General features: G+C 38.6%; 2 protein-coding genes across 6 annotated transcripts; one reads left to right on the plus strand and one right to left on the minus strand.

Annotated features, from left to right (window-relative positions):
- The first annotated feature begins 360 nt into the window (after positions 1–360).
- LOC117408312 (RELT-like protein 1) lies at positions 361–34,876 on the plus strand. Of its 4 annotated transcripts, none has more exons than XM_034911242.2 (8): positions 361–519; positions 12,548–12,748; positions 18,624–18,698; positions 20,276–20,330; positions 25,216–25,461; positions 30,249–30,399; positions 31,996–32,033; positions 33,173–34,876. In XM_034911242.2, the coding sequence occupies exons 1-7, from the start codon at positions 444–446 to the stop codon at positions 32,017–32,019; spliced, it is 828 nt and encodes a 275-aa protein (XP_034767133.1). In that variant the 5' UTR covers positions 361–443; the 3' UTR covers positions 32,020–32,033; positions 33,173–34,876. The 4 variants fall into 4 exon arrangements, with proteins under 4 accessions (XP_034767133.1, XP_033869094.1, XP_033869096.1 ...); XM_034013203.3 differs by having other exon boundaries at positions 31,996–32,032; positions 32,224–34,876; XM_034013205.3 differs by having other exon boundaries at positions 31,996–32,032; positions 34,601–34,876.
- A 4,672-nt stretch (positions 34,877–39,548) lies between these two features.
- LOC117409023 (uncharacterized) lies at positions 39,549–56,253 on the minus strand. Of its 2 annotated transcripts, none has more exons than XM_059006482.1 (3): positions 56,013–56,253; positions 44,151–44,205; positions 39,549–42,624 (listed from the first exon to the last, which is right to left on the minus strand). In XM_059006482.1, exons 2-3 carry the CDS (start codon positions 44,180–44,182, stop codon positions 41,739–41,741), a joined length of 918 nt encoding a protein of 305 aa, XP_058862465.1. In that variant the 5' UTR covers positions 44,183–44,205; positions 56,013–56,253; the 3' UTR covers positions 39,549–41,738. The 2 variants fall into 2 exon arrangements, with proteins under 2 accessions (XP_058862465.1, XP_033870429.3); XM_034014538.3 differs by lacking the exon at positions 56,013–56,253 and adding an exon at positions 55,930–55,981.
- Positions 56,254–72,089: the final 15,836 nt, after the last annotated feature.

Consider the following 72,089-nt stretch of genomic DNA (forward strand, 5'->3'; position numbering starts at 1 on the left):
CCAGCAGTATGGGTTCATGTGAAATGTTTATTTTGACATTTTCAAATATTTTTAAATAACTCACCAATAAAGGTTTCTGTAACATTTTCCATTCGCTTACCTGAGTTACTGCTGCGGTACAGTTCACAATAAAATAATCTCCTGTGGACTATACTGTGAACAGTTTTATCAAAACCAGAAACGGTATTTGTATTATTTGCTATAAATAAAGATATTCGGCGTCACCATCTTGTTTAGTTGCTGTATTATAGTAAAACAAATCAAAGGTGAGAAATTATTGTTGCAATAGGCGTGCTATAGCTTTAAAAGGGGTGTTTCAGTCATTCGGAGCACAATGGGGAAGTGCTGCTAAACGCCATCAAGAAATACATAAAGCGGGGCGTCTCCATATATATTGAGAGGAGGAAACGTAGCGGACTTTACAACAGTCCTGAGAGTTTTACATGATCCAGACACGACAACAACCTTTTGCTGTTTATTTCATGATTCAAACAACAACATCGCAGGTCGTTCATCATGGTAAGTCAGCATAAATAATAAAAAAAGAAGAAGAAAAAAATAGATTAAAAGACGAAACAGTTTAAACAGATTTGCTAAACTGTGCAAGTATAAGACTAGGGTTTTAGTTCTGAATTCCTTATTGTGATGTAAAACAAAGAAAGTTTTGGCGAATTTATTAACTAGTATAATAATGTGCACAAACCACAACTTTATATATATATATATATATATATATATATATATATATATATATATATATATATATATATATAGATTTTGGGGGGCAATTTGAATATTGAACACAACAAATAGGGTTACAATGCAGTGGCGGCTGGTGGCCAACATTCTTGGGTGTTCACACCTCAGGTGTAGATGAGCGTGAGGGGTCCGGGGTGGTCCAGTGGGGTCCGGGGGGGTCCGGAGGGGTCCGGAGGGGGGGCGTCCAGGGGGCCAACCTCAGAGGTAGAAGCACTGTCCAGTGGATCTGCTTCTTGTTTGAAGCGATGCAAAAAGTTTGCTCTGCGATGTCTTATGGTGGCACATTTTTTGATTACTTTATTAATTAAATTTAAGTTGTCCATGAATCTAAATCAATCACATGTTCAAAGACTAAGAATAGGAAAAAAAATAAGACCCTAAACAGAAGTCACAATTAAGGCCAAAGGAAAAAAACAAAATACAAAAAAAAAACCTAATTAACAATGAGGTATGTATGTATGTATAGACTGTGTGTGTGTGTGTGTGTGTGTGTGTGTGTGTGTGTGTGTGTGTGTGTGTGTGTGTGTGTGTGTGTGTGTGTGTGTGTGTGTGTGTGTGTGTGTGTGTGTGTGTGTGTGTGTGTGTGTGTGTGTGTGTGTGTGTGTGTGTGTGTGTGTGTGTGTGTGTATGTATGTGTATATAATGGGCAGCAGTGTGGAGTAGTAGTTAGGGCTCTGGGCTCTTAACCTGAGGGTTATGGGTTCAATCCCACTGACACAGGACACTGCTGCTGTACCCTTGAGCAAGGTACTTTACCTAGATTGCTCCAGTAAAAACCCAACTGTATAAATGGGTAACTGTATGTAAAAATAATGTGATATCTTGTAACAATTGTAAGTCGCCCTGGATAAGGGCGTCTGCTAATAAATAAATAATAATAATAATAATAATTTCAGGAACCAGCAGATAATTTTATATAGACATAATTAAAGACTGATCAGCTACAAACAAACAGTAAAAGAAAAATTGTGCACCCGCCAAATCTGGCAACACTGTTTACAGCCTTTGTTGTGTTTGCACACGCGCGCTGAGCGCCTGATCACCGTGTCTCTAACCGGCCGCGCTCCATCCAGACATTTTTAAGCCAATCAATAGGCCTCTTCCCATCCAACTTTTAAGCTCGGTAAAAATTATGCGAATAAGAAAATATATGCAACAGACGCTATGGAAAACGGTTTAAGTCGCCACAAACGATCGCTCGCTAGAGGTGGTTTTACTTTTTACTCGCAGCGCCATTTTATTCGACACTTGCATGGAAACCGTAACGAGTGTATTTCTGGTCCTAGCGCCCTTTCTCGGCATTCCAGTGACGTCACATTGTTTAATGCGCATGCTGTGATGATAGAAACAAGCTGGCAGACGTGGAGCAAATAAGAAACACAGTTATTTTTACAATTACTGAATGAATATGATGATGTCTCTGCATTTGATTTGGGTATATTTTAAGTTCAAAGTTTCTAAGAACATAAGAGCAAGAAACGTTTAGCACACACATATACAGTAGTTTGCAGAAGTATTCACCCCCTACCAATAGTGTCACATTTTGTTGAATTACAAATAATGTATGCATAGTTTTTCAAAATAACTTTTTTATTCAAAGCTGTAGTGTTTAAACTGAACACTGTTATATGAGGAGGAGGTTAAATGTCAGCAAAACTTGCAAAGAAAATGTACAAAATGAAATTTACTGGTTGCATAAGTATTCAGCCCCTGAAGTCAGTACTTGGTAGAAGCACATTTTGCAGCAATTACTGCTATGAGTCTTTTTGGATAGGTCTGTACTAGCTTTGCACAGTAGGATGGTGACATTTTTGCCCATTCTTCACGGGAAAATTGCTCCAGTTCTGATAAGTTTGTTGGGGATCGTCGATGGACTGCAATCTTCAAGTCTCGCCATAAATTTGATTGGATTCATGTCAGGACTTTGACTGGACCACGCAAGAACATTAATTCTCTTCTTGTTCAACCACTCCAGTGTGGCTTTGGCTTTGTGCTTCGGGTCATTGTCCTGCTGAAATGTGAATTTCCTCCCCAGTTTCAGAGTCTTGGCTGACTCAGACAGTTTTTTTTCAAGGATTCGCCTGTACTTTACACCATCCATTCTCCCCTCTATGCTGACAAGCTTCTCAGTCCCTGCTGAAGAGAAGCATCCCCATAATATGATGGTGCCACCACCATGCTTGACAGTTGGGATGGTGTTGACTAAGGCCCTGTCCACACTACACAACCGTTCTCGAGAACCGTACTCGAAACCGCTCTAATTAATCCAGCTCAAAGCGTCCACACTGAAGTACCGTTTCATGTTTAGTCAGACTTAATGTGTCCACACACCATTAGAATAGTTCAGTTACAATTCCCAGCAGCGCAACGAACCGTGGAAATTAATATGACAGTATCCCACCATGCACTGTATTTTATTTTAAAATAATGTGTTATGCCCCATATTAAGAGGTCCATATTGCTAAAAATAAATATAACAAGTATTGTGGAAAAAGTAAATCCGAACACACACACACACACTCATGAGTAGGGCTTGAAGTTTTCAGATTTTATTTTTAATCAGGTGAAGTCCCTTTAAACAAATTGAGCTGATTCTGTTTTATAATTAAACTCAGAAAAAGCTGTTAATTACAAAACAATCTTTGTTTTTACCTTCATATCTTGCCTGAGCCTAATTCTGGTCATCTTCATTTTATTTCAAACAGAGCTGACAAATTATGTAATTTGTTCATCCCCAATCCTACTTTTAACTCGCATTTCATTTTTGCAATCGCCTAATTTAACATTGTGTTTTTGTTATTTTCCCCACTAGTTTAACAAAGATGTCCTGACAGATTTTTTGAAACATAAAAATGAATACCTAGTGCGGAGTCCTTCAGTGCCAAGTCCTTCAGGCGCCTGTTCTGAGTATTTCGCCAAACATACCACAAAGCATTTTGGGATATTGGAGGATACACAAAAAAATGTAGTTTGGTATTACAGCGTCCACACTTCTGATAAACCGCACTACCTGATGCGATCTAATTAGAACCGGACTCGAGACTACCTCCTGAGTACGGTATTAAATGCTGCGTAGTGTGGACGCAAACCGTATTTAGAACTTTTAAGCCGGCTTAAATGCAACTAATACAGTTTAAAGGCATAGTGTGGACAGGGCCTAAGTGATGTGCAGTGTTGGGCTTGTGCCAGATGTAACCCTTGGAATTTAGATCAAAAAGTTCAATTTTTGTCTCGTCTGACCACAAAACCTTTTTCCACATGTCTGCAGTATCATCTACATGCTTTTTCGCAAACTCCATACGTGCTTTAAGATGAGGCTTTTTGAGTAATGGCTTCGTTCTTGCCACCCGTCCATACAGGCCAACTTTGTGTAGGGACCGGCTTATTGTTGATGTGTGAACACTGATTCCCATCTCAGACACAGAACTTTGCAGATCTCTCAAGGTCATTGTTGGCTTCAGAGTGACATCCCGAACCAGTTTCCTGCTTGCCCAGCTGCTCAGTTTGGGAGGGTGACCTGATCTGGGTAGTGTCTGGGTGGTATGATGCATCTTCCACTTCTTAATGATGGACTTAACTGTGCTGAGAGGGATAATCAGCGCCTTTGAAATTTTCTTGTACCCTTCTCCTGCTCTGTGCCTCTGTACCACTTTATCCCTGACTTGTTTCGAAAGCTCCTTCGTCTTCATGGTTGCTTTGTTGGATCACTATGAGTTGCAGCCTGAAAGTCTTTACATACCTGAGGGAAATTGTCTACAAGTTAAACCACTTTGAGTACACACAGGCTGAAACCATTTCACTAATTTTGTCACCTTTCAAACAAATCATTTGCACCTGAGCTGATTTAGGGCCGCAGTAGCAAAGGGGTTGAATACTTATGCAACTGAGATGAATCTGTTTTTCCCTGTAAATCTTACTTATTGAAATTCTATATCCATTTTTTAACTTTATCAATGTGGAGTAGTTTGTGTAAATTCTACATGTAAAGTCTAGTTTGAAAGCGTCGTGGAGTACGCTGAGGTGCCAACAAAATGTGAAAACTTTGCAGGAGGGTGAATACTTCTGCAAACCACTGTGTGTGTGTGTGTCTATATATATATAATATAATGTGTAAAATAAATTGCCCTTTTATTATTTTAAGTTACACTATTGATAAAGTGGTAGAAACTTAATTTCCTAGTGTGTGAGTTGTTTGAATGTATATTATGTTATATATTATACATAGGGCTTCTGTTTTTTGGGTTTTATTAATTGTATTTTTTGGTGCTTATTTTTAACTATTATGCGTTTTATGCAAATCGTTTTTTTGGGGGGCTTTCGTTTTTGATATACTGTATGAAATTAGTGTTTTCGGTTAATTTCCAAAATGCTTGAGCGTTTTTTTTCTATCAAAATATGTATAGTAGTAACTCAACAGTACTTGCACACTTAAGTTGTCCCTTCTTTCCTTTGCTGTCTTCCACAACGAAATCCCCCTATGGTTACGGGCACATTCTTCTGGGGTTTTTGTGTGTAGGCATTTTTTTACATTTCGCCACAATTTTGTTTTAAATAAGGTCCGCACCATGTTAATTAGCCCGCCGGCGGGACGGAACTCAAACTAATTTTACTCAGGCACTGTAATAGACAGACGCAAGTGCCGGGCATTGACATAAAAGGTAGGCTTGTGTTTTTCAAACAAGCCCTCATTTGTGTATTTCCGGTAAGGCAGTCATTCGCTAGATCGTTGCTAAGGAGAAGTTGTCATAGCAAAGTGGAAGCACTGAAGGGAAGACGCTCAGTCATAGTTGAGAACTGCGAATTTCGAGAAGAATTAAAAATAAAACATAGAAAATGGCTTCATCTGAAGGACAGAAGAGGAGATATACTGCACAGGAAGCTTTTTATTTGATTGAAGAGCAGGGTGACAATTCTGGGACTGAAAAAGAGGGCTGTGATTCTGCTGAAGAATTGGATTTTGCAGGACTGGATCCACTGATAGACAAGTAAGTATAATATTTCATGCTGTAACCATATATTATTCTGAAACTGTAATTCCTAAATTTTATGTATTATATTTTGAGAGTTTTATCATAAATATGCTTCGTGATCACCCGGATTTATTGTCGTTAGAAGATTGTAATCTCGTTTTAAATCTCGCAAGCGGAGTCTCCAATAGAAATGTAGGAATGTGCTGTCAGTAGTTGGGGTGGGTTTAAAGTATTCAGAACGAATCAATGATAGATACAAGTCAGGAAGGCGGGACATTGCCCAGTAGCACTGGGAAATGTATTTATTATTTTTTTGTAGTAGGTTTTATTTTTTAATTGGAAAACGGTAAAGTCAACGTGAATTGATTAACCATTTCCGCAGTTTTTCTGGTGTTCATTGGCTATCCACCGATTTCATTTTTTTGTATTGGGGGGGGGATATCGGGTTTTATCGGTTAAAACTAAGAATCAGAAGCCCTAATTATACAATATATTTGTATATATTTTAAATGGCTTCATACTGATACAACTCTTTTTTTTCTTCTTTTTTTTCTGCTTATGCAATTTTGTAGTACGCATCCTAGTACACTGTGCTACACAAAATTGGAAGGCTCTGGGGAAGCTTGATGCTTTATACCATTCCACTTCAGATTTATAACTGCTGCTTCTTATCTTACTCAACTTTGTGGTTGAATGGCCTTCATTGCACACTAGGGATTGGATCATTGGCTTAGGTTAGTTTACAGAATCCTGATTGGGAAAACCGCACTATATCTGTGCAACCTATTACAGTTCTGTGCTTCAGTTAAGTAAAGTTACTTAATAGGGCGTAGGGCCATTATGGTATCCTGCTCTGTCGAGTTCTCAGTGGACTGATTTTGATGAAAGTGGCTGCTTGCGCCCCAGGTTGAAATTTGCAGTCAATTGATCTGCAGTTGCTCGCCTGTTTTGCCTTGCACTTCGAATTAATTCACGGATATCACAATCCTGGAGTATGCGCTTCCGCCCACTGTTGCCCTTTGCTGATGATGTCTTTCCCTCGGAGTTCCATGCCGACATCACCTTAGACACCGTTGCTCGTGAAACATCAGCAAGTTGAGCTGTCTTGGTCACTGAAGCTCCTGTCAAACACATCCCAACAATCACCCCTTTTTCAAAGTCACTGAGGTCTCCTCTTGCAGCCATGCTAGCCATAATTATAGGCAACCAGGCCTGTCCAGCATTTTTATACATGACCCTGAGCATGCTGGGATGTTATTTGCTTAATTAATGCATGAGCCACACCTGTGTGGAAGCCCTTGCTATATATACTTCAATATACTTGGTGTCCCTCATTTACCCAGGTGTTTCCATTTTTTTGTTCACTACCTGTATGTTGTATAGAGGAGGCTGTGTGGTCCAGTGGTTAAAGAAAAGGGCTTGTAACCAGGAAGTCCCCAGTTCAAATCCCACCTCAGCCACTGAGTCATTGTGTGACCCTGAGCAAGTCACTTAACCTCCTTGTGCTCCGTCTTTCGGGTGAGACGTAGTTGCAAGTGACTCTGCAGCAGATGCATAGTTCACACACCCTAGTCTCTGTAAGTCACCTTGGATAAAGGCGTTTGCTAAATAAACAAATAATATAATAATAATATTTGTTTGCTTTGTGCTGCTGTGATGTTTGCCTGCTGACCAGATCCATCCATTATCTGTAACCGCTTAATCCTATAGAGGGTCGCGGTGAGCCGGAGCCTAACCTGGCAGACACGGTGCAAGGCAGGACTACACCCTGGATGGGATGCCAGTCCATTGCAGGGCAACTAAGGGGCAATTTAAAGAGGCCAGTTCACCTAGCCAGCATGTCTTTGGACTATGGGAGGAAACCGGAGTACCCGAAGAAAACCCACGTGAACACGGGGAGAACATGCAAACTCCACACAGACAGACCCCTGAGGCTGGAATCGAACCCAGGACCCTGGAGCTGTGAGGCAGCAGCGCTAACCACCTCGCCACCGTGCCGCCCCTCTTGACCAGATCGTCGTTGTAAATGAGAATTTGTCCTCAATCTTCTTATCTGGTAAAATAAAGGTTAAATGAAAAAATGAAAAGTGTGAGTGTGTGGATTTAGAGAGTGGAGAATCGTGTGCTGTGAGCTGTGTTACTTGCTGTGAACCTGCTGCTGCAAATAAAGAGCCAGCCGGCTATTGAACCGTGCTCTGCTGTCAAGACTGCCTACTTTATCCGATTTCATCCAGTGCTACAATATCTATAGAAAAGCTGTATTCCAAGAAATAGAGAATAATGCATGGGGTAGTGTGTGATATGAGAATGTAATGCATTGGGTAATGTGTGATATATAGAGAATAATGCATGGGGTAGTGTGTGATATGAGAATGTAATGCATTGGGTAATGTGTGATATATAGAGAATAATGCATGGGGTAGTGTGTGATATGAGAATGTAATGCATTGGGTAATGTGTGATATATAGAGAATAATGCATGGGGTAGTGTGTGATATGAGAATGTAATGCATTGGGTAATGTGTGATATATAGAGAATAATGCATGGGGTAGTGTGTGATATGAGAATGTAATGCATTGGGTAATGTGTGATATATAGAGAATAATGCATGGGGTAGTGTGTGATATGAGAATGTAATGCATTGGGTAATGTGTGATATATAGAGAATAATGCATGGGGTAGTGTGTGATATGAGAATTTAATGCACACACGAGGGGTGTGATACTACATTAAATTCTCATTTATCAAGTGGATGAGCCCATTGAAAAAATTGCTCACCAGTTATTGTTTAAACCATCAAGAACACTGGGGTGTACTGTACATTACGTGCAATTTCAGGATTGTGGGATGAGGCGGCAGGTTTTTCCTCCATTGCGATTGGATTTGGGATTCACAATATTTACCACTACTTTTTTCAATGGAAGTAAATTGCATACAATCAGTAGAGATTAACAACCAGGGGTGGGCACCTTGGATGTAGTTGTGCAATTTGAAATGCCTGCCACTTTCAAAAACTGCCCCCTTGAAACAAAGTGCCCATGATCTGCCTGCAGTACTGTAGCTTCAATTTTGAAAGGTCTTGCCTGATTTAATAAGTTTCAGTAGCAAATGAAAGCACAGTGGGCGCGTTAAGTAAGTGAGCCGCTCAGAGTGAGAACGCTCAGAAAGCACACTGAGCAGATTTAAATGACTTAACGCTCTGCTCCACGAGAGCCCTGAGCGACTTTTAAAAATGGAGAATAATAATTATTTGCTTGTTTGTGTTTCTGAGGTGATGGTAGATAAAATGGCCCGTGTGAAGTTACTGTCCCCTGCTGTACCTCGCTAAGTTTGGACTGAACCTCATATCTGGCTGTGTTTAATACCGGCAATACTGACGTTAATAATGAAAATTATGAATAATATTAATACTACAAGCCTAATAATAATAATAATACATTAATAACTATAAAACAGCTCTACATTTAAAAAAATGAAATTACATGATACAAATTCGAAAACAACAATTTTTACCATCTTATTTAGCCAATTAATACATAACTTCATAAGTCGAAACCAGTTCATCGTTCTTGACAAACGTATTTGTCAATCCTGCCTGTCATCTCCACTTGTTTCCTGCAGGTGTCCATTCCGTCTGCTCACTCTGATCACTGATGAACAATGCTCAGGGATCGCCCAGGGAGCGGCTCTGAGCGTCTCAGTGGGAGCGGAACTGAGTGAGTCGTTAAGCTGATTCTTTTACTGAGCTGCTCACTTACTTAACGCACCCAGTGCTACAGTACAATGATTCAGAGTGTAGCGAAATAATAGGATATGTAAAAGAATAGGCTGTTCCTTCTGGTAGCAGTTCAAAGCCCCATTTCCTTAGCCAATTTTGGAAGAATGGCTCCTTTCCATTTGCTAACTACATCTGCATTGAAATAATTTATATGTCATAATGTTTGATATCACTGTAGGACTATGAAAATATGTAGTGTGAGGAATATTTAATTGCTTTACAGTTTTATAGGTAGGTAAAACCACTAAATTAACTACTTCATCTGCAATCTACTAGTCTGTCCAAATCTTAGAAGGGTTTTTCAGTATCTCTCAAAGGTACAGTATAAACCTTGAACTTACCACGTCCAGCATGGCAGTGATATTCCTGTCCTGCCTTAATGCTGCTACACACCAGATGTGATGTGGCAAGTGAAACTTGCACAGCTGTTCCGTGAGGTCTGTTTGGAGGCAGTATAGAACGCAGCCGATCATTATTACTGGTTTGCTGCCCACAGTAATTCAGCAACAGTATTAATCTTAGCAAGGTGTCGTTTTATTTGTACTAGATGGTTACAGTACTTTGTTTTCATGTTGTTTCTTACACACACACACCACTGACACACTGCTTTAAACGCCACTGCCGGCTATACAAAATGCTATAAAACAATGTTTATATATTTTATTATTAATCCGTGTAGACAATGTTAAGCTTGTTATGACTATTTTATAATTTTGTCAATAAAACTTAATTTTTCAACATGAAAACATTGTCTGTGCTGTTAATTATATATTTTGCCACGACTGTGTTATACATGTTAAAACATTGTACTTGTTTTTGTGAAAACATTGTACTTGTTTCCGATAGCGTTGCTTCTTTTACACATAAATAAAATCAGCCACTCTAGTGAATAAATGTAGCATGAGTACATTGCTAAACACTGTTTTGGCAATTCATTAACTTTCCCTGATGGAACCGGAAGTTGGGGTGGGAAAATTTGTACAGTGGGAACTACTGTATACGACACCAACAGAGAAGACATTCGTAATTACTACACCATGTTGACGAATATGTACCACTTTTCATCATAGTTTTGCCAATAGCAATTTATTTTTTTTATAGTTTTATTGATCTGGCATTTTTCCAATCTGTCGCATCACCTCTGTCTCTTCTGGTGTGTATACGGTCATCTCGCTGAGAAAGTATCTTGTCACCCAATGAAAAATCACATCGCATCTGGTGTGTGGCGGCCTTTAGGTGAAATTTGAGCATGTTTGAGTAAGATGAAAAAGTAGATCACCAGGGCCTCGTATGCACGTCACATTTTAAGACTGCCATACAGACAGATAGACTAATGACTTCATACAGCATACTGGTACTGTACCCCAGAACAGGTCTCATTACAATTCATTACATACAGACAGATAGACAGATGTCTTCGTACAGTATGCACGTACTGTACCCCAGAACAGTTCTCTATGGAATAAATTGCTGTACCACTAAAGTAACCAAACTCCATTTCTTTACACTTTTCTGTTTTACTGAAAACAATTTCCATGTACAGCATCAAATCCATATCCAATACAGCATGGCAACATATAAATCGGCATTTCAAAACTCCTATTCCAAAAATCTCAAATTCCTGAAATATTATTAATGGCAAACTATGGCTATCTATCTATCTATCTATCTATCTATCTATCTATCTATAGATATATAGATATATTTGCAAACAAACATTATATATAATATATATATATATATATATATATATATATATATATATATATATATATATATATATATATATATATATATATATATATATATATGATTTTAAGGTGACTGTTTACTTGATTCATGATTCTTCCATCTTTTCCCCTTCTTTGTTTGCAGCCTCTCAGGGTATTTATACCAGCTGACACAAGAAAAGAGCAAATCATACAAAACTTTCAGAAATAAAAGCACAATCTATATCTTTATGAACATATTTTAATCACAATATTACCCTCCACAGCAGGCAGTACCAGAGATTGCAGACCAGTGGTAATGTGCTGTTTTGGGTGTTGTGGCTTGAATAGCTGGAACAATGTCTATAGGAAGTAACCTAAGCAAGAGTACAGTTAGTATGGAGAGTGTTCTTGCAGTACACAGTTGTTGGTTTTTTTCTGTAAAGATTAAGTAGCTTTATATATTTTAGGTTTATTTTTTTTAAAAAAAGTGCATGCTCAATATAATCTGTGTGACAACAAATGTATTTTTCATTTCAATTTTCAAGTTCTCAAGTTGCTGTATGTGTATTACAGAGGATGGGAGTTCTCAAGTTGCTCTTTGTGTATTACAGTGGATGGGAGTTCTCAAGTTGCTCTTTGTGTATTACAGTGGATGGGAGTTCTCAAGTTGCTGTTTGTGTGTATTACAGTGGATGGGAGTTCTCAAGTTGCTGTTTGTGTGTATTACAGCGGATGGGAGTTCTCAAGTTGCTCTTTGTGTATTACAGTGGATGGGAGTTCTCAAGTTGCTGTTTGTGTGTATTACAGTGGATGGGAGTTCTCAAGTTACTGTTTGTGTGTATTACAGCGGATGGGAGTTCTCAAGTTGCTGTTTGTGTGTATTACAGCGGATGGGAGTTCTCAAGTTGCTGTTTGTGTGTATTACAGCGGATGGGAGTTCTCAAGTTGCTGTTTGTGTGTATTACAGCGGATGGGAGTTCTCAAGTTGCTGTTTGTGTGTATTACAGCGGATGGGAGTTATCAGGTTGCTGTTTGTGTGTATTACAGCGGATGGGAGTTATCAGGTTGCTGTTTGTGTGTATTACAGCAGATGGGAGTTATCAAGTTGCTGTTTGTGTGTATTGCAGCGGATGGGAGTTATCAAGTTGCTGTTTGTGTGTATTGCAGCGGATGGGAGTTCTCAAGTTGCTGTTTGTGTGTATTACAGCGGATGGGAGTTCTCAAGTTGCTGTTTGTGTGTATTACAGTGGATGGGAGTTATCAAGTTGCTGTTTGTGTGTATTACAGCGGATGGGAGTTCTCAAGTTGCTGTTTGTGTGTATTACAGTGGATGGGACGACAAATGTTCCAACGGATACATCGCATGATGGGAATTCGGGGTCACTTGCTTTTGTGCTGGTGCCAATCTTCTTTTTAATGGGCCTTCTGGGAGTCTTGATCTGTCACCTTCTGAAAAAGAAGGGATACCGCTGCACCACAGATACGGAGGCAGACATCAAAGAAGAAAAGAATGGAGAGGAAAAGACAGGTAGGAAGAGCTCATTTATAAGTACGACTGGTTATCTTTTGCTGGTCAAGGATTTCAGTAAAGGGCTTAATTATAATGCAATTGTATACAGAATGGGCTACTGTGCTGTCCCACAAATGTCTTTGATTTTAGCCATCAAGAAGCTTCAACATTTTCTGGTAATGTACTTTTGTGAGACTGATTGTTCTGTCAGCATTTCTGAGATGGGTTTTATCAATAGTGTATGTGGCAGGACATTAGGGGAGCGGAAACATTTTCATTAGTACTGGGAGGTAAAAGAACAATAGTTTTCGAATCTGTGTTTTCCTTACTGGCAGCATTCATTTTTAAGGAAATGTCTCCTTGACCATGGTGTATGGGTGGGGAAGGAAACTGTGTTGATGAAAAGAAATGACTCTTATTAGGCTTGGCATAATTAACATTTATCAGCATGTTCATGGTGGTTGTGCATGTTACGAACCATACATAGCTATTCAATTGTTTAGAAGGAAATACTTCTGAAAAATGAGTACAATGAAACTTTACATATTATTATTATTATTATTATTATTATTATTATTATTATTATTATTATTATTATTATAATTATTATAATTATTATTTATTTCTTAGCTAGCTTCTGTCAACAATACATGTAAGACTTTTTGATTTATGCATGCACAACTTGATATCTTCAGTCCTGACAAATTCTTGTCAGTATACCTGTAAAGGAAGCGTGCATGAGTTTGCAAATCCACCACCGTCCCAGCAGTGCGGCTGGAAACTTCAGTGTTATGGAAATACTGTGGGCAAAATGGAAGTCATGTGACATCCACATCCTGTTATTCCCAGGTCGGTCAAGTTCAATCATGGGTATCATACAAGAATAATGAACTCTTTTTTTATTTTTCTCCCAGCCACATTTGAGATCAGTGACTTCATATGTTCAGGGTTATGTAAACCCTGCATGCTTAATCCACTGCCATTGATACTGTTTCAGTCTTCAGAAGCAGTATGATATTACAAAGAAACTCTTTTTACACGTTATAGGGGCACTACAAGTTTGTTGGCATATTTTTGTTTTTAGCTGATCATCAAACTTCAAAGTTACTTTTTTTGATCTCACCTACTACAGTATGTTAATAAGTAACCAAATGACACTTACCCACATACCTTGACTTAGCCATTTATAAATTAACTGGGTTCAAATACATTTCATGACTATAGTAGTTCACCTTGTCCTCTCCACCTTAACTTGCTGCTAGGTGCTTAATAGAATTGTCCAAAGTCATTGATAAGCTGTGAATCTGCGGCTTTGGTGAGTCAGCCTAACAGTCATCCTAACCGATTAAAACCAGTATTTCTCATGTGGGTGGTGCTTTCTGTGGCGGGTACTGAGGACTCACATGATTGAATGAATGAAGCTTCCTTATTTTCTACATTAATCAGCATCCTGACTGCAGTGGTACACAGTCAGCCTTTATCATAGATACTGTTCTGCAGCACTTTATTGTAGCTCAACCAGAGAAATAATCTGTTAGACCAGAATGCAACCAATATCATAAATAGATTGGACCATGGAGGCCACATGTATAGAAGGAACCAGAAATTATTGAGAGAGAGAGAGAGAGATTTGTGGGTGGGTTGTTGAGTGAGTGTTTGTACTGTGATTTTTCTATTGTGTTGGAGAACTTGGTCAATGCTCAGCCTGACTGCTGAATTGCTTTGTTTAAGCTTTTAGTTTGGCCCTTGTGCCTGTTTATTTGTTCCTGTTTTTGTGTTTGTTTTGTTAATAAACATGTGCACCAGCATTTAAACTGCAGCTTCCTGTCTCTGGGTCTCTTTCCTGTCGGTAACAGCCTGGGCCGTGACGCTACCCTGTCACAGTCACACTTATATCTTTGTATATCTTGAGAATCACTTTTAAAATTGTTTACAAACACTGCTGATTTCTTAATTTATACTGTTCTGTACACACGGTTGATATATGTCACAGTTATCCTCTTTTAAATCTTACTGAGGGCTCTTGATTTTGAATTTACAGCGATGGTGTTTACCATAAATCAGACCAAATTAAATTTGTTTGGATGATTAAGTACAAGATAAACTTCAGAGTAACTTTAATATTCTATCAAACCTCAGGTCAGGTTATTTGGTACAAAACAAAAACTAGCCAACGGACAATCTATGCATCAGGATGGAAATAACTTACAAATATCTGGAGGTTTGACACTATAGCCCCCGTGTGCGTAAAAGACATAGCTAACTTAATGAGTTTTTACCTGGTAAAATAAAATAAATACGTAACTGGATTATCAGGTTTTGTACAATCCAAATACAGTTGTGTACTTTTCAAACCAAAAAGACAAAATGGCTAAAACCTAGTTTTTGATTTTAGTCCATTACTATTGAAATACTGTTGTGTGCAGGTTAGTTTGTCAATGTGAACAGCCTAAATGAAATGCAGAGGGTAAATACTGGTAAAGAGACCAATAGTATGCTTTCAGTCAACATCATTATCAAGACATGGTTTGCAATTTAAAGCTTTCATTACAATAAAAAGTTATCGCAAAATTGTTTCTTGCAATGAGATATGAAGCTTGTCTTATTCATAATGTTGTGTAATTAGGATACACATTTAACAAACCAAAAAGCACTACTAGAGGGAAGTGGGTTGGGGTAATGCAACACTTAACATGTAGTTTAGCTTTCAACTTGTATTACTTAGGTTCCTTAAGTGCCACAACCAGATAAATCTAAACTTCATCCTTGCATATGTCATGTCACTTCACTGTAGTTATCGCTATATTTTACTACATACATGAAGTAATCTGTTGAACAACTACAGATCCAGGAATACTTTGTAATGAAAAATATTCACGAGACAAACGCGGTACATCTCTCTAGAAAGCATTCTAAATCCAATGTACCTTGGTAGTATAAGGCATGAGGATGGTTGGCAGCAGTGTGGAATAGTGGTTAGGGCTCTGGATTCTTGACCGGAGGGTCGTGGGTTCAATCCCAGGTGGGGGACACTGCTGCTGTACCCTTGAGCAAGGTACTTTACCTAGATTGCTCCAGTTAAAACCAAACTGTATAAATGGGTAATTGTATGTAAAAAATAATTTGATATCTTGTAACAATTGTAAGTCGCCCTGGATAAGGGCGTCTGCTAAGAAATAAATAATAATAATAATAATAATAATAATAATTGTAAATATTGCCTTTGGGATGTTACATACAGGAGGACTGAAGTCATGCAAGGAAACAGGCATGTGTGCAACAGTGCATATAAAATGCTCAAACTGGTCTGACAGCAGTTACAGCAGTCAGGCTATAGTGCCGGGGAGGAAAGGCAAACCGCTCATCAGCAACAAGATTAATTCTCACACCGAGACCTGTGAATGTACAGGGCTTCCATTGACCCAAGGGATATGCACATAGAGAACGAGTTGATTGTGCCTTGTTAGTACTGTGCATTTAGATGCATTAATGTCTACAGGAATATCCAGGGAAGTATTGAATGTGTCCTTTGCAGAAGAAATGAAATATTATTCAGTCTCTCTATTTGAAATGTTCTTCTTGCTTCTCATTTAGGTACCCTGAAACTTTAATTTACTAATAAACGATGAGGTCAGGAATAAGAATATATATATATATATATATATATATATATATATATATATATATTAGGACTGTCAAGCGATTAAAAAAAAAAAAGTATCACGATTTAATCTTGACATTAAACATTTTATTCATAGTTAATCTTGGTTCTCGCATATTTAGTTGCTGCAATTACCACACCCATCTCATTTAAATTATTATTATTATTATTATTATTATTATTATTATTATTATTATTATAATCCAAAAAACAACCCAGCATAAGAACCCTGTTTTCCTATTTTTGGATCCTGTTTGTTGGTCCCGCTTTATAGTTTCATATTCATTTACAATCCAGCATTTGTTGTTAAATTGTTTGAACTATCTGCTAAATCATAATGGAGTCAGATTATTACTCACCTTTCTACAAACTAAATGATCAGTTTCCTTTACTCATAAACCGTTTAATGAAACACATCCGTTTATAAAACAAAACATTCACTGAGTAATGGTTATATCCTCCATAACTGTAAATCATATTGTTTAAAATAGATGTGGTTGTTGAAATAAAACAAAGCTACAATGTTAACGGGTCTGCAGTCGGTAGCTATCCACTTTGCATCAGCACTGGTTATAGTATCGTACTTAGCTTGATTCATGGGTTTGCAGCGATCCTGAATTTCTAAGAGAGTACTCTGTCGAAACTGATGGGTTTCATTTGTTGTTGTATTGTTGTTGTCTGTAGCAAAAGAACTACTAGAAAGTGTATTTTGAGAAGTGAAAGCATGTTTAGCAGCACGCAGGTGGTACAGTAGACTAGATGCACTTCTGTGATACTGGAACTCACTTTGGCGAGATACAAGTAACCCTCTTTCTAGCTAATGAATCAGAAAGTTTAAAAAAAAAAAAAAGAAAGTCCCATTCACAAGTCCTTCAGCTTGAGTGCGGTGCTACATAATGCGGTTTTATATTCAAACGATGTCTACACTCATTCAATCGTGGCATGCACTGGAGTGTATTAAAATGGTGCTGCAGGAAATTAAGTACGGTGTGCTAAGAGGGTCAAGACAGAGTGCAATTAATGTGCGTTTTAAAAAAAAATAAATTCCAAAAAAATTAACGGGTGTATATATATATATATATATAAAAATGTTCAAACAATTTAACATTTAGCTTTGAAAAGTTGTGAAAGTTTTTTTATACCAGAGACCTCAAATATGCTGGATTGTGATGACCAATTTTATACCGCTGGTAGAAACCCCACTACTGTACGTTTTTCTAGACCTAGTAGAGACTGTCACACATTCAATGTCACACTTCACATTTTTCTATACACTGTGTCTGTCTGTTCATCCTTCCATCTGTGTGTCACACTTATTTTCTATTTATATGTACATCTATCTTGAGGTCATTAATATACTGTATCATGATTCATGCTTACCTAATGACATCTACTGTAGGTCTTAAACAGATTTCACGAAATGATTCATTGCCTTTTCTTACGCTATACTTTTCTGTAAATACTGTTGATGTGTCTTTAACTTCATTGTAGTCTAATTGTGAATTTACATTTTATCTGTCTTACTCATTTTTTTTATATCTGTGTTTTATAGAAATGTTTTCATATATGTGAATAAGATGATAAATCTCCCTTTATTCTGATATGTATTTTCTTTTCACAAATTTATATATATATATATATATATATATATATATATATATATATATATATATATACAAAGTGTACATAACTAAGTTGCGTCTCATGGGAAAGTGATCAAAATACATCAGCAAGTGCCAGCAGTGCATGGGTAGTGTTTGTAAACTAAACTAGTAACAAGTAAGATATTGTATTCAGTAACTATAACACACTCCTGAGATTAAACTGGGTTTGTTTTGATTGTATGTCTGTTATATTGTACAGCACTTTTATTATCTAGCACAGTTCATTTAAAGAAAAGGCACTTTTCAATTATTAGCTGGTCTCTGTATTCATGTATTGCTTAATTAATTTCTAGACAAAAGGACTATACAACAATATATGTATATGTATATTCTGTATGGATGTGTGTTAATGTAGATACATACTATAAATTGACAATATTTTCCACAAATTATTACTTTTTAAAACCCCACCAAGTGTGACCTATTAGTTACAAATAAAAAAAGTTGTAAAGGGACCTGCTTCTTGTTAAAACGACCTGTTGATGGTTTTGATCTACAAAGGAAAAGATTCCAGGTTTGTGCTATTGTTTTAATGAATCTAAGTTTCTGATATTTCTTGTTTTTACAGAGATGAATGATACCTTTAGTGAGTGCAACGCTGATACGGTTGGCCAAATTGTGCATTACATCATGAAAAATGAAGGTAAGTTAAAGGGATTTTCAGAAGCCATTATGTGCTAGTAGATCATTTGGAAATTGGGGTTGTTATTTTCTTTTTTTTTAATTAATTGAAACTATAAAACTATTAAGCACCCCACGTAAGGGGAGTTGCCAACCCACGAAAACAGACACCGATGCACCAACTACTGGTGCTGTGCCATCTCATGTGGTGCTTAGGTGGTACAGCTTTCAATGCAATGCCCATCTTCATTGTCCTCATTGGTGGGGTTCAAATTAAATCGCAGGCATTGTCCATTGGCAGTAAATGGATAACATTTGGAACACCACAGCTGTTTATCAAAATATTTTAGGTATATCTAAGGGTACCTGCGATAGTAAGCAAGGGGCCTGAATGGGGTTGTTCGTCTTTGCTAAAAAAAAAACAACGCTAACATCTAGGGGTATCGCTGTGCTTTTTAGATGTCTTGCTCATTAAATAAATTTGCATATAGGTCTTGTTAGAAGGGACAATTCTCTCTTCAGAATTAACAAATATTCAATAAGGAAGCAGTCCAAGTGGGGTAAAACAGGGAAACAAATGTCTCAACCCCCAAGAAAAACAATCCAGCAGCGGCCATTGAAGGTTTGAGTCGCATTACAGATACGCATTGTGTTTGATGCCTTATTGTGAATATGTTAGAAGACTGTGCAAGCAGCAGTGATCAGCAGGCCTGTAGTTAAGGAGCCAGTGGCTTTCTATCAGGTCTAGCTGTCAATGTGGTTCTTAATGTCACAACTAGCAGCAACTGTAAACCAGTTTGAATGTTTCAGAGCAATTAGAAGCAGCATCAGCATCAGATCTGGATGTGTAATGCTGGCAGATTGAATAGCATATTCATGATAACTGAAACAGCCACAGCTGTATATTTATTAAATAATAAAACAAAAGATTTAAACAAAACACAAAGAAAAGGGCACTCTGGTCAAAGTAAAAAATAACACAAACAATTATAAATCTTATTCTAAAAAGGAGTACCTTGTTCGCTGGTTTGGTAGCATTCGCTCTTTACTATCCTTCTCCATACAACTCTCTGTACTCTCCCTCTGTCTGAGCCTGGAATGGGTCTTTTATACTGTGGCTGGAGCCTTAATTACCCATTAGACAATTACCTTATTAAGGCTCAAGCCACATTCCCACGAGCTTCACTGGGATGGGGATTGATTTAAGCTACACTTTACGAGACCTCAAACAATAAATAATAATAATACACAAATATTAATAACAGATGAATAATAAAAGTAGCAGGCACCTTGCAACAGATTGCATTAGTATGACGGTTAGCAGTTACTTAGAACACCGTGACCAATGTAATGGAAAGTTAATGGAACTTGGTACAGTATGAAAGCAATTGTATTTTATAGTATTCTCATGTATTGTGGAGTAATGTATGGCAAAGCAACGACAATTGGACACATTTGGTTTATGAAATGAACCAAAACAGAAACATAAATGGCCACACACAAGAAGAGCCACAGAGCACAGTATAAAAACATAAACTGTAGTTTACTCTGTTGGTTTCTTTCTGTCTGTAATGCATTTGTGTTTACTTCCCTTAACAGCGAATTCAGAAGCTTTAAAGGCCATGGTACAGGATAGCAGTATAGACCCTGACAGGTAAGTCATGGTACTCTGTATCTGGGGGGCAGTTAGTTTGCCTAAGTGATGTTTTTCATAAAATGTGAAGGTGAATTCTTTATCCTGTGTGAGAACTGGCCTGTAATGTTATGAAGTCTTATTTCCCCTTTAAGAAACCTTATTACTGGCTTAATGTAAGTCAGTAGCCTATGGATTGCAAAGCTCCCATCTTTTAAAGGACAGAGTGTACAAATACCTGTCCAGAAAATTTTATGAATCAGCATTTTAAATAATAATAATAATAATCCTTTATTTTTATATAGTGCCTTTCATAGTGGACCACAAAGCACTTTACAGAGGTTTAAATTGTTGAGAGTAAAACTTGTAGAATGCTAATAATATTATTATTATTATTATTATTATTATTATTATTAGCATTCTACAAGTTGTATTATTATTATTATTATTATTATTATTATTATTATTATTATTTAAGGTTGTGCTTGAGGAATCTAAAACATGGCATGCACGTTAGTTGTAGACCTAAAATACTAGAGCTTCTTTTCTCCTTACATTCCTATCCAAAGGCAGCAGAAAACAATAACTGTCATATCAAATATAATCGAGGAATCCTTACAGTATTTATAATTCTGTACCAGAAAAACAGGTTACATTGTTGCCTTTATTTAGGACGAATCCAAGCTTTCATATTGATGTTGAGGCTCTTTGTTGAAAAGAATATTAGGATTTATGTTTATTCCTAAAGATTCCACAAGGTGGCACTCTTTCCATTCTGTTATGAAAATAAGCTTGTATCTGTCTTTTCTGTTTAATTCCAAAAATGCTCACGCCTGACATACAGCAAATGTATTATTTTGTAATACAACTTTTCCTGTAATATTTAATAATGTATTTATTTTTGAGTAAAAGTAAACCATATTATTTAATGTGATAAATAAAGCTGCAATTGCCCTCTTGTATTGGCAATGATATAACTGATAACAGTAACTGCTATTTTTATTATGGCCACTCATAAGTGTCAGTGTCCATTATAGTCATCTATTAACATTGAAGATGATGCTGCAATAACATGTGTACATTTTGATAGAAATTCAGATACAACCAAGCAGTTGTCAAATCAAATTTACCATCGAAAACACAGTGATCATGTTAGTGGAAGTTGGTTCTAATTTAAAGAAGTGAAAAAAACATCAATTGAAAAAACACACATTGTTTCCTGCCAGCAACCCTACATAGAGCAGTTAAGCATCATATCACCGGAGAGATTGCAGCTCCATTCTGTGCGCTACATTAGCTAAGGCAGGATAAAGATTGGTATTAAAACTAAAATTTACGGTGCGGCCTAGTTGCTTGGTGTTCCAACAAAAATTGAAGGCGGGTAGAAACTGCATTAGGTAACGCAGGTCCTTTTTTTAAAGACAAGGTCAAAGTTGCTCTTGTACAGTGTGCTTGGAGATTCACATTTAAAAAACAATAACGCAACATATAAATCAAATATAAATGGGCATTATGTCATACCAAAGTACACCAAACACATAGAATTAAATACAGAGTAAAACACGTCTGATACTGCCCCTCTACATTAAATACAGAGTAAAACACTTCTGATACTGCCCCTCTACTTTAAATACAGAGTAAAACACGTCTGATACTGCCCCTCTACATTAAATACAGAGTAAAACACGTCTGATACTGCCCCTCTACTTTAAATACAGAGTAAAACACGTCTGATACTGCCCCTCTACATTAAATACAGAGTAAAACACGTCTGATACTGCCCCTCTACATTAAATACAGAGTAAAACACGTCTGATACTGCCCCTCTACATTAAATACAGAGTAAAACACGTCTGATACTGCCCCTCTACATTAAATACAGAGTAAAACACTTCTGATACTGCCCCTCTACTTTAAATACAGAGTAAAACACGTCTGATACTGCCCCTCTACATTAAATACAGAGTAAAACACGTCTGATACTGCCCCTCTACATTAAATACAGAGTAAAACACGTCTGATACTGCCCCTCTACATTAAATACAGAGTAAAACACGTCTGATACTGCCCCTCTACATTAAATACAGAGTAAAACACGTCTGATACTGCCCCTCTACTTTAAATACAGAGTAAAACACGTCTGATACTGCCCCTCTACATTAAATACAGAGTAAAACACGTCTGATACTGCCCCTCTACATTAAATACAGAGTAAAACACGTCTGATACTGCCCCTCTACATTAAATACAGAGTAAAACACGTCTGATACTGCCCCTCTACATTAAATACAGAGTAAAACACGTCTGATACTGCCCCTCTACATTAAATACAGAGTAAAACACGTCTGATACTGCCCCTCTACATTACGTCATTCTGTATCGCATCATTTCTGGGTCGTGACCAAATCCCTATTGAAAAGGTGTGTTATCCTCTACAATCTGAATATGGAATCTGGCATGTTCTGTCAGTCTTGTCTGTCTAAAACCAATGGAAACCTGACTGTGTAATCTGGCATCAAGTCCCACTTTATAATCAAGCACATTGTGAAATACGCACATGTCCTGTGGGTATGGTATATCTGCAGGAATATGCTTGTTTACCATATTGTTTACCAACATTAAAATTAATACAATTCTTGAATTACAGTATACCTGTACATTACGCCTGCTGTACATCTCTACTGTAATAGAGTATTCCAGAGTTTGTGGATACAGATTTGTTTTTCTGACATACTTTTCTGGTTAGACAGGTTTCACCGTACACTATTAGATGCTACACATTCTGTAATAAGTTTTACGAATGCTCTGTTGCTGAGTGACTGTGAGTAACATAATTTTCACTTTGTAGGCTTTAAAAATGTTTTTTTTTTTTTTTTAATATTAACATATTTAGCTGAGATAGTAATTGTTAATGGTTTAATTATTATTATTATTATTATTATTATTATTATTATTATTATTATCATTATTATTAATTGGTCGTTTAGCAGACGCTTTTTATCCAAAGCGACTTACAGAGACTAGGGGGTGAACTACGCATCACAACTGCTGCTGCAGAGTCACTTACAATAGGACCTCGTTTGTTTTACATCTCATCCGAAGGTCGGAGCACAAGGAGGTTAAGTGACTTGCTCAGGGTCAGGGTCACTCACAGTGAGTCAGTGGGATTGAACCTGGAACCTACAGGTATTAATTTAATAAGTATTGGAACATTCAACCTGTATACTTTCATCTTTAGCCACAACATAATATAGGAAGCAAATACTCAACACAAGCTGGTTTATTTAAAACTTTTTCTGCATAATGCATAACTAAATGCATTTAATATTGTCACGCATTCCAGAGTCAGCAACACACATGCAATGTATCCTGTCATGTAATAGGATACATTAAACCACCTGCAGGAGGCCTATGAGAGCATTCATGTTCTTAAAATTAAAATCACATCTTTTTGTCCCCTTTCCAATAAATAAGTAAATATATAAAAAAATCTACCGGCATATGTTTATCTTTTTTTTTTTTTTTAATGTTCTTGGGAGTAGCTATTATTATTTGAAAATTATTTTATTATTTATTTCTTAGCAGACGCCCTTATCCAGGGCGACTTACAGTTGTTACAAGATATCATATTATTTTTACATACAATTACCCATTTACTGGAGCAATCTAGGTAAAGTACCTTGCTCAAGGTTACAGCAGCAGTGTCCCCCATCTGGGATTGAACCCACGACCCTCCGGTCAAGAGTCCAGAGCCCTAACCACTACTCCAAATTGCTGTAAAAGCAATCTAGTCTGTACCCTACATGCAACAGTAGGTGCTTCTGTATACTTCTAAATACTTTACACACATATCTGGAGGTGATGCTTCACTTAATAAATTGGAAAAATACATGTTTTCTACCCTTCTGTTGTCTCTATGCTCCCAACTTCATTTCCCTCTGAAAAGGTCAAACATCCCTGCGTTGTATTGCTTTTCCTTTTTAGCGGCGCCTGAGGTTTCAGGAATTGTTTGATTTCATGCTGTGTAAGACAAACTGCAAACTGAACGATGTCTGCAGCTTCTCACAATGATCTGCCTTCACTTTAGATTGAATCTACCCCCTGGTGTGAGAAGCCTGTATTGTTCATAGACTGCTGTCAGCAGACACATTCATAGCTGGCAAGGCTTAACTGGTAGATTTTCAAGACCACAGCTTTAAAGTGCAGTTTTGAAAGAAGCACAAGTTACAGCAAACATGCATTTTCATTTTAAAACGTGACACTTGGTACGACACTTGGTAAGGACAGTTCTCAATGTGAACGGCTTCACTTCCTAGATTATTTAATCTCAGCCTTTGGACATAGCATCCTATTACATTTTGTGCAATTATTTTCTATATTTAACTACGTGGTAGTGTTAAAATACAAGGCTCTCGTGTAGTCAAGAGTTTGAGAATGGGTGGGGGGATCTGGGACTTCAAAGCAGCTAGTGTTTGTACTATGAGATTAGTCCAGGGTCAGACCCACTTCAACTCTCATATGTAGTTTGACAGTGTTTTTAAAGTTATCTGTTTCAAATTGACTTTACTAATCCTTGTACACTGTTTGTTAGGTTTGAGGAACTTGGCTAAGTTAACAGTTTCATTTATACTATTGGTTCACTCACCTATGGCTCTTCAGTCTGCTCTAAACTAGGACCTTGTTCCAGTTAGGTCCCTAATTCACAGTTTAGCTGAACCCAGGTGTTCAGTTAAGCAAAGAACTCGATTCTAAAAACCATCCCAATTTGGAACTCTTAAGATCTTGACCTGCCAGTATTTGCAGACCCGTTAAAATAGCAATATACAAAAAATATACAAATTCTTAAATAAAAAATCATGTTTTTGAAAATATGAAACTATGTTTCTGTCTTCTTCTTTTTCAACAGTCCTACAACTCCAAATAGTCCAATTATTCAAGTTACCCCAAGCACACCGTTGCCACTTAGACGAGGTTCCACACCTGTTAAGCATACCTGTCAAAGCAACCACCTGCACACAATCGGTGGGATGGCTGAGAGGAGCGTCTGCTCGCGCTGCAACCACAAGAAATGGCCTTTAATATGGCAGGGCAACAAGGCAAGAGACTTAAAGAGGATTCACCGTGGAGAGATCATTGTGCTCTCTGTGGGGAGGTAAGTTTCATTTTCACTTCCCTGAGTGCTTCAGTGGCTCAGCAGCAACCCTTTATCTGTTCATCCACAGAAAGGGCAGAAAGGAGGGAGCGAAGGAAAAGGGCAGAAATGGCAAGTTGCTTTGTCTATTGATCAACAAGGCTATAGCCATCTATGAAGTTAAAATCATATTAATAAGTATTATTTAGGCTCTCTTACATGTTGCTTTGTCAAAAAATCAAATGCATTTCATCCCTCGTTGTGTGCATCCCGCTGATAGCTAGAGCCTCTGTGCTCTTCAAAATCTTGTACTGTCATTGCAGATACCGCGACACCACATGGCTCAGTTCATACCAGCATAGCTGAGTTAGTTAAACGTGTTCAAATGGCTTCGAAACGACCAAGGCTTATTAGCTACTTTTTTACAAGGTGAGGCAAAGTAATAATGTTGATTAGAAAGAAGTACATACCAGCCTAATAACAAGGAATAATAGATTCTGTTGGTAGCCCGCAGTTTAGCGAACCCAGCTTATTAATATTCAAATCCTAAACCACTTAGTAGAAGCTGCTTGTAAACAGCAGTTTGTCGGATCCAGTTTTTAAATATTCTAACAGTAATTTAGAGGCCCCAGGTTGTGAATATTATGATGTCATTTTAGTAGGGGTTTGAGGGCTTGTCCCTGATAGCGATCATCACTGTGGTCATAGGAATGTATACAGTGATAGAAAAATATTTGAGCTTGTTTTGCTATTGTCATTTTTCCATGATTAAGAAACTGAGATGGTTTAATGACACGAATTACAACATTAAAAGCAGGCAGAGCACTCCGTAATAAAAGCCAAAAATCAGTTTTATGCAATTCACCAGCGTATGCAATTATCAGTAACATATACAGTGTAACACATGTAATTGTATACCTGATAATTGCATACAATTGTGAAGTACATTTCTTTTGAAATTGTATCTTCCTTATTCTGGTTAAACTGTTAGGCACATGGGATATGCAATTTACAGGAATCTACCGCATGTGCATTTTCATAAGAAATGTGCTTCAGTTTTTTTAAAAGTTATTTGGAATGCACTGTACTTGTATACATAAACCTCTAAAATTAACCTACTGTAATATTATATTGGCACACCACGGCTAAATTGTAAAATAAATAAATAAAAAAAACTCTAAATGAGGTCTGTTTTTTCACTGAATGGCACAACACTTCAACACTACTCTTAGAACTAAATTAATTTCCTCTGCAACAGGATCAGGCCCCCACCTACACCCCTCATTTAAATTCCAAATTCCGATCAGTCAAAGTAGATCTAAAGTCTGGAGAAATTCCATAGAAATCAGAGGTCGCAGCTGCCAACTGGCATGATGCCACTGCACATCCGCCATCTTAGTAAAGGAAGGACTTGCACGTTGTGAATAAATCTTAGGGAACAAAATGTTTTCAGACAGAAAAATCCTCTAAAATTAAAAATGTACCTTTTAAAAAAACCTCTTCCCATTTCTTCCCTCCAGACTGCAGGAACGTGAAACCTCTGATCTGGCATCACTGTAAGAGAGATACTTGAAGGTTTATTTCAGACAGTGTGTGATGACACTGGTAGTTGAGATGAGGGTTGTGTCGAGTTCATTGGGCTGTGGTTTGCAAGGAGACTCGCAGCTGGCCAATTTACACAACATCATGTGCATCTGATTTTACAGTAAATGTAGCCACTTTTCCTGTGACTGCTGGCATCAAATATCTGCAAAATGTCTGATTCTGGAGAGATCAATCTCATCTCTGTGACAGTGCAGCAGGGCAAGAACACAAAGCCGACCTACATGGAAGATCTTGTCACAACACTGACTAGCCTATATACGAAATACAAATAAGTAGCTTTTTCTTTGCAACATTCAAATTCAATATAAAAGATTACAAGAAAATATAAAATGTTGCAATGCCACAATAGTTGTTGTAGACATTATACTTAGTTTTACGTTTCACTGCATTTCCTGAATGAGAGGACTTATATCTCTGTATATATTTGCTGTGTCACAGCACTTTACAAAACCACTCAGGTCCTGCATATTTAAAACCTCAGGTACTCAATTCTGGAATAGTTGTGGCAGGGTTGAAGCCTGCCCCTGTAAAAGATAGTTTTGTTTCATTATAAATATGGCAACCTTTTTTTAATTGATTTTTATTGATAATTTTATGTACAGATCAATAATACAGTATATGCACAACACTGTTACATGTCTTATTAGCCAAAAAGAAGGGGAAAAACATGTACATATATACATCCTCCTTTTTTCTACATGCATTTTACTGTCAGATACATTTGAATTGTATTTTGTACCCCCCCTCCCCTACCAGACTGTTCAAGTCACATTTAACATTCACTACGTATATTCCATTAACTATTGTTAATCACGAGGAGAAATGAGCCCCATACCTCCTCAAATGGTTCCTTCTTGTCATTGACCCTGTATATGAGCCTCCATAAGAAGCAGTTAAACAAGGACTTTGTGCCACTCTGCATATTTGGGAGGATCTTTATCCTTCCACTGTCTCAGTATAATTCTTTCGGCTGTGGTTATAGCTACCGCTATCCATTTAACCTGATCATCATTCAAACTACCAGCTGTGTTTTTATTTAAAAGGCATAATGCTGGGTTCAGCAGTATTGTAGTTCCAATTACTTCCCCAATTTGCTGAATAACCTCCTGCCAGAAATGTTTTAATTTATCACATCCCGCAAACATATGCAGAATGCCACCTGTTTCCCCCAGGCACCTCCAATGCATCTTATAATCCCTCAATCCCAGCCTATTCATTTTAGGGATACACTAGGGATACGATTGCTGGTACCCTAGTGGCGGCCACCAACCACTGCAACTGCCTGTTTGTTAATAAAGCCTGGACGTCTGAGCGGCGTTTCTCAGCGGATACTGTTAACTAAACTTTTGTATTTAAATAAACAGCATAAAATAATCTCCTCGTATCTTTTTTTCTTCCATTATAAAAACTTTAGTGGGGTGGGGGGGTGGGGGAGCATGGGCTTCGGTGGTTTTTCATGGCTGGCTCAATCTATCTGATTTTATTAAGCATCCCTGTACAGGGTAGCTTGTATGAGTTTGTCAACCTGCCACCACGACCACCACAGCTACTACTGCTAACGTCTTCTAAACAATTAAAGCTGGGGACTACTTAATTTCATTGTTTTGACACTACACTTACTAACTGGTCCTTTGATCTGTGACCTTATATAGCTGCCATATTGGGGTCATGTGACTTTGGTTTCTGAATGATAAAGACTAGGAGAACTGCCACTGCCACTGTGTAACTCGCTTGTACCTCAGAAACCATTTGAAGTAGTGACTTCATATTTTCAGGGCTGTATAAACCCTTCATGCTAAACGTGTTGGTGACCATGAATCTGAACTCTGACCTAATATGTCTGCCATATTGAAGTCATGTGGCTTTTAAAGTTACAGCGGCTCAGAGACAGTACACCTTGAGTTACTGTCTATCATTTGTACACAGCTGTATTCTTTGATTTCTTACTTAACCCATTAAGTGCCATAGTTCTCATTTGAGGACAGGCTACTTTGTCATTTTTTGGAACATTTTTAACTGGCATCTACCTGTTATTTTCTCTTTGTTATGATAACATTCTCCAATTTTGTTAACCGCAAAAGTTAAGTGTAAATGTAATGTATCAAACTACACAAATTCAGCTTGTGTTCTGATTTGTTTCAAAGTGGTTTAAGTCCCATTACTGGTGTTGTCCTGCAAAAATGTCACTGCTGGTCAAATCGATGACACAGACCACATGCGTTGGCATAGGGTGACTAACACAATGTAAATTATGAAATAGCACTCTGCTCGCTTTGTGGGGCATCACATGAGATAAATATAAACACTTAAGTGGCAGACGGGAAAACAAGGACCCCTCTATAGACAACCAAGGGTAAGGGAGCCAGATGTTTCCCCTGCAGCTGAGGAAGCAGGCCCTGTCACATTGCTTGAAGAAAGTGTCTGAAGAAAGATGAACCCTTGCAAGCATGAATGGTTTTATATGAAGAAGACTGAAGACACATGTTTGGAATTGAGCTGAGATCCCAATAGTCCAGAGTTGTGTAGGGTTAACAGTAAGGTTGAATAATGCAGTGTTGAAACAAAAAAACAAAAAAGGAAGTCGTAGCAAAAGCATACAACAAGAATGCCCTGTGTTAATATTAGGGAAATGAAACCCTTACATAAATCCCTGTAAAAAGTCATGCTAAAGGCTGGTTTCTCAGATCCTAATTAGCACTAATCTTGAACTACCTAATATTACCTTAGGTAAGTCTCACTTAGGAGACTTAGGAGTGATTTTTCTTAAAAAAATTTTTTAGGTGATGCAAAACCTTTGGCCAGAGCTGTACAGTAAAATGCTAACTGGTATATACTGTATAAGGCCAACTGATAATATTGATGGAAATTAGTTTGTGGATCTAAATGCAGTTGCAGCAAGAACATTAAATTAAACTATGTAGTGCCTCTCTCTCAGCCACTCAGGTAACACATACATTATTTACACAGTCAGCATATTATATGCTATACCAATAACAATTCAGACCAAAATATTGTTGAATGGGTTCATGCAGACATATATCAGTTTTAAAAGAACAATGTGTTCTTATTTTTGAGGATTTTTATAAAACTACATTTAGCTGATAATTGCCTGAGAGTAGCTTTGTAGTTTAAAATACAGGCTACTGTGTTCTAAATTGTGTTCTTCATCCTAAATAACAAGTATATATTTTGCTTTTTTTCAGGTTCCGAGTAACAAAGGCAGAGAACAGATCCAATCCAAAGGCAAGAAAGAGTCTGATTTCCGAATCCCAGGATGGAATGGGTTCCAATGGGGAAGTCCCTGCCACCCCTACACAAGAGGAATCAAAGAGCAGGGCTGCCTCTGAGTCACAGGTAAGGAGGGAGGCATTTAACATTCTCTTTTTAGCATAAAAACTTGCTTGCAAGTCCCTTGTCACTTTTCTGAAGTGTTCAGTCTTCCAGGACTTCCAAGAAAATTCCTAAGTCAATGAGAAGACTGTATTAAGCATTGGTCATTACACCTTCAAAGAGCAGGCTTCATGTGCATTTGTGATATGTCAATTGGAAACAAAGCACAATTGCTGACAACATACTTAAGAACTTAGTTTCCACTGGATAACAATACTGGAAGCTAAACACCCAAAGCCTACAATGAGTTGCTGGTCTCCACCCATGGGTGCGCCTTGCTGCACAAAAGGAGTCAGTAGTGGCTATCAAGTTCAATGCCTTGATTGAGTCATCCTCCTAATCACATGTTAATGGGCATGTCTGTCAGTACTTGCTCTTTTTTAAATCCAGTTAACCACTAGCCATGTGGAGAAGGCCGATATGGATTCCTATGTGCAGCAAGGGGTAGCAATGACAGGCACTCTGATTTGCAATATCTTATGGGACTTACCTGCTTCTTTTAGTCCTTCGTTCTGTACTTAATCAGGCTCTTGCTAGTACGGTACTATCTGCAGATCCTCTCTGAGTAACAAGGGCAACCACAAAAGACAGGAAACAAAGTATCTTGATCAGCTGTTCCCCCAACTTTAGAATGCCAGAGAGTGCTGCTTTCTTATGCTGCATATTTCAACAAAAGTTTTTAAACTGTATTATTTTAAGTGTTCTTAGATATATTCTTCATTTTATAACCCCCAAAATCATACTTATGAATGATTTCACTTTTAAGACGAGTACTGACGTCCCCGGACCACACAGCTGACAGATACTTGGGTGCAAGCGCTGCGGCCCGTTTTTATTCACAAAAACAATAAAATAAATATTTAAACAAAAACACTGCTCACAGAGCAAAATAAAAGGTTTAAATGAAAACAAATCTCAAACACAAATCCAGCAAACAAATACTTTGTTGGTCTGCCCAGCACTAGTAGCACTTGCTTTTTCTTTTTACTTTCTGTTTCATTTTTCCCGTCTCTCTCACACCCACACACCTCGAACATAGAAACAGACCTTATATATGTGGCCATCTCCGAATCAACACCAAATTAATTAATTTGGAGACAGCCACATTCTGCACTGTCATTATTACTGTTGTCTGTACTAACCACAGTTAGTACGCTACTTTAGTTTGCTGCAGTTGACAACACCTCATTGCACGAACAGATATCATAAGAAACGTATTAACGAAGGCCATCTACTTCGCGTTAATTGAGTTTCTACCAGAAACTGATACGGAGAAGCAACTGCATGTGGTTTACGTTTGATGAAAAATTCCATGCCTTGACAGAAGTGTAAAACGTGACTGTAAACTGTATATATGCCAGTCGGACGTACATTTGAATTTGATATCTATATAGTAGGAACAGCTATTCAGCATCTGTCCAAAGTACTTTGGATTCAATAAAATGATCCAGTCATTGAAAGTACTTTATATGATCTTGTTTCTTTCATTCAGATTTGTATTGATGTGCAGTGTTGATAATTCCAGCTCTCCTTGACTTGTCTATTCTCTTTGAATTGTAGGAACAAAGTAATACAGACCTGTGATGCTGTTTATAAGGTAGGTTTCTGACATGGTTAAAGTGCTATTGAGAACTTAATAAATACTTTTAGAATGGGCATCCTTACATCTATCCAATGCACTGGGATCACTGTGTACAGTCTAAATGCTTAACAGAGAACAATGTTTATTGGTTTGCATATCAAGTTGTTGTTTCATGGAAAGACTTAACAAAATGTCTTTTTGTGCAGGGCTTGTATCATCATTAAAATGGTGGAAAGAGTGGCCTCTCTGCTAAGAAACGATAGCAACAGTATCCTACCCTGTAATACATGTTTTGGCATATAGATGTAGGAATCTAGGATTTTAATTTTGTACATTTTTTTGTGTCTACTTTTATACAAGTTTGCAATACTTCTAAATTATATAAAAGCCTTAAACCTTTGCCTTACACGGTGTCACCAAAGAATTGAGGGCTTCTTTTAGTGCTCAATCCTGCAATAGTGGTGCTCCAGACGCTTCAAAGATGTTATGAAAATAACACTGAATATTCCCTGCCAACCTAAACAGCAGGATGTATTTTTTTTAAATTCTGTGCCTGGTGGCGGTGTTGCCATTATTTGTCTCTCCACGCAAACATTGTTTAGCATATATACTTATTGTGCACACCTGTTGCAACAAGAAAGCAAATGAAGTTTAACGTTTTTTTTGTACTGTCAGCGTTATTATTCTTTTGTCTCCTTTGTGTCTGTCAAATACTTGCATTGCTAGTTTGCCTTTTATTTCCGTGTCTTCTCCTCAAGTACCCCAGCCCTCCCTACCTGCTGTAAAGCATTCAGATTTTAACAAATTCAATGAAAACTAAAAGGCTTGTGTGTGACTGTGCAATCTGTAATCAACACATCAAGTGCTTTCTGCTGTATGCGAGCACTGCAGCAACGGCATTACATTTTCGCATAGATTTTACACGAAATTCTTATCAGTCAAAATGTCCCTTTTAAAGTGCATTGTATGTTTATGACGTTGTCGGCAGAGGAGACTGAAGAGAAATCTGTGAATGTTGCAGAAGTAATCATCATTATTACTTCTTAACATTAAATACTGTATCAAGTGAAGAAATTAGGAGCTCAAACTGCAAAATAAAAACAAGTGTTGTTTTCGTTTTAAAACAGGTGTTCTTGCCTTTGTGTGTTGTTTACAGTTGGTCAGTTTGGTGCTGTTCTTCTCTGCTGTTGGTCCTATCACTAGTTTTTAAGATAACAACTAAAAGAGGTAAAGCACTCGTGGAACTTTCAGAACATGAAATAAAAATGAATATACTGGAAAACTGCGCCAAAACAACTTTCACAGATGAAAATGTTATTTACTGTCCATTTTGCCTTTTGAGTAAAATGTAAAATGTTTGTTGTGTTTTATTTCTTTTCTGTTTTTTTCTGTACTAGCTTTATATTGCATACAATACTGTTTTTAACTGCTCAGGTTTACAGTAATTCAACAATGACACTACTTGAACACACATTTTGTGTGACAACTGTGTAAAGGATAAGGAGAAATCTGTTGTCCACATTATGTGAATTTCTAAAGTAAGCAATATGTTAATAATTCTGTAATAAATAAAATGTACTTCTTACTTAATAGAAACTCTTTTTCCTTTACCCAATGCTGCCAGTTTCACATTTTGATATTATATAGCTATTATAAGTGTTTAACTTTTTAATATATATACCCAATATCCATTTGTATGTGGCTATTGATATTTGATGTATCTGTATCTGGATAAATTAAAATACAGACAGCAATGTATTTATATAGGTAAACTACATATTGGGTAATAAATATATTTGGAAACGAAAGCTGTGAAAACTCATGTACAGTCAATCTTAACATTTATATTGTTTTGCTTGTCTTTTTTTTCTGTGCAAACTTTAACATGCACCTTTATCGAACAGAAAAAAAAATGTTGAGGCATTAAAAGAAATAAAGCACCATGTGTTTGATTCAATTCAATGAAAGGTAGATGGGGAGTTATTTAGGGGGATGTTAAGAATATAACCCTGGGGTTGTTGCATGTGGCTCCTTTAGTCCTTTCTTGTCCGTTCATTGAATTGAACAGAGCCTTGTTCCAAACAGGTCTTTATGTATTGTTTTCTAGCTGAACTTAGTAATTGAAGACCTGGATTAGAATGGATAAATATGTCTGCGTTATTGAAACTTAGCCATGCAAAATCTCACCATTCCCTTGTGATGCTGACGGACAGCGAATTAATCTGAGTCAACAATCTCCCTCCCCTCCTGTGAGGGCGCTGTATAACAGGAACAGAGTGCCCCGGACTGGATGGTATGACATTTCATTCCAGGGTCAATCAGAAGTCAGCCATCCAAAAAGTGGGCAAAGCCACAATACTAAAAGTCGGTGGCTTACTGCGGTAGGCAATGTGTCAGTCATGGATTGGAAGATACAGGATTGCACTCGCTACCGAAGGGGGCGGGACTGAAGGTATATCAGGGTGCGTGGCCAAGCGATCTGTTCCTGTTAAGGTTACAGACTGACCCAGAGGGGTAAAAGAAACTGTGAGTGTTTAGTGTTGTCTTGTCTGTCTCACTAACTGTTGTTATTTGTCATTGTAGACGGCTAAATATCCGGGAGCTATCGCTGTTAAGCCAGCATCAAACCCGGACTGCACTGCACCACTATTAACTAATCACTATTAACGTGTATTCAAAACACTGCTTGCACCCGGAGCACTCACTATTGGACTGGTGACCGTGTAGGTGTTTTAAAGTGTGTGTTTGTTGTCATTGTTTCAGGACTGAACCCCATGGTTTTGACTGGCACTACACATTGTTGTGTATAGTTTGTCTTATTAGTTAAAATCTAATAAAGCTTTGTTTTCACCATTGGAACTGTTGTTGGCCTGTTATTCAGCACTGCATCACCTCTACACCTGTGCACTACTAACCACTTTGCCACAACCCTTCACTTTAAACTGGGATGTAAGATTGCTGCCCTACTGGGGTCATGTGACTATTTGGTTTCGCGATGACCTAATGGTTTGAGATACTGGCTGCATACTCGGTACACAGCTGTATTCTGTGATTCCCTAAGTTCCATTACCAGTGTTGCCTACTAAAAGTTAACCATTGTACTGTCACATTTTTTTTAAATCTCTGCCCACATCTATGATTCTTTCATTCAAGTGTTATTGTTGGTGTTGTCTAGGAAAAATGAACTGTCACAATGTGTTGAGTTTCCAGGTGTTGATTGCCACAGGCATGGGTTGTACTACTTGGCTATGAGGTTATTATTTGGTTTCCACGTTTTTCATAAAGCAATTAAGCTTTCCTGTCTTCCTGTAGATTCACCACATCTTTAACAAGGACCCCATTGTAATTGTTCAGTGGCAGTACTGTAGCTGAAGTCTGTTGCTGCAGAAGGCCAGTAGTGGCCAGTGTTTTCAATGAAAAGTACTTGAATATTTATCATTTTCACTTTTTTAATAAACACATTTGGCTAATTCCTACAGGATGGCAGTTGTGACTTGGGTGTAAGCAGTGTCTGCTACTGATTATATGGCAGCATATTTGTTTATTTATTTGTTTATTTGCATTAAATCATGCCATGTAAGACAGTTTTCAGAACATCTATCAGGACAGAATATTGTAAAACAAGCACAGAAAAGCACTTCTCAATTATGAAACCACTTATGAAATCTTTCAGGTGCTTGAATTTTGACCATCCCTTGTACAGTATAGTAGGGCAATTATAACCATTGTCACTCTTCAGTTTAAAGACCCAGTATTGGTTACTCTGTTAAACTGGTCAGAATGCTTGGTCTAAGGGGTTTTAATATGGGTGCTGCAAAAAATGCGACTTCTCTCTGTATCTGTGCAACTAGATCAACTGGTAAATTGCAGCAATAAATAAATCAATAGGAGTCAAGTGCGAGTTGACTTCACAGTTAAAGGCTTGTCGGAAGAAAAAAAAAAGCCGGCAAAGCACCTGCCGTACCTGTAGATGACATCATCATGCAGCAAAGGTTGCTCTCTGCAAATGTTTACTCATGTTTTTGACCTTTGTTAAGCTTACAATACATGTATTAATAGAATTCTATTGTAATGCATGTTGGACAAAAAACACACCTTTTGTCACACACGTACAGTACAGTAGTAAGCCTACAAAAGCCATTGCTATAGGTACACAGTAAATTGACTTTGACTCTTTATCCTGGATACGGGTGTAGTTACGACTATGCTTGATTCCTGATTCGGTTGTTCCACTTTCAGAACTACAGTACTAGAGTTCTATCCTGGAAACAACACACACTGCAACCTCTGGGGGATAAAACGCTTCAAGGGTACAAATACATGGAAAATACAGAACTCAGAGGTGCTAAACGTTGTAACGTTTTCCTTTATTACAGTGTTTTCCTCATTATTTCACAATTCAATGATTCACAAATGCAGTTAGTTCAAGGTTAGGCCATGTTGACAGTAAATCGTCATGTGTATAAGGGCCCTTCATGAATTCAAAGTCAAATAGTAAAATAACAAGGGAACACTTAATATTTTTCAGATATTCTTGTTGTTTTACAGATATTTTTTCTTAGATGAAGGCTATTTCACCTGCCACAGTGCTATAAATTCACTTAAATGTTAACGTTAGTAAACACCCTACTTGAGCCTTGTGGTCATGTGAAGCATACTTGCATCAAGCTTGTAGCATTGTGACAAGACAACTGGGCTATAAAGGTCAACAGCAGTGTGCTTGCGGTGTTTCCAATTTTAAGCAGACTGACTTGAAGACTGGGAAATCCCATAGAACTAAACAGCATACTAATCTGAAGATCCAGTTAATACAGCTAGTCTGTAGTGCAACTAATTAACCCACATTATTCCCCTCTTTATAGCATTTGTTTATACGATTTCCATTGTTTCAGTGGCTACTGTGTGTAAAATGTTAGTGGAATCCACCAATCTACACAGTGTATATACTGTAGAAATGGTGTACTTTTGCATGACAGTCTTCACAACCCTGCATGTCTGTACTCTGCTTGATAAAGGCTGTTTTGGTATTCATGCTTTCAATATATTTAGTACATGTGTTATTTTGTGCTGTCTGAACTGTCATTAAGTCTGCATACATTTGCATGGGGTATATCAAGAACATTGTTAAGCATGATGCACACGGCCGTATGGTAAAGCAGAGAATGAACCATAATAAAAACACACTAAATGCACACTTCAGTATTCCGAATATGAGTATTGCAAATAAGTATTCTGAATATGAGTATTCCAAATAAGTATTCTGAATATGCTGTTTACATGCAAGTGGAATTAAATATTCAATTATGGTTATAGGTTTACATGCAGACAGAAATAGAGAAAACGACACATTGGCCACGTGCAATGACTGGTTTAACAGGAATAATCTGATGTTGTGTCCTAAATGTAGTAATTATAATAAGCCAACACTACAGACCATCTCAGCATCATTGCACCTGTATCCCTTCAGGTATCTAGCCCCTTTCACACTGGTATGCTCTAGCCGGGTTTGCTACGCAATTTCATCTGTTCAGGCTTTCAAGATGGCGTGCTTGTTACGGACGCTTCTACCCAAATGTTGATTAGAGCAAACGTTTCTTCATCCCTGCTGCAATCTGGCTCATGGTGTGTCTCAATCAACAGAAATACGACTAAAGCAGTGTGGAGTAGTGGTTAGGGCTCTGGACTCTTGACCGGAGGGTTGTGGGTTCAATCCCCAGTGGGGGACACTGCTGTTGTACCCTTGAGCAAAGTACTTTACCTAGATTGCTCCAATAATAACCCAACTGTATAAATGGGTAATTGTATGTAAAAATAATGTGATATCTGTAAAAAATGTGAAATAATGTATTATGTGATATGTTGTAACAATTGTAAGTCGCCCTGGATATGGGCGTCTGCTAAGAAATAAATAATAATAATAATAATAAACAGAAATGCTCCTTGAAGAAGTGAAAGCTTTCACATAGTTTGTTGTTTTGTCCGCTTACAAACGCCCATCATGCATTTTATCTCGATCGACACGGGTCAAAGCGTGTCGAGCCACATCCTGAGGTGGGTCGCTTACGACCCAGGTATGTGGTTTCACACTCTGTAGAATTGTGACCCGGGTAGCCAGAACCCAGGTTGGGACCCAGGTAGCAGCGCCAGTGTGAAAGGGGCTTAATGTTCAACTCTACCAATATGTTACAAGTTGTTTGTTCGTTTCCAACGAAACATGAATCTGCTTTGCATGAGCGTTTCTCCGGTCACACATCATCTTTATGCCCTTTATACAGGAGCAAACATCCATAACTCTTTATCTTTTCTAATGTTAGATTAAAAATTGTTAAAACAATTCCGTCAGTTATTGAAAATACATCATTTGTTTTCTTTTCAAAGGCCCTGTCCACACCACATAACCGATCTCGAGAACTGTACTCAAAACCGCTCTAATTAATACAGCTCAAAGCGTCCACACTGAAGTACCGTTTCATGTTTAGTCAGGCTTAATGTGTCCACACACCATTAGAATAGTTCAGTTACAATTCCCAGCAGCGCAACGAACCGTGGAAATTAATACGATAGCATCCCACCATGCATTTTAAAATAATGTGTTATGCCCCATATTAACAGAGGTCCATATTGCATAAATGAAATATAACAAGTATTGCGGAAAAAGTAAATCCGAACACACACACAAGTAGGGCTTGAAGTTTTCAGGTTTTATTTTTAATCAGATGAAGTCCCTTTAAACAAATTGAGCTGATTCTGTTTTATAACACCGTGTAACAATTTCTTTTTTTTTTTTTGGTTCCTGTGTAGTAAATGTTATTTCCTAATTGCTTATGCCTCAAAAGTATAGAAAATGGCTATTATTCCCCACAAACTTTGCTTTTGTGACCAGGACAGTGATATTTTGAAATTTGTGTTACATAGTGTAATTAAACTCAGAAAAAGCTGTTAATTACAAAACAATCTTTGTTTTTACCTTCATATCTTGCCTGAGCCTAATTCTGATCCTCTTAATTTTATTTCAAATTACGTAATTTGTTCATCCCCGATCCTACTTTTAACTCGCATTTCATTTTTGCAGTCGCCTAATTTAACGTTGTGTTTTTGTTATTTTCCCCACTAGTTTAACAGAGATGTCCTGACATAAAAATGAATACCTAGTGCGGAGTGTACACTGATAGCAAGTCCTTCAGGCACCTGCTCTGAGTATTTCTCCAAACATACCACAAAGCATTTTGGGATATTGGAGGATACACAAAAAAATGTAGTTTGGTATTACAGCGTCCACACTTCTGATAAATCTGATGCGATCTAATTAGAACCGGACTCGAGACTACCTCCTGAGGTGGTCTGGAGTCTGGTTCTCGAGTATTGTATTAAATGCTGCGTAGTGTGGATGCAAACCCTATTTAGCACTTTTAAGCCGGCTTAAATGCAACTAATACGGTTTAAAGGCATCGTGTGGACAGGGCCAAACTTTCTTGTGGTAGTGAATGCAGATGCTTGTGTTGAAATGAAACCATTTTTTCTGTCCTTGAAATACAAGAAACAATTTATTCTGTACATTTAATTACCCAGTTCATTTAAAAACATTTAATGATAAAATATATACACTTTTTATAGAGATTTTATATAATATAGAGATCAACATTTACAAAAAAAGGTAACATATTGTACATCTTCTTTTCTCAGTAGTATCAATGTAAAAAAAAAAAAATAATAGATCCATTCTTACCAACAAAGAAAAAAAAACATTCAACACATTCCAAGCAGACCTTTATTTCTATTCATATAAAACGCTTTACACACAGAACTTCATTGGCTGATTTTGTAGCGTGCACAGGGTCAACCTATGTGAAGGCACAGCATTGGTTTTATTCTTGCACATCTTTGAAATTGTTATCCAGAAAAACAGCGTTGCACTGATCACAGGACAGACGACTGGGACAGACGACTGATCACAGGACAGAGTGGCTCTTTAGGCAAGGAGCATTAGATTGGACCCTACCTTGAAACAACTGGAGTTATAAAATGAATAAATAAGATCATGTGTGAGTCATAGAAGTTCAACGGGTTCTCTTCATTTTAGAAATGTTTCACTGAAACTGTCAGAGAATCTGACCAGACATGTGTCACTCGATCTGCAGATCTCACACCTGCAAGATAGCAAATCATACCTAAGGGGTCTTATTGACAAAGAATTTACCACCATGCTAAGTTAAAACAGAATTAATTTTACCTAAAAAGAAAACTATGTTTAAAAGCTAAATAAAACTTCTGCTACACAGCAGGGCATTAAGTTTCTATCAGGCACATTTAGCACAGTGGCACATTCTTTGTGAGCTTGGCCCCTAGGTTTTTACCAAGTGATACTGATGGGGGGGGGGGGGGAGTTATATATTACATTTGTACTTAATTTTTTAAAGAATAGATAAAGAATGCAAATATCTTAGTGTAGTGGCGATTTAAATTCCCATTAAAAAGGTATGTTTTGACACCTACAAAATACTTTTTAAAATTCAAAATAATAATAATAATAATAATAATAATAATAATAATAATAATAATAAAAAAAAGTGAAGCACACTCATAATTGAAAAGCGCAAACACTGGCACCAGCAGTGTCCGAATATATATATATATATATATATATATATATATATATATATATATATAGAGTCTTATAATTTACATACAGCTATGGCCAAAAGATCCCCCTATATTATTATCAAATTTTGCTTCATAAAGTCGAATGAAACCTGCTGAATAATGTTACATTAACATATTGCATTACATTCCGCTTTGTAGTGTTCCATATATTTAACAAAAAACAAACATGAAATACTGTACTATTATTATGGCTTCCGGTAGACTTTTGCAATATCATTGTGTAGTTTCTTTGATTACATAATGTAAAATAATGTTCATATAGTGTTTGGTGTTTGTGGTGATGTAAAACTGTTGGCCACAGTTGTATAGCAGACATCTTTGGGTGATCAGTGCGATAACCCGAATGGTGCTTTCTTGGTATTGTATTAGCTTTGTTTATACTAGGCTGCACAAATTCAGGCTACGTTTCTTGCATAACAAGATCCACTTGCAGGAGAAGTTGGCAAAGCATGCAAAGGCTTCACATTCCCTGCAGGTTTTCGTCAGCTTTGTTTTGGCAAAAACATTTACACCTTTCAAACATGTATAACCAGAATTCCATACAAGCACCAACAATCACCCTGTCTAAGACTTTGGGCTGTATTCTCACTGCAAATTGTCTGCGTTATTTTTGTCATAAAGTGAAAAAAAAGACACCATTTAAAATTATGAAATGAATAAGAAACTACTTCAGCCTACTTACAGGCCCTGAAAATAAATGTCCGAGTTGTTTACTTCTCATATGATAACTTTATTGGGTGTGTTTTTACTATCTGAAAAAAATTATATTTTATATATATATATATATATGCAAATGAATTTGGGAGTATACAAATTTTAGAAAAACTTGACCTTTGTTTTATAATAGACTGTAGTTGCATAAATAAGGGCATAATCAAAATGAAGGAAAAGCTTGGTATTTGCTATACTTCATCCTTTTATGTCCATTTACAGAAAGCTACCACATTTTGGCATCGAACCACAGAAGTCTTTTTCCTTCCAGCTTACATCTTGACAAATGCGTTGCTGTGACTCCCGCTGGCAGTGTTCTGAAGAGTGAGGTGGTGTATTGTGTAAAAGGCTACTCCTCATCCTCTCCCGCTGTAGCAGCTTCTAGAGCTGCAAGGGCCTCGGCCACTTCAAGGTCATCAAAAATCTCAAAGTTGTCTATGGAACTACTGCTGTCTTCAGATTTAGTATCCGGCTCCCCTCTTTCTAATGGAGAGATTCTGTCATTTAGTTCATCCACGTCAGCTTGCTGGGAAACACATTCTTTCATATCTGCCAGGGAGATACTTGCATTACTAAGGTTAACCGCTTCAGCATTGTTTAAAATAGTTATATTGGCATCTACTCCATCGACTGAAGCACTGTCTGTAACATCTACATGTACATAGTCATTTTCAAGGCTCTCGCATGTCTGTATTGTAGGGGTGTTTACTTCAGGTTGGCAGTCATTCAATAAAGAGGGTTGTTTTCCATTTGAAATGGCTATATCTTCTGTTTTTGGTGTAGCTTCAGTTTGTTCTTCACATACTTTTACCACACTACTGTTTTGGGAGGGGGCAGCTATGTAATTATCCACTAAAGAATTGTTCAATGGGCTGGATGAGGTGTCACTAACCCCTTCATTATTTGGCGTTGCACATTTCTTTTGAGTTTGCTCATTCTCCAAAATATAGAGTCCATTAGTTTCCACTTTTAACTCTTCTTTGTTCTCCCCAAGTCCACATTTCTTCTCTGCAGATGGGAAGCATGTCCTGTTGATCTGATTTTTGTCATTTTCAATATTTTCTACTCTTTGTTTCTGTGCTAAAGTCTTCTGATTGTTCAAGTCCAGCTTGTTGAACTTTTGCCCTATTATGTAATTGTCTGTCCCCACCGGTTTCTCCTGTTGTGAGTAAACAGACCTGGATGCATCACTTGTCCGTCCATGCACTTCTACTGGAACTGGATCAAATATGTAGCTTTAAAAAAAAAAAAAATAATAATAATAATTTAGGAGTGTCAAATTACAGCCACCATTACAAAACATACAAGTATAAGATTAAGATTAGATTTTAATTATGGTGAGGCCATCATCGGGGCAGCGGAATAATTGCACACACAATGTGTGCCGAATGAGTTGGTCAGAACCTGAAGATTTTCTTCTAGCTATAATTATTTTGTAGCCGACAGGAACATTCTCAAGTCTGTAGAACAACCCCCAGGCTGCATTATGTTGCTTGACTGTACACCACTCTTAAACAAAGCACACTTTTTATTGAACAACAACAACAATGTTGCCTTAGCTTTACCTTCCTCCATTTTGCCATGTAGGTGCAAGGCAGTCACAGGAAATCATTTAAAATGTGTTTAAAATTGGGGTGTATTAAAATATCATAAAGCACATTTTGCTTGGTGATATAACTGGTGTGCTGTTCAACTGCAGAATACAGTGTCGAAAGTTGGGACAATATTTTTGTTTTAACTTGTTTTTTTTATTTTGGTAAATTTTATTTTTAGAATTAAAATGCCACCTCAAACTCATCAGAGGATGAAGTGTGATTACTGCAAAAAAATAAAAAAAAATAAAACAAGAAATAAGATGGGATGAGCTTGCCAATCACACAAATGCTAAAGGAAGCCACAAAACATGTTTACAGTGCATTAAGGGACTCTGGGCTAGATCATAAAACTATTAGCAGGATGGAGGGTGTATGTATTTAACTAAATGTGTTACATACTGTATTCTAGAAAGCCATTCTATCAATAATGTTTAAGTGCTTCATTATAAATACAATATTGTAAATGTAGAATTCCCTTGATGGTAATCAGCTGGTTTACATTTATATATTTGCTGCATGACAATGAATATTTGACTCCCGTTTGTATCCCTTCCCTCTATTTCAAACTTATAAATGTTACTATCATTTTGTTTAATATCATATTTAGATTTTCCACAATATTGTTTTTATTTATTATTATTATTATTATTATTATTATTATTATTATTATTAATTTCTTAGCAGACGCCCTTACCCAGGGCGACTTACAGTCGTAAACAAAAAAAATACGTTTCAAGAATCACCGTACAAGTATTAATACAATTAAGAGCAAGACAAAGGCTAACAGTCACACCATTTTAAAAGACTTGATTGTTGTATAATCGTGACAAGTTTAAAATCTATTAATTAAACTGCATTAGTTATTTTCTGCACACCTAATCGATTTTCTTATCAGATTTTCAACGTATTAAGGGACTTTGGGACAGTTAAATCAAACTTATTTGGATGGTGAACCGACATGTAAAGTTCTGAGATACTGTGGTAAAAAAGGCACAATAGAAATAAATACATAAAAAAAATAAATCTGTGCCTCAAAGATTTTGACATTCTGCTACCCTGGCCATCATTATACCAGATTACAAGTACTAAATATGAAAATCCATGTTAACTGTGTCTATGTTAAATCTACCTACCTCACTCATACAAGATTCAGATACTTCTCTTACCTTTTTATCATCCGACAGCATCTGCACCCCATCTGGACAGCTATATAGTTAAGATCTACAAAGGCAGGAATTGTTTGTTTATTATTTCTCCAATGTACTATTGCGTGCTGCAATGTTATTTCAAGGAATGTCCTGGCCTGACATTTCAATACCTAGACCTTAGCTTCTTTTTTTTGTTTTTGGGGGTTTTTTTTACAATAAATGTCAGACTTGTGTTGGAAAAAGCACATATTAAATGAAAGGCCTTTACTCAATAAGGTATTGTAATTACTGAAATATGAAACGAGGAGTATGTAGTACTTCAGAGTAAACTTTCCCATATCAAGTTGTGTCGAAAACACCCCTGCAGGAGTTAACATATTAATGTTCAAAGAACATGCAATATGTAAACACGTTTAGAGTAAAAGCAAAATATGAAACAGCTGTAAAATTACAGGAAGTGAATGAAGTAAGATCTCTTTACCATTACAGCACAGACCCCATTAGTACTAATATTGGACTAACTTGCCCAAGTTCAAGATTTATGATAATCAGCCAAGTGGAAAACAGCTCCCGCAGTAGTGTGCTGCAGCAAGCTTACAGGAATCGCTTTCTCACTGTCATTAAGAACACTGCAGGCTATTACGCGTGGAGCCATTATGTCAGTCACCCATTTCTGTATGCTGAGTGAAAGCCCTGAGGCCCTAAAATATAAGTGGAGTCAAAAGTATATCCTGGAATATAAACACACATCATGCTCTGATAAATCTATGACACATCCCATGATATCTTGATTTATATTATTGTATTAATGAAAATAATCAGATGGCATGTTAAAACAACTGGGTGCTTTGTGCTTCAATCCACCGATTGTTTCACAAGCATTCAGAGAATCAGAGCAGCTATTCCAGCACGGGCCGCTTGAGGTATGGATCTCTGTTGACCTTATGCCATTGTTACTAACATTTGTTCTTTACATGAGCTTAGTTTTTTTTTTTTAAAAAAAGGAAGGAGGAAGAAAGAAAATCAATGATATTGCCTACTTCAGTGATATACTGAGTGTGTGTGTGTGTGTGTATATATGTGTTACGGGCAAACCCCGAAAGTGTGCAATACACGAAAGTCCAAAATGAATCACAAAGATCTTTCATTCCAGGTTTTGCCCGGGCAGATCTAGGAGTGTCCAACAATGCCCAGTCAAAGTCCGAAATGAATCTCAAAGATCTTTCATTTGAAGTTTTCAGGGGGCAGACAGAGCTACGATTGAAGAGCTTGTTTGACCCGCCTACCTGAGTAACGTCACTCACTCACTCTCATCTCATCTTATTCACTCACTCATCTCATTTATAAAAACTACACAGGGAGTCCGGTTTCAGAAAATATTTAAACATATATTTAAAAATGTATTTTTTATTGACGACATGATTATATAAAGTATTTAATGAGATATATGACAAATGTATTTTAAACAAATTATTAAAATCTAGAAACGTACGTACACTCTCAGTCACTCCGCTGAGTACGCTCTCCAGCTCTTAGATCGTCTGTCAAACGTGAATCAGCTAATCATTCATGTTCCACCCAGTAACTGCATCCATCTCTCTGATTGGACAGTTCAGTTCAACTCCTTATTATTATTGGTTGTTATTACGTTATTAATAATACTGGCCTTTTTATACGCAAGTGTCAATGGGATTCTCGTGTTCCGATGTTGCGGGTAATATTGTTCTGAAGTGTGATGTAGGTTTTATATATACCTCGATTCCTATCTGGCTGTCGCCGATGGTACTATGCAGGTGTCACTGGGGTTTCTCATGTTAATTCCTTGTTCCAAAGGTCTGCCTGTCACCCAGAACAGGAATGAATGAACAGAGAGAGTGATTCAGACTGAACAACTTTGTCATTGGTCTCCCATTCGTTGTGCAGAAGTAGTTGGCAGAGCACAGTTTGCCTGGGCAAAGCCAGAAATGTGTTATTTAAAATACCTGCATTTATAAATTATATATTATATATATATATATATATATATATATACATATATATATATATATATATATATATATATATATATATATATATATACAATGAACAATGATGGTCACTGGCTGAATTGATATTTCAGGTTACATTTACAATCACATACGGTGCAGAACTAATTTATTGTAACGTTTTGTTTTGTTAATGGACTTTGCGATAGCTGCAGGTGGGTGTCTTCAGTAATAGTCGTATCTACAAGCTATCAACAATAACAATCAAACATTTTGTTACAGACTTTCTAACAAGTTGCAGGTCATACTCAGCCCAATGATCAAGCAGCACTTATAAAGGAAGTTAAATAGATATGTGGAAAAACGAGTTGTGAATATAAATGAGGATACAGCATCTGAAGGCATAACTGTGCATGTGTCTTGCGCAGGACAGCAGGCAAGTTGTATCTTGAGATGTGACGCATGTTTCTGTCATGTGTTCAGTATTTTTTAATAATAATAATACTCTTCAGTTCAAACAATACACTTGGAATTTCCCAGAAATAAAACTATGCCAAGCAAACAGTACCCTAATGGCAGAACTTGAGTGTGCAGTAATGCAAGCTAAATAAAACTGCTGAACACAAACATCAGCTTCAGTTGTTTTCTCTTGTGTAACACAGATATATTAGATGCATCTTTTCCACTATGAAGTTCTTTTTAACATGTTCTGGACAGTAAACTGTTGCTGCTGATCATAACAGCACAACGAATGGGAGACCAATGACAATGTTGTTCATCCAATAAAGAAAAGTTCTTGGTCACCTTGACTACAGCTGCTAAAGCCTGTTCCTCAATATTTTCAATCACAATTTTTTTTTTTTTTTGTTAACACACTTTTAGAGCATATTTTATTTGTGGGTGTAACCTTTTCCACCTTCCTTTGTAATGGCTGCAGTGAAATTTTTTTTTTTTTTTTTTAAAGTTTGACTTGTTGTGCCTCAGTGGTATGAAACACCCAAACAGGACCAAGCATGGTTACTATTCATTCTAACAAGACCTCTCAAATGATCAGCAACCGTATAGGGCACAATTCTGTTTCATTCATTAATTAATTACCCCAAGCATACCAAAGCACGTGTGAAGATAGTGTTAAACAATAACCACTGCTGAAGCAATTGAGAAATTCACAGACTGAGTGCAGCTACCATTTTTGTAATGTTGAGTTAAAGCAGTGCACTGCACCAGACAAAGTTCAATTTTCAATGCCCTGCCTGTCACAAAGGGAAAAGCACCAGACAACAAGGATTTTGAGAGGAGGCTCACTTTCCAGTAGCTTTTTCTTCTCTTTAATTGCAGAGAGCTCACCTGCAGATGACAGACCCACATCTACCCTTGCAATGACTTCCTCAGACATAAAATGATGTAAAGCAAATGTCAAACAAATAAACACCGATTATCAATAACATTCCCCTCTCATACAGCCACAGTCTAAATATTAAAATAAGGGGAAATAAATACATTTTAACCCTCCTTCTGGGGGGGGGCTGTATTGTAATGGCGAGCTGCAAACACACACTGAAATTGAAATGGCACACTTTCATGGTCATAGAAAGAGTAGACCTTTAATTCTACAGCTAAACCTTTCTGTTTTTCAACAGGACCCACTTCCAGAACATCATTTGCATCATAAAATGGTGCACATGCAACCCTTCAGTACCCTTGGGTGTTTAACACATCCTGCACTATTAGCCAGCTTACATCCTGTTAATTATTAAACGTTGTTGGGACTTGCATCGTTGATATCACTTCCACAGGACTGGATGTGAGACGCTTGTAACAAACTTACCTAGCGTACAATAACCAAACACCTAGGCCATAAGTGTATACTAGCACCGAGCATAAAACATTCAATACCACAGTCCCAGCAGGTAAATCAGTACAGCAAAAAACAAGGATTTCACGAGAACCAAGGGAGTAAATTCTAAAAACAGGATAGGTTTATTATATCTATTTGTATATAGTACTAAGAACAGGTTCAGGTCAGAAATCTGGCGAATATCAACCCTGATTCAGTGGTAAGCAAACTAAACATCCAGGTTGGTAGAACAACAATATCAAGTAAAACTATTAGTAGAAGCAACTACCCAGTATATCTCTAGATAACCCTTAAAGGAGCACACCAACACTGCAATGCTAATCACATAAACATGGCAATTGCAAAAGACAAACATTTATATATATATATTATATATATATATATATATATATATATACACACACATGCACACACATACATACAATATACTTAATATATGTACAGGCCTTTGTACTGATACATACAATCACAATACTAATGTATAGCAAAACCATTAATAATCTGCCTCGCTGTTGGAACTTGAGTACACCCAAAAGAAAGATAGGGAAGGAGACACCAAAAAAATACAGGCAGGCCAACCAATAATCAGGCTGTTCATTCTATGGCCCACGCAGTTGCAATAATTATATCCAAGTGTATGAGTACTTAAGTTTCAGTCCCGGGCTTGATATTAAAACGCACCCAGAAAGTAACAAACCAAACAAAACAAACCAATAAAGTTTTAGAAAAATAACACAACAATCCGGCAATCCCAAAAGAACGCTCTCCAAACAAAAACCCGAATGGCCATTCAAAAAATATTTGTAATCCAAACTGCAGCAAAAAAATAGAAAAGGATCGATCTCACCCGGTTGTGATGAATCAGTGTGCAAGTCCACCAGTTCATACAATGTTGGGAGTCGCCATTTGCTTGAATATGTTCTCTCGTTCCGTTGTCCCGTAACAGCAGTAAAGTATCAAAGTAAATATATAAATCAAACCAACTGGATGAAAATAGGTCCCAAAACGGAAGTATTGAGTATTGAGCACTGAGCAGCGTGTGATACTAGCTATTGCACTAGTATTAGTCGAACCCGCTATAGAAACTGGTAAAAACCAAAACACAGTTGTTTGACATAACACCGACTAGAAGCATGCTATACACAGACTAACTCATTTTTTCTGCCGTTTGAACAGGTTGCCTGTAAATTCTCTCTCTGTCACTCTAATAACTCCCTATTTTTTTTCTCTCTCCCAAACAGACTTTCAAAAACCTTTTTTATACCCTATTGGTCTAGAGCAGGGGTGCACAATTCCGGTCCTGGAGGGCCGGTGTCCCTCCTGGCTTTTGTTCCAACCTTGCCCTAAATTACTTAATTGGACCAATTATTACCAATTATTGGTCTAATTAAGTAATTTACAACACAGTTGGAACAAAAGCCAGGAGGGATCCGGCCCTCCAGGACCGGAATTGTGCACCCCTGGTCTAGAGCTTTCAAACAAAGAAAGCTCCGCCCCCAATTACGGAAAACAGTCATGGCCAAAATACCTAAAAAGAATTAGTCTAGGATCATAGCGTTTTATCCCAAATTTAAACAATGTACTCAGCACACGAACTAAAACAATAATTGCCCCAAGAGTTTATTTTTAAACCAGGCAAGGATATAGATTATATACATACATATATGTATGGCGAAATATTAAGGAGCTAATTAAAAACGCTGTCATGATATAACTAGATTGCCTGGCCAGGCTTACTGGCATTCACTTAAGAATGCGCAGGTGCTACGCTTCTTGCAGCACATTGTGTGGCGGTTGCCACACGCTTACTTTATAATATACAACCTACACTATCACCGACCTCACTTCACTCACCTGAATTATTTCCCATGTTGTCAACCTTATCCCACTGGGGATTCCTGGTTTTAGCCTATTGGTCTGGTTGCCCAATGTGGCAAATGGCCAGACTAGTTTTTAAGAGTTATTACCTGGGACTAGAAATCTCATCCAATGATTCCAAAGTTATACATATAAGTACAACCCTGGTTTGAATTCACAGAAAGGTTTATAAATAGCATTTGTATGATAAATGTGAGTCTTCAAATTCAAGGGCTGATAGAGCTATGTTTTGAAATCATCGCATGAGTTAAACTGGTTCAGCCTTTGGTCTACCCTTATACGATTTTTTTTATTAATTCGAGATGCTGGGAATATTAATTAGTCATGTTTTCTTTTTGCTTGAAATTTAGTGCTGGATGAGTTAATTTTGCCTAGTGTAACGAATTAGAAAATTGAGGGCTGTCCTTTCTACAAAGTCAGAAAAAGATGTGGTGGAAAATTATGATACCACACATACATTCTAGTTTTCAAAAAATTGATCAAGCTATGATAGGTAAACCTAAAGAACTGAATGAGCGCAGACAAGAAAATGTGCAGCAAAAGACACAGTGAGAATTTGTTTTGTTACAATATATTTCTGTACAGACAGGAATATTTGCATAGGACTTGACTGTACCTGCATCGTTACTAGGAGACCAGATGTCATGGAGAACAAGTCAGTATGATAGCACTGTAATAAATGTTACAGGTGGGGGTAGTGCATTTAAGACATTGGCCTTACAATTCATGATGCTACTTGAATAAGTACTGTATGGAACAATACCAACACACATTAACTAATGTACTCATTAGTTACTGTTGCTATCTTCTTAGAATAATTTAAAATAAGCGTTACAAGTTATTATTGATATTGTTTTTATCATTATAACAGAGATTGCTGCATTACTGACAGAATCTTTGATAGGACAGGGATATCTTTGCATTATTTACTAAGTGCTTTTTGTAAATGCATGAGAGGACAAGGTTTTATAGTAGACATCAGGCACACTATTACAGTATATGCTTGGCAACAACCCTGCTTGCTGCGTTTGAGGTTGTTCTTTGATTTTGAAACATGAAACATGAACCAATTGTTCCCAAAAAGTGTTCAAGCAACTAGATGTGTAGGCGACACATTACAGACATTTTCACGTGTCAGTTCAACCAACAACATCTGAGCAACTACTGTAGGTGGAAAATGCTTTAAAATCTCACCAACTATTGGATCCTCAGATTCCATTTGCTATGCTTCTTTTGTTTTGTACCTTGAACACACATTATTTGCATTGTGCTACTGCAGAAAAGCTACCTGTTGCAAAGACAGGAAGCACGGAGCCACATGAAATGGACCAATGGTCCCCATCTCACTGCTCTAGATCCTTTTGATATTGCATCTTGAAAGTACCTGGAAGTGTTTTAGAAGAATCACAAAATATTTGGGGGGGTATAATGGGGTCTTTACACCCCCCCCCCCCCAAATATTATGAAAGTCTGGATCCGCCCCTGAATTATTATTGTTCAGTTCGTGCCTTTTCTTTCTCAGCAAAGCTAACTTTTTAAATTGCATGTTATGGAATAAAAATGTAAGTGAACAAACAGCAAGTGCCCAAATTAGCGTTATGGACGTGGGTTTATGGATGTGAACGTTACGGACGTGACTGATAGTAGGCTTGATGACATTGCAAAGAAATCACATGTCTTATCATGCACAAGCAACATATCAACTGAAATCACTAAAGGGCACCACAGCACATTGTCATGAGACCATAAAACAGATCACAATACCAAAACATTGTGTTGCTCATTTTAATGGGGGTTAAAGTGTTTTCTTTCATCTTCTAATCTTACTTTTTTCTGTTCATGTTAACGCTCCTCCTTAGTAAAATGTCTAGCATCGTGCAGTGCCGCTAGTTAAAATGACAAAGTTAGTGGCAATGTGCTAAAAACATGTGTATGCTGTAGCTAGGGTTGCCACCTGTTACGTATTTTAAGGAACCGTTCTGTATTGAACAGTAAAATGTAGTGGTGTTTCGTTTCAAGTTAGCACAGACCGCAGTTTGTTCGTTATATTGCCTTGGGTGCCACGCTGTTTTACAGTCCGAGGTTCCCAGTGGTAAACCATCAGTGGGCAGACCCAAACTGTATTCTGCTCCACGTTTTACTGTGTGCCACTGAGATGGGAACAAGAAGACAGTGGAGAGACCCTGTAGTTGTGCCTTTTTCATGGCTTTCACATGGGACTCTGGGAGGGATGCTTTTAAGGGCTCACAAATGTGTTCCTTATTTTAGAGTTCTTCAGGTGGCAACCCTAACAGTAACTACACGCAAGGTTCACTTTGAAATGTTCCCTCATTTTCACTGATTTAAGATCGCCCAAATACACGTACCTTTAAACTGAAGTGACATCAGGGTGTTTGTTCAGTCACACTTGGATTTTACTTTTCATTTTGCATCGAGTTCTTATAACAATTCAGGACACACTTTTCAGGATTGTTTTTGTTTATTTTTTATTCCTGTGCCAGTTTACATGTTTTTATTTAATAATTGAAGTTTTGTCTGCGTTTTTAACTACTTGTAGCACGGGTCCACTTTGTTTTTGTCTGCGCTGATGTCACAGCCAATGAAGGGGGAAAGGGGCGCGTTTGTAATCTGATTGACTGCAGTGTAAAAAAAAGAAGAAAATAAAACGTTCCCGTTCTAGTTTCTCTGTCTCTCACTCTGTCACTGCTGACAGGTTTAATTTATCAGCAGCTCAGAAAGCTTTCAGAGAATACTGCATTCTTACACAGAAGATCCTTCTACATTCAACATCGTTAAGAAAACCTAATAAGAGGTAGATTTTAATGATATTCTTAATTATTAAAAATATATATTATATAATATAATGTTTAGTAATCCTGTCAGTCCTGCTGACTGAATGACCAGACAGTTTTTTCATTTAAACCTTACCATCTTGTTTCTGTGCCCCACATGCGAAGTGTATACATAATACAAATTAAATCAAGTGTAATCACCATTTTATTTATGTTTGGCGATATTAAAAAAAAAAAAAAAAGCCATATATATTTTTTGGACAAATGTCCATTTAAAGTTTTCTTTGTTTTTTTTTAAACAAGATTGTAATTCATTTATTGATTATATTTCAGACACCGTCACATCCATACTGCTGAGCTTCGGGCTGTACTATTACAATATTAAAAACTAGATATATTAATTAATATGATTTTGGGGAGCAACCACGTTTTTCTTATAAAATTACATTAAATGTTTTTGGTGCAGGTCCCATTAATCACAGACTTTTGAGAAGATGTAAAGTGACCCAGCAATGCTTGTCCATGTCTGTCACATCCAGAACGTAAGTTTCTTTGGGCCAAAAAAAAAAAAAGGTGATACTTTGAACCATGGAATTTTAACAAGACAGTTAAAAAAAACACTTTATCTAAATAATGTTTCTTTAATTCATTAAAGGACCCTTGTGTATGGTAACAAATGTCACGTCCATAACTTTGCAATTGCCAGTTCTCACCTTCTCTGTAGTTTCTCCAGGTTATGTAACTCCAAAGACTATATGCAATGCAGTGTCACAAGGTAACTGGTTACTGAGTTACGATCCCGAAAGTGAATGCCATGTCATAAACACCATCCTTCAGCTCAGCACCCCAGAAGACAAAAGTGATAGCAAATAAATACTGCTGCTTTTAATATGTCATAAAGCTGTGGGGTTTGTTTTTTTCACAAAGTCTGAAATAAAATTGTAAAATGTATCCTTCTGTTTAAATATGGCACACTTTTTGAACACTCACCAATGGTATTTTATTCTAGCTAAATAACTGATGGAACAGTAGCAAAAAAAAAAAAAAAAAGTATTAGCATAATCATGTGCAAGCAATGTAAGCATCAAGCCGAATATCCTGTGTGAGTGTACAAAACGTGTGCCATTTCAAGGATTAAGTGCGCCGTACTTAAGTACAAGGATACATTTTACAATTTTTTTTTTTTTTTTTGTCCAGAAAAAAAAACATAGCTTTATGACATATTAAAAGCTTAAGTGCGTATCCACTATCCCTTTTGAGTCATGGGCTTCTGAAAGGGCCATTTCTGATCTGTTCTCCATATTGGGGGCACATAACTCAGTAATCAATTATCTTGAGACGCTGATAATGCATGTATAATCTTTGTTATTAGACAACCTGGGGAGACTACAGTGAAGGCAAGAGAACTACAGTGAAGGTAAGAGAACTACAGTGAAGGCAAGAGACTACAATGAAGGAAATAACTACAGTGAAGGCAAGAACTGCAGTGAAGGCAAGAGAACTACAGTGAAGGCAAGAGACTACAATGAAGGAAATAACTACAGTGAAGGCAAGAACTGCAGTGAAGGCAAGAGAACTACAGTGAAGGCAAGAGACTACAATGAAGGAAATAACTACAGTGAAGGCAAGAACTGCAGTGAAGGCAAGAGAACTACAGTGAAGGCAAGAGACTACAATGAAGGAAATAACTACAGTGAAGGCAAGAACTGCAGTGAAGGCAAGAGAACTACAGTGAAGGCAAGAGACTACAATGAAGGAAATAACTACAGTGAAGGCAAGAACTGCAGTGAAGGCAAGAGAACTACAGTGAAGGCAAGAGACTACAATGAAGGAAATAACTACAGTGAAGGCAAGAACTGCAGTGAAGGCAAGAGAACTACAGTGAAGGCAAGAGACTACAATGAAGGAAATAACTACAGTGAAGGCAAGAACTGCAGTGAAGGCAAGAGAACTACAGTGAAGGCAAGAGAACTACAGTGAAGGAAAGAACTACAGTGAAGGCAAGAACTGCAGTGAAGGCAAGAGAACTACAGTGAAGGCAAGAGACTACAATGAAGGAAAGAACTACAGTGAAGGAAAGAACTACAGTGAAGGCAAGAGAACTACAGTGAAGACAAGAACTACAGTGAAGGCAAGAGAACTACAGTGAAGGCAAGAGAACTACAGTGAAGGCAAGAACTACAGTGAAGGCAAGAACTACAGTGAAGGCAAGAGAACTACAGTGAAGGCAAGAGAACTACAGTGAAGGCAAGAGAACTACAGTGAAGGCAAGAACTACAGTGAAGGCAAGAGAACTACAGTGAAGGAAAGAACTACAGTGAAGGCAAGAGAAATACAGTGAAGGCAAGAGAACTACAGTGAAGGCAAGAGAACTACAGTGAAGGAAAGAACTACAGTGAAGGCAAGAGAACTACAGTGAAGGCAAGAGAACTACAGTGGCTCAGAAGTTCTCACTTTGGCTTTTATTACTTTTTGTTAAAAAAAATACTGTTATTATTTTAATTAGACTTTTTGTAATTAAATATGCTTTCGATCTGTGGTAAAAGTGACTTACATATAAAAATCCAAAATACATTAAAACTCAAAATAACTAGCCAGTATGTTACCAACACTACTACAACTGAACAAAATGACAGCTTAGTATATTGCCTTATATGCATTACTGTTATACATCTGTCCAGGTTGGCTAACAATGACAAAACATACAATACAGCACTACTGGAAAGGGCATGTAGTTAGTAATAAAAACAAAACAAAAACACACACACACACACACACACACAACAAAACAAAAACACTCGACCTGGGAGACATTTATTTTACAACCTACCAAGACGTTTTGATTTACAACTTAACACAGTAACGCCAGCTTGTTCAAATTATGTTTATACTTTATCGTGTTTGCTGCATGTTTCTCAAACTAAGAGACACTTAGTTTTGAGGAACTGTAAAGTTAAACTTTAAGGCCGTAAAACCCTAACTATGTTCTTCTTAAAATCATTTTAGTAATCTACATATAACGTACTTTAAAACCTGTTAATGTGTGTTAACTGGAAAGTATCGTTGAATCAGCGTTCAATAACAAAGTTCCACCTAACGCTGAACATATGATCTGCACTCTATGCAGTCTTTACATTTGTCAGAGTTCGCAAGTCGTACCATAAACTAAACGGGATGAGTAAACGACACTACAACCATCATCACTAAAGCACACATCTGACATTTTATAGATACTGTACAAAGTTCAAAAAAGCATTACAAATATCCAGAAAACCCCTACTCACCACTGAAAAGTTTAGCTTGTCTGTAAGACCGTGTGACCTTGATCATCAACTGTTGTTGTATAAGGAAAAGGGAGTATGCTTACCTGCTCTTAGAAGTCCGAGCGAAGAATTACAATTGTTACGATGTATTATGAGAATGTAACTTTCTGTCAAAACAAAACGAGTCAAATAAAAACACGGTAGTTTTATAACTAGGCGAGTGCAGTCTTATCTGCTTAGGTGTCCCTTCCTTGTGGCAGTGGCGCGCCCTTGTGATTACAATCTCCCATGTCTTTTGAGACTGACATCTGTATTTGAATACATGTATCGACGGCCTGTTCAGCTCTGACTATGTTTGCATTTTCCTAACCATGTGTAGTGTGGCTGTAGGTCAAAATAAATTCCTTTACATTTTGCACTCTCAGGAGGGTTTTGTATGTACACTTTGTATTAATATTAATAAACCCAGGAGGGTTTTGTATGTACACTTTGTATTAATATTAATAAACTCAGGAGGGTTTTGTATGTACACTTTGTATTAATATTAATAAACTCAGGAGGGTTTTGTATGTACACTTTGTATTAATATTAATAAACCCAGGAGGGTTTTGTATGTACACTTTGTATTAATATTAATAAACTCAGGAGGGTTTTGTATGTACACTTTGTATTAATATTAATAAACTCAGGAGGGTTTTGTATGTACACTTTGTATTAATATTAATAAACTCAGGAGGGTTTTGTATGTACACTTTGTATTAATATTAATAAACTCAGGAGGGTTTTGTATGTACACTTTGTATTAATATTAATAAACCCAGGAGGGTTTTGTATGTACACTTTGTATTAATATTAATAAACTCAGGAGGGTTTTGTATGTACACTTTGTATTAATATTAATAAACCCAGGAGGGTTTTGTATGTACACTTTGTATTAATATTAATAAACTCAGGAGGGTTTTGTATGTACACTTTGTATTAATATTAATAAACTCAGGAGGGTTTTGTATGTACACTTTGTATTAATATTAATAAACTCAGGAGGGTTTTGTATGTACACTTTGTATTAATATTAATAAACTCAGGAGGGTTTTGTATGTACACTTTGTATTAATATTAATAAACTCAGGAGGGTTTTGTATGTACACTTTGTATTAATATTAATAAACCCAGGAGGGTTTTGTATGTACACTTTGTATTAATATTAATAAACTCAGGAGGGTTTTGTATGTACACTTTGTATTAATATTAATAAACTCAGGAGGGTTTTGTGTGTACACTTTGTATTAATATTAATAAACCCAGGAGGGTTTTGTATGTACACTTTGTATTAATATTAATAAACTCAGGAGGGTTTTGTATGTACACTTTGTATTAATATTAATAAACTCAGGAGGGTTTTGTATGTACACTTTGTATTAATATTAATAAACTCAGGAGGGTTTTGTATGTACACTTTGTATTAATATTAATAAACTCAGGAGGGTTTTGTATGTACACTTTGTATTAATATTAATAAACTCAGGAGGGTTTTGTATGTACACTTTGTATTTTGCATTACAAATGCGAATAGGACAATGTTAATTACACTTAGCTTTATTCTTGGTATTTATACATAAATAAATAAATAAATAAATAAATAAATAAATAATAGCAGATATAGAATTGAGTATGTTTATTTTCATAATTTGGGTAAAGTCTTTTTTTTTTTTTAAATCAATTTGTTTAAAAGTAATGTTCAGTACTTTGCTTGTCATATTGTCAATTTGGGAATTTTTCTAAGCTACCTTTGTCTAATAAAATGATTTCAGGTGCACACAAATTGATGGGCTTTTTTCCCCCTTCAAAGAATAAGTAATTTAAAAACTGTGACATGCTTTTATAATTATGTGTGGGTTGCTGGTATATGTCAGATATGTCAGGATACTGTAGTGGCAGTAGGTCATATATGGCATGCAAATTAAAAATACCACTGCTAAATTTGCTCTACCTCTTTCTAAAATGGTTCCGGTGTGGTGTTATTTTGTGGTATGTGTTAACAAGTGGTACACTGTGTACTGCACTTACCCAGGCATGCACAAATGCCTTTAGCTCAGAAAACAAGGAAACGCCTTTCGGAAAGGGGTACGGTGTCCTGAGCTTGGCCCTTAAAGTTTTTTTTTTTTTTCACAATTCAGCAAATTTATGTGACTTTAACTGATGAGCAACTAATTGGGTTATATAAAATTTTAAACACACAATTTTGTGTGTGAACTAGTTTGTCTTGATCGTAGTCATTTGTACAGTAGTTAATCACAGCATTGACAGCATACTGTTTTCTGGCGTTGCCATACATGCCAACAGTCACTACATGGCCGGGACAGTCGCGATTCTTTCGCGGCTGCTGACCCTCATGCACTGCCTGGTAGGGATTGTGTTCACATGACCAGATCTCACTTTAATGATATACTAGCTGAAGTGCCCGGCATTGCCCGGGGAAATTCAATATTTCAATATTTCATGCATGATAACACCGTGTAACAATTTTTTTTTTTTTTGTTCCTGGGTAGTAAGTGTTATTTCCTAATTGCTTATGCCTCAAAAGTATAGAAAATATCTATTATTCCCCACAAACTTTGCTTTTGTGACCAGGACAGTGATATTTTGAAATTTACCTATTTTCCAGAACATTCCAGATAGATTCAGTGCTGAGTAAACTTGGAGTAACTTCTAGAACTTTCTAGTAATATAAATAGTAGTATAAATACAGGTGCCTTAAGCCCACCAGTTCAGTTTAGTTCCAGCTGCCTAAGTGGATACATATCTGCATTTTTCTGAGATGGCATCAAGGTCATAGGAGACTTCAAAATGGTGGCATTCCTGATGGGTCTCCAAGGCGGTTTTATCAAGTTCCCCTGCTATCTTTGCCTTTGGGACAGCAGGGACAGCAGGGACACCAAGGCGCACTACCACAGGCGGGACTGGCCACAGCAGACCGAGTTCTCTGTGGGGAGGAACAACGTCAACGTGGGGAGGAACCCACTGACCACTCAAGCAACTGCTACTTCTGCATGGTGGACCCTTCCAAGCGGACCGAGTTCTCTGTGGGGAGGAACAACGTCAAGTGGGAGCCACTGGTGGACCCCCGGAAGGTGCTGATGCCACCACTGGGAGGAGGAGGGGGGGGGGGGTTAGGAGGGAGGAGAAGGTAGAGAATAGTTTACGTTGGTTGTTAGTGGAGGCTTGGATTTTATATTGGAAATAAGGACATTTAGCAGGAGGAGAGAGTAGAGGAGAAGGAGGAGAGGAGAGAGCGGTAGAGGTCTAGGGCAGCAGGGAGTTTGGTTCTCTTCCATTTCTTTTCAGCAGATCGCAGTGTGGTTCTTGCGGAGCGCAGAAAAGAGCCAGGGTTGGGGAGGGGAGGGTAGACAGAGAGGGGAGGGAGGAGAGTAGATAGTCGAGTTCATCGAGAAAGTGAGCGAGAGGTCCAGGGGGACGGTACAGTACAATTAGCAGGAGTTGACAGGGATAGGTTAGTTGGACAGCATGAAATTCAAAGGTGTTAACAGAGAGGTCGGAGGGGACAGAAAAGAGTAAGGAGGGAGTGAGGAGAAGACCAGTCCCACCTCCCCGTCCAGTGAGACGCGGAGTATGGGACAGGATGTAGAGAGAGGACAGGGCGGCAGGAGTTACAGTGTTATCAGGGGACAGCCAGGTTTCAGTGAGAGCAAGGAAATCGAGCGAGAGGTGGGAGGCAAAGGCAGAGATGAAATCAGCTTTGTTAGCAGAAGAGTGACAGTTCCAGAGTGCAGCAGAGAGAGTGCGAGGGGGGAGAGGCAAAGGGATGAGGTTAGAGGGGTTGGAGGAGCAGCGGCGGAGAGAGGGCAGAGGACAAGAGCGAGAGGACAGAATAACAGGGATGTGAGAGACAGTCATAGCAGGACAGGCGAGACAAATAGGCACAGTGGGAGCTGGAGTGGTTGGGGGAGGGTACAGAGCTGACTAGTAGATGGCGTCTTCCAGAGCGCTGCTAGGTTCAAATCTTTTCCAACAGGCTCTCCGTGCAGGCCTCCCCTTGCTGGACTCCCACAGCTACTCCCGGCTCTTTTGTTGTGAGGCTCTTTGGTTGACTGGCGCACAAATAAAAAATCAGATTCGTTATGGTACAGATTTCTTGCTGTGCCTAGTAAATAGCATTCAGCTGTCTGATGAATGTAGAGACACAGGGCATGTGATAGCATGAAGCAGTCTCACCCTCCTCAGCCCCCCAGCTAAAGCTTAGGGTCACGACAATGTACTGTATATTATATTAATTAATACAATTCACATTGTCAGTTGGGTCATTGGCCAGCCCACAATCCACCCACTCACAAACCTAAATTGTGAAACAGCTGCAGCATTTGAGTTTGTGTGTGAAAGAAATAGACAGATCCATATTTCGGTTCACTGCATTGCAAGAAGACTTGGTTCAATAATTAACACATTTCAAAAAGAACATTAATAAAATCAGAAACACTAATTATTCTTTATTCTACAGTAGCTTTGCATATAGCAATTCGAATAACGTTGACACTTTTCTGGTCAGTGATGACCTTTCCTGCAGAGGGTGTGCTTTGTGAGAGCAAGGGCTGTTACAGCATGTAACCCTCCGATCTACCTTCTGGTCCTTATAATAGATTGTTTTCAACTGTTGTTAGTGGTCTTTTATTGTCTCTATCCTTCTGTTTCAATCCCCCTATGATGTCTGCTCAGGTACTGCAATCCCATGTTAGACAATCACTTGTTTGAATGTGTTGGTGTCATCTTTCTTTGTTATGTGTTTGCCTCAATGTGGACATTTTAGTCATGAGATCAATGGTAAAAAAAACTCTACATTTTAGAACATGGAAGAAGGCTGTTACCGCTTAGAGGTCCATACACAGTGGTTAAATAATTTATTAAGGCAATTGGGCATTTCAGAAGATTATGTCATTATGCAGGCCCAAAAGCACATCATGAAAAAACACATTTGTAGGGGGAAAATGATAAACTAAAAGTCGCTACATTTAAAAAACATATAAACACATGACATTCTGGGTCCACTAAAATAAAGGGCTTTACATAATCTCTGCAAGTAAGAAATTGCAGTGTCCAGTGTGAAAACACAACACGAAATAATAAAATTAACATCCAAAGTAGCTCTATAGCACTAAAATGTTCAATACAAAAAAATGGTGCTTGAGTTAGAAGCTCTTGCAGGGTCTAAAATAAATAAATTAAAAAAAATAAATAAATAAAAAAAAAATAATAAAAAAAAAATAATAATAATAATAATAAAATATAAACATGGATTGTACCTAACAGGAAAGCGTAATGAATCAGACTGCGGAGTCTGTATCATTTGAAACCGCCAACGTCCACGTCTTCATCATCTGAACTGGACCCTAACCCTAACCCTGAATCTTTCAATGCACACAGCAACTACTTCTACGCAGTTTTTTCTAATCACATGAGCCGCGATATTTTCCCTAAGGCATTATTTGTGCATGGTTATTATCTGTAATTAGATGATACCAGAAATGTGAAAATGTGATTTTCAGCTATATGGTGGTGGGGCGTTGACCCGGGAGAATCCGGTATTTTAGATTTGAAAGGGCGCCAATCGTCTATTTAAGGATTCCAAGATATTTAGCAAAGGTCAGAATTCCAAAAATACCAGTACCAAACATTCTAAAGACATTATTAATGGCATTTACTATTTACTGTGCTCTTTTTTTAAATTTAATTCAAACATGATTTTATGATAAGTTAATATGGCAAGTTGCCTGTCTCTTGTGTTAAGAAAGAGTCTTCATTGATTTGCAGTCCTCATGTTCTCTCAAAAGCCCTGTCCACACTACATAACCGATCTCGTGAGCCGTACTCAAAAACGTTTTAATTAATCCAGCTCAGAGTCCACACTAAAGTACCGTTTAATGTTTAGTCGGGCTTAATACATACAAACACTATTAAAATAGTGTGGTTACAGTTCCTAGCGCAGCAATGGATTGTGGAACTTAATATGACATTATCCCACCATGCACTGTATGTATGTTATGTTTACAACCCGGCAAATATGGAGCCCGTGCCCACGGAAGATATAGTGCTTCTTAGCATGAACGTTATGGATTTATTTCTTAAAAACACAAGGTATATTTTATCATAATGTGGGCGTTTTGTTTTGAACTCTGAAGTTCACCTTGACAGATTTCATCGCTCCAGATATCAATGTGCCTTGATTTCGGATCTGATCACGTCGCTCCATGAGCCACCATTTTACAAGAAGCCTCAGAAATTGTATACGGTACATCAGTATTGATAGTCCTTCTCAACTCCTTCAGGCGCCTGTTCTGAGAGCTGTATTTGTAATGTACACACGCCAAAACATATCAGAAAGCATTTTGGGATATTGGAGGATACACAAAAAATGTAGTTTGGTATTACAGCATCCACACTTCTGACAAACAGCACTACCTGATGAGATTTAATTAGAACCGGACTCGAGACTGCCCCCTGAGGTGGTCTTGAGTACGGTATTAAACGCTGTGTAGTGTAGATGCTAACCGTTTATAGCACTTTTAAGCCAGTTTAAAAGGCATCTAATATGCATAAAGGCATAGTGTGGACAAGGCCAAAGACACTTTTATACCATAAGAGACAGGGTCAACTGTATCAGTAATAACTTAAACAACAAGACCCCCTTCTTTAATAGGCATCATGATACATGTAAGAGGGAAGTGTATAGTAAATGAAGGTGATACAGTATATTCTGCAGATGAGGTACTCGTTAGATGCAGGTTTGTTCCTGATGAAGATGATTTGGTTTGTTAACTTAAATGTATTTTCTATTGCTAAAGTCTTCATGACAAGTACAGATCCTTGACTTGGTATGTTACCACGTTTCTGTTGACAATCTATTTTTCACACTTTTACAATTCACAGCATTTGCCTGGACAAGCACTAGCAGAATTGTGCTGCTCCCTAAGAGCCTGCCTAGTGGGCATAATATATAAATATAATATATTCACTGGTTTTCCTCATCTTAAATTTTTTTCTTGTGCATATAAAAACGACTATACCCTGGAAGGTTTCACAGATCCCGAGAAGCACTAATGGTGGACTGCCTTGCTTAAAATAAAGTTAGGCAGTCCAAGATTCATGCTAATCAGGGCCTGGGAAACTGGCCATCTTTACTAATACAGCAGAATCTGTCATATCTGATCCTGTAAGATACAATACCCTCTATTAAATCAATGGATCTCTGGCATGTGTTATTTACACTGCTACCACCTGAACGGTACTGATGGAAACTGATCTATGGGTTACTTTGACATAGACTAAAAAAACACGGAAAGAACTGAACTGTTTTTAGAATGCGGTTTTGTAAACTGCCAAATTTTGTATTACAGTGCTTTGTTTTGCAGTAAATTGTCACCAGTGTTCTTTGTATAGGTACACTGATGTACCTGATATTGTTAATTAATAATGACCCAATGTTAATAAAGCAACTACAATGTAGTATGTCGACTCCCACATACCATGAACCACGGAACCCGGGTACGTGCTCGAGTGCCCCCCCACCCTCATCCATGCCCCCCCTTTCCGTGTTTTTAAATTACTACTCTCTGGTTCGATTTCACTCCCTGGGCTGGCCTGAATTTCAAAGTCTGAATTCAGGCTGGAGGAAATTATATCACTAAATGTCAATAAAAAATGTTGTAGGGGGTGGGAACATAACGTATAACGGGACATTTTGGCTGGTATAAATTTTGGCAGATTTGCTACCTTGGGGGATTTTGACGGTTTCTGAATTGGCGTTTTAGTCTCGCTAGTTGTTGTTCTGCATTTTATTCTATATATCTGAGCTCCCATGTAAAATACTAATGGAAATAAAAAGATTAAATGTGCATTTTACTATTGTATCATCATGCTGCCTCGCAGTAATTAAGCAACATTATCAGTATAGCAAAGGTTTAACACTTCATTTACAGGTTCATTTCTTTCACTTAAGGGTCAATTTTACAAACTTGTCCTGTCTTAAAGTGTCTCGGGATTATGGGGCCAGCTGGCTTTAGATTTACCTCCGTCCATCAGGGTGCTGCTTAATTACAGTTAAGCCTATGGCCAAACACAGACGTTCATGAAAAATGGGACAACTAGCCAAAAGCGGGACAAAAATAAGATTTGACTAAACTTGTGGGGACGCTGGAACATGCTACCTAAAAAGAGGGCTGTCCTGGGAAAATTGGGAGGGTTGGTAACATTACTACTACCAGTATTACTACTGCTACTACTACTAACAATAGTAATCATATAAATAATAATAATAATAATAATAATAATAATAATAATAATAATAACTTGAATAGTGTATTTTCTATTGTAATTGTAATACTTGTAAGTTATTATTAATACTGTGTTATAATTAAATGTAATTCTGGATCATAAGTCATATATTTCCTCATAGATACCTTTAATTGATGAAAGTGGCATGGGAAAAACAGGCTGAACCAAGAGCATGGCACTGAGCAGGTGGAGTCTTTATACCTAAAGAAAAAGATTCTACAAGCATCAGTCAGTTTCGCCCGATTTCCTTATTAAACGTAGAAGGCAAGATTTTCTTCAGCATTATTGCTCAGAGATTGTCAACTTACCTATTAAAGAACTGCTTCATTGACACTTCAATACAAAAAGCGGGCATTCCAGGTTTCCCAGGATGCTTAGAACACATCAATGTGATCTGGCAACAAATTCAATCAGCTAAAAAGGAGAGGAAGGAGCTCCATGTGACATTCCTGGATTTGGCTAATGCATATGGTTCAGTGCCACATGAACTTCTTTGGGCAGCATTTGATTTTTTCAGTGTACCGATGACAATAACAAATTTAGTGAAAGCCTACTTTGGCAATTTGCAATTTAGTTTTTCAACTTCAGACTTCAGCACTACATGGCAATGCCTAGAAGTTGGAATAATGGCAGGATGCACAATTTCTCCACTGGCTTTACCATGGCAATGGAAGTAATCATTAGGGCATCAAAATGGGTAGTGGGAGGAGAGTGCTTGGCTTCTGGAATGCGACTACCACCAATTCGAGCATACATGGATGACATGACAACCATGACTACAACAGTAGCCTGCACTAATCGGTCATTGGGCAAATTAACCAATAACATTGAATGGGCACGAATGCAATTCAAGCCCACTAAATCAAGGAGCATCTCTATAATTAAAGGTAAAGTAGTAGATAAAACGTTCTTCATTAATGGTGAGGCAATACCAACAGTGTCTGAGAAGCCAGTGAAGAGTCTTGGGAGATGGTACGACGGGGATCTAAAGGACACAGTTCGTGTGGGAGAAGTTAGACAACAAGCAGTGGAAGGGTTGAAGAGCATAGACAGCAGTGCTTTACCAGGCAAACTAAAACTCTGGTGCTTTCTGTTTGGTCTACTGCCGAGGTTGCTGTGGCCACTGACTGTGTACGAGGTTTCTTTGACAACAGTAGAGAAGCTGGAAGCTTTAATCGGTTCATACATCAGGAAATGGTTGAGATTTCCACGCTGCCTCAGCAGAGTGGGACTTTATGGTAAAGGAATACTGCAGCTACCAGTCTCCACTCTAACAGAGAAGTTTAAATGTGCCAAGGTCAGACTGGAAATGACATTAGTAGAGTCACGCGACAAATGCGTAAGGGAGGCAGCACCTGTGTTGAAAACTGGAAGAAAGTGGACTGCAAAGAAAGCTGTGGAGGATGCAAAGGCTGCTCTTCAAATTGGTGATATCATGGGGCAAGTTCAGCATAGAAGAGGGGGTCTTGGTCTCAGTTCAGCTCCTCCTACATGGCACAAGGCAGCCCCAGCTAAACGGAGGAAGCTGGTAGTCAACGAGGTGCAAAAGCAGGAGGAGAGGATGAGGTGCATTAAGGCCATTTCCCAGGCCAAGCAGGGAGAATGGATGAGATGGGAGAGTGTGGAACAATGCAAGATTGGCTGGCAAGACCTATGGTCAATGGAACAGAGCAGGATTAGTTTCCTCATCAGGTCAACATATGATGTTCTCCCATCACCACAGAACCTAAACCTCTGGGTAGGAGAGGATCCCGCATGTCCTTTGTGTTCATCACCTGCAACATTAAGGCACATTTTGACAGGACGTAAGGTGGCTCTTAGCCAAGGACGGTTTACTTGGCGCCATGACCAGGTGCTGCGATGTTTGGCCATAGCATTGGAAGACAAGCGTAACATGACCAATAAGTTGCCACCTGTTCCATCAAAACATTACACACAAAAGACAACATTCCTTTGCCCAGGAGAGCAACCACCAAGAAAAGGTGTTAAAACCAATCCTCGCCCAGGACAACTGGAAGCTGCTAGAGACTGGAAAATGCTGGCAGATGTTGGTCAACGGCTTATTTTTCCACCTGAGATTGCCACCACTAACCTTTGACCAGATATTCTCTTGTGGTCTGGATCAGCACGCCTTGTTCACCTGGTAGAGTTAACAGTGCCATGGGAGGACGCTGTAGATGAGGCGTATGAGAAGAAGAAACTGCAGTATGCTCAACTAGCCACTGAAACGGAATAACGAGGATGGAGAGTCCGGGTTTACCCAGTGGAGGTGGGTTGTCGTGGATTCGTGGCACACTCTACAACCCGGTTTCTCAGAGACGTCGGATTCAGTGGCCAAGAGTTGCGTCACACAGTGAAGAAGTTATCTGAAGCAGCAGAGAGGAGCAGCAACTGGCTGTGGTTGAGACGGAAAGATTCTGGCTGGGGATCTCAAGCACAATAGAAAGAAAGAAACGCTGATGTACGGGTAAGTAAGCTGGGCTGAGTTGAGTGGGGGACGGAGGGGGGGTGATGCTGGGATGCCAGAATCACCGTCGAGCCCTCTTGAAGTGTCGTGGGCTAGTCGACGAAACACCAAGGATGGAAGGTGCCCACTTGAAGACCCCAGAGATGTACCCTACTTAGCTCAGTCCAGACGGTTGTCATGCTGATGCGCTGGGGAGACTGCACTGTGGTTGATCCCCGGAGCCAGCATCGCAGCCGTTGTGTGTTCTGATGCGCTAGGGAGGCAATAAGCTGATCCCTGAAGCCCGCATTACACTTCAGCCATCAACACCAGACAGAAGGATATCTACATCATCATATAGAAGGAAGCGCAAATGGATGGAGACACAGATGGATCACATTAGTTTACTGTAAAGCTACATCCTAGTTGGTGCTTATCTTGGCGAGAGTCGAGTTCAAATCAGCATGAAGTTTTAACATCTACTCTCGTGTAATGGAAATCATAAAATAGTTTTTATACATTTCTGAAAGGTTAATGAACCATGGCAAAATATCTCATTTATAGGTTTAAAACCTAATTGTATATATATATAAAAAAGCAGATGGATAAATCACTGTATTTTTTTATTTTTGTTTGCTTTCATGAACTAAAAGTGACAAGATGGCTTGAAGGATGGAGTACCTTTAGGGAATATAAACAAACTGAAAAGCCAACAAGGTCTGCTATCTGATGGTGAAGAGTGCGCCAAATACCTAGTCTAAGGAAGAATGTAGTAAATAGTTACCAAGAAATTAGATTTCAATGTAAAACTGAAGCTGAGGGAGGGACTGTGGTTTTCTATCTGCATCGGCTCATCTGCAGAATGACAGCAGTTACTGTCTTTGTATGATGATGATTGATTGGGAGGAATGTGGCTGGAAATCAATTTCAAATCAATCAATCATCCAACCTACTGTTTAAAAGAGAGGTGATCCTTAATAACAAAGGGCAGCAGGTAGGAACTAGGTACACACGAAACGGCTCAGTGTGTTTTGACAGACTTGCAGAAAATAACTTGATTATGAGATTTCGCAAACCCAAAGTAGTGAAAGCTTACTGAGTGATTGACAAATCCTCAGTTTTATGCATGAGATCAGTAGTACTTTATAACACAGCAGTAACATGCAAGAGGACATTAAAGGGCAGGGGCTTATTGAGAAAAAAGGTCACTTTTCAAGCATCACAATATTCTTATCACTGAGAAACAGGGCAGTTTTGGGGCATAATGGTAACAGGGTCAATAATGTCCGTTATCTGTCACGTATTTATTTGTCACTTACATGTTTTATTTTTATAATTTTACATTTAGATTTGATCAGTGCACATTTTATATGTCATTGATTTAAGACTTTGTAATTGATTGATCACTTTTTAGTAGCTTCTCCACCCCTTATTGGCTAATTGAATAATTGATAGTTTTACATACCTGAATATAAATAGCACACATCTCTTACAAATTGGATGGCCATCCATGGGGGTTTGTGTCTGTGTTCAGGTGTCCATTGTGGTTTTGTTTGTGCAGGAGTGGGAACACATGTAGTGTTTGAAACAGAGAGCAGTGAAACAAGCCTGTACATGGACTTTCCTGACGATAAGTATTCGGCTGGCATACAGCATGCTGGTTTAAATAATGAGCATGAGTTTATTAAGAGTTTTAGCTTGTCTGTAGATGATTGGACCCTATGGTATGGAAAGTAAAGAGATTTTGTGTTATACAGATATTTTCCCTTGCTCTGAAATTCCCTCTGCTGCACAGACAACACAGCCTCCTGCAGTGGTGTGATCCCCTTTGAAGTGTGTAAAAGTATTGTCAATAGAGCAGTTAGCAGTTGTGCCAGTCCCCTTGCAAAGTGAGGTGGAACCCATTTAAGGGTGTGCATATAATAGTGATCAGTCTACAGGAACCAGGGACTGAGGCAGATAGGCTAGCTCCTGCTTCAAGTAATCTTTAATTAACTACATTTGGTAACTCTGTAAGGTGGTGTTTGAATTAGCTGAGTTGGTGTGTGATTAGTACCAGGTGAGTGGTTTAATTGAATAGACGTTGTTTTGCTATCTGATTGGTTTCCACGCAGTTGTTTTTTATATATTAAGCAGCCTATTTTAGCGCCAGCCAGAAGCGCCTCAACAAAAGAGCCGGGAGTCTAGCTGTGGGAGTCCAGCGAGGGGAGGCCTGCACTGAGACGCTGTTCCAATAGATCCAAACCTACCGGGGCTCTAGAAGAAGCTATCTACTAGTCAGGTCTGTAACCTCCACCCTACTGCTCCTACTGTGCCTTTTGTCCTGCTATGACTGTCTCTCACATCCCTGTTCTGTCCTCCCGTCCTCGTCCTCTGCCCTCCCTCCGCTGCTGCTCCTCCAACCCCTCTAACCTAATTTCTCTGCCTCTCCCCCCCTCCCGCACACTCTCTGGTGCACTCTGGAACTGTCACTCTTCTGCTAACAAAGCTGATTTCATCTCTGCCTTTGCCTCCCACCTCTCGCTCGATTTCCTTGCTCTCACTGAAACCTGGCTGTCCCCTGATAACACTGTTACTCCTGCTGCCCTGTCCTCTCTCTACGTCCTGTCCCATACCCCGCGTCTCACTGGACGGGGAGGTGGGACGGGTCTTCTCCTCTCTCCCTCCTTACTCTTTTCTGTCCCCTCCGATCTCATCTCACTCTCTGTCAGTACCTTTGAATTTCATGCTGTCCAACTAACCTTTCCCTGTCAACTCCTGCTCATTGTTCTTTACCGCCCCCCTGGGCCTCTCACTCACTTTCTGGATGAACTCGACTATCTACTCTCCTCCCTCCCCTCCCTGTGTACCCCGACTGTCCTGTTGGGTGACTTCAACATCCATCTCTCCAACCCCAGCCACTCTGCTGGATTCCTCCCTCTCCTGCACTCCTTCGACTTCTGTCTCTCTCCGTCCCCTCCTACCCACAAAGCTGGCCGTCAACTGGACCTCACCTTCTCCAGGGCCTGCTGCCCCTCCACCCTCTCTGTCACCCCCCTGGACCTCTCTGATCACTATTTCATCTCTTTTTCTCTGTCTCTCCCCCCTCTCCCTGCTCCTCCTACCCCCACTGTCACCTCTCGCCGTAACCTCCGCTCTCTCTCCCCCTCTGTCCTTGCCTCCACTGCTCTCTCTCACCTCCCTCCTATCGACTCCTTCTCACAACTCTCCGTAGACTCTGCTACCTCCACCCTCTTCTCCTCACTCACCTCCTCCCTCGACTCCCTCTGTCCCCTCACCTCCCGTCCTGCTCGCCCCTCCCCTCCCCATCCCTGGCTCTTCTCTGCGCTCCGCTCGGCAAGAATCACACTGCGATCTGCTGAAAAGAAATGGAAGAGAACCAAACTCCCTGCTGCCCTAGACCTTTACCGCACTCTCCTCTCCTCCTTCTCCTCTACTCTCTCCTCTGCTAAATGTGCTTATTTCCAATCTGTAATCCAAGCCTCCACTAACAACCCACGTAAACTATTATCTACCTTCTCCTCCCTCCTAAACCCTCCCCCCCTCCTCCTCCCTCCTCTATCTCCCCTGATGACTTTGCCTCCTTCTTCTCTTCTAAAATTTCAGATATCCGCAAACTCTTTAACACCTCTCCCTCCCCCGCACCCCCTCCCGCTCCAACTCCTACACCCACTGCAACCCCTACTAACTCACCCTCCTTCTCCACCTTCTTGCCCCTCTCAGACTCTGACCTCTCCTCCCTGCTCCAGGGTCACAAACCCACCACGTGTGCCTTGGACCCCCTCCCCACTCACCTCTTTCAAGCTGCTGCTCCTGCTCTACTCCCCTTCATCTCCTCCCTCCTCAACACCTCTCTACTTTCTGGTATCTTCCCCTCTGCCTTCAAAAAAGCCTCTATCACTCCCCTCCTCAAAAAACCTACCCTCGACCCCACCTCCCTCCAGAGCTACCGTCCTGTCTCCCTCCTACCCTTCCTCTCCAAAACCCTCGAGCGGACTGTACACCGCCAGCTCTCTGCTTTCCTGTCCAACCACTCTCTGCTTGACCCTCTCCAATCTGGCTTCCGCTCTGCTCACTCCACTGAAACCGCCCTCCTGTCTGTCACCAACTCACTTAAATGTGCCCGAGCTGCCTCTCTCTCCTCTGTCCTAATTCTCCTCGACCTCTCTGCTGCCTTTGACTCTGTTGATCACTCTATTCTACTATCATCTCTTGCTGACCTGGGGATCTCTGGCACTGCTCTGGCCTGGTTCTCCTCCTACCTCTCCAACCACACTTACCAGGTAACCTGGCGTGGAGCAACCTCCACACCTCACCCTCTCTTAACTGGAGTCCCCCAAGGGTCAGTCTTGGGTCCTCTCCTGTTCTCTCTCTACACCCGCTCCCTGGGCCCCCTCATCGCATCCTATGGTTTCTCATACCATTTCTATGCTGATGATGCTCAGATTTTCCTCTCCTTCCCCACCTCTGACTCCACCATCTCCTCCCGTATCTCTACCTGTCTGTCTGCTATTTCCTCCTGGATGCACTCGCATCACCTCAAACTCAACCTCTCTAAATCTGACCTCCTCTTCTTTCCCTCCTCCTCCCCCTCCTCTGATCTCTCCATCTCTGTTCCTCTGGAATCTACCACACTCTCTCCCTCTTCCTCCGCTAAGAACCTTGGAGTCACCCTGGACCCCTGCCTCTCTTATTCCCAGCACATCTCCACTCTGGCATGCACTTGCCGATTCTTCCTGAGCAACATCCGAAGAATCCGACCCTTCCTCACCAACTATGCTACCCAGCTCCTGGTCCAGGCCCTGGTACTCTCCCACCTAGACTACTGCAACTCCCTCCTGGCTGGCCTCCCTGCGTCCGCCACCCGTCCGCTCCAGCTCATCCAGAACTCTGCTGCCCGCCTGGTGTTCTCTCTGCCTCGCTTCGCCCACGCTACTCCACTACTCCGCTCGCTCCACTGGCTCCCGATCACCGCTCGCATCCAGTTCAAGACTCTTGTACTAGCCTACAGATGCCTTGACCAGTCTGCACCCAGCTACCTCCAGACCCTCATCTCTCCCTACACCCCCACTCGACCTCTCCGCTCCGCCTGCACTAGAAGACTAGCTCTACCACCGCTACGCTCCCCTGCCTCCAAAGCCCGCTCCTTCTCCACCCTTGCTCCGCAGTGGTGGAATGACCTTCCTACAGATGTCAGGACTGCCCAGTCCCTGACCACATTCCGGCGCCTCCTTAAGACTCACCTCTTCAAAGAGCACCTGTAGAACTCCTCTGTTTGTATCCTGGGACACTATCACCCTTCATGTAAATGTGCTTTATTTTGCTCTTATCAGCCCCTATTTTACTGCATTTAATCCTGTACTTCAGAATACTGTAATCTGCCAAGTTTTTA

This window comes from Acipenser ruthenus, chromosome 2 (assembly GCF_902713425.1).
Source record: "Acipenser ruthenus chromosome 2, fAciRut3.2 maternal haplotype, whole genome shotgun sequence".
Taxonomy (NCBI): Eukaryota; Metazoa; Chordata; class Actinopteri; order Acipenseriformes; family Acipenseridae; genus Acipenser; species Acipenser ruthenus.

Excerpts from the sequence above, each read along its gene's own strand:
- LOC117408312 (XM_034911242.2), top strand. The coding sequence starts at position 444 with ATGATCCAGACACGACAACAACCTTTTGCTGTTTATTTCATGATTCAA. Across the intron at positions 520-12,547 it reads ATCGCAGGTCGTTCATCATG|TGGATGGGACGACAAATGTT; the intron begins GTAAGTCAGCAT and ends TGTGTATTACAG. Across the intron at positions 12,749-18,623 it reads GAATGGAGAGGAAAAGACAG|AGATGAATGATACCTTTAGT; the intron begins GTAGGAAGAGCT and ends TTGTTTTTACAG.
- LOC117409023 (XM_034014538.3), bottom strand. The coding sequence starts at position 55,975 with ATGATCAAGGTCACACGGTCTTACAGACAAGCTAAACTTTTCAGTG. Across the intron at positions 44,206-55,929 it reads ACAAGCTAAACTTTTCAGTG|ATCTTAACTATATAGCTGTC; the intron begins GTGAGTAGGGGT and ends CTGCCTTTGTAG. Across the intron at positions 42,625-44,150 it reads TGCTGTCGGATGATAAAAAG|CTACATATTTGATCCAGTTC; the intron begins GTAAGAGAAGTA and ends TTTTTTTTAAAG.